Source organism: Vigna unguiculata, chromosome 6, assembly GCF_037176805.1.
Source record: "Vigna unguiculata cultivar grain cowpea cultivar isolate G323 ecotype 2 chromosome 6, ASM3717680v1, whole genome shotgun sequence".
NCBI lineage: Eukaryota > Viridiplantae > Streptophyta > Magnoliopsida > Fabales > Fabaceae > Vigna > Vigna unguiculata.
Genome location: NC_140797.1, coordinates 30,983,404 through 31,055,492, shown reverse-complemented (window position 1 = coordinate 31,055,492; position 72,089 = coordinate 30,983,404). Strand labels below are relative to the sequence as shown.

The 72,089-nt window shown below is 30.6% G+C and overlaps 4 protein-coding genes, 1 long non-coding RNA gene, 1 other non-coding gene and 1 pseudogene across 7 annotated transcripts; 3 read left to right on the top strand and 4 right to left on the bottom strand.

The window, feature by feature from the left end:
• Positions 1-3,020: 3,020 nt before the first annotated feature.
• On the bottom strand, positions 3,021-3,094 carry TRNAP-UGG (transfer RNA proline (anticodon UGG)). The gene has a single exon. It is a non-coding gene; the product is annotated as a tRNA-Pro (tRNA).
• An 8,883-nt stretch (positions 3,095-11,977) lies between these two features.
• LOC114186607 (uncharacterized) lies at positions 11,978-12,665 on the top strand. The gene is made up of 2 exons (XM_028074561.2): positions 11,978-12,203; positions 12,279-12,665. The coding sequence occupies exons 1-2, from the start codon at positions 12,048-12,050 to the stop codon at positions 12,663-12,665; spliced, it is 543 nt and encodes a 180-aa protein (XP_027930362.2). The 5' UTR covers positions 11,978-12,047.
• An 8,350-nt stretch (positions 12,666-21,015) lies between these two features.
• Positions 21,016-22,771, bottom strand: LOC114186812 (uncharacterized). Its single transcript, XR_003605157.2, has 3 exons — positions 22,576-22,771; positions 22,124-22,185; positions 21,016-21,371 (listed from the first exon to the last, which is right to left on the bottom strand). It is a non-coding gene; the product is annotated as an uncharacterized LOC114186812 (long non-coding RNA).
• A 10,131-nt stretch (positions 22,772-32,902) lies between these two features.
• On the bottom strand, positions 32,903-35,737 carry LOC114188271 (trifunctional UDP-glucose 4,6-dehydratase/UDP-4-keto-6-deoxy-D-glucose 3,5-epimerase/UDP-4-keto-L-rhamnose-reductase RHM1-like). The gene is made up of 3 exons (XM_028076864.2): positions 35,614-35,737; positions 33,568-35,116; positions 32,903-33,461 (listed from the first exon to the last, which is right to left on the bottom strand). The coding sequence occupies exons 2-3, from the start codon at positions 35,104-35,106 to the stop codon at positions 33,015-33,017; spliced, it is 1,986 nt and encodes a 661-aa protein (XP_027932665.2). The 5' UTR covers positions 35,107-35,116; positions 35,614-35,737; the 3' UTR covers positions 32,903-33,014.
• Positions 35,738-42,711: 6,974 nt separating this feature from the next.
• LOC114187644 (protodermal factor 1-like) lies at positions 42,712-44,455 on the bottom strand. 2 transcript variants are annotated; one of them, XM_028075942.2, is made up of 3 exons: positions 44,196-44,455; positions 43,675-44,008; positions 42,712-43,247 (listed from the first exon to the last, which is right to left on the bottom strand). In XM_028075942.2, exons 1-3 carry the CDS (start codon positions 44,365-44,367, stop codon positions 42,917-42,919), a joined length of 837 nt encoding a protein of 278 aa, XP_027931743.2. In that variant the 5' UTR covers positions 44,368-44,455; the 3' UTR covers positions 42,712-42,916. The 2 variants fall into 2 exon arrangements, with proteins under 2 accessions (XP_027931743.2, XP_027931744.2); XM_028075943.2 differs by having other exon boundaries at positions 44,214-44,454.
• Positions 44,456-59,358: 14,903 nt separating this feature from the next.
• On the top strand, positions 59,359-60,734 carry LOC114188979 (hydroxycinnamoyl-CoA:piscidic acid hydroxycinnamoyltransferase-like; annotated as a pseudogene).
• Positions 60,735-67,803: 7,069 nt separating this feature from the next.
• LOC114189051 (xyloglucan endotransglucosylase protein 1-like) lies at positions 67,804-69,321 on the top strand. The gene is made up of 3 exons (XM_028077748.2): positions 67,804-68,260; positions 68,365-68,558; positions 68,656-69,321. The coding sequence occupies exons 1-3, from the start codon at positions 67,985-67,987 to the stop codon at positions 69,053-69,055; spliced, it is 870 nt and encodes a 289-aa protein (XP_027933549.1). The 5' UTR covers positions 67,804-67,984; the 3' UTR covers positions 69,056-69,321.
• The last annotated feature ends 2,768 nt before the right edge of the window (positions 69,322-72,089 follow it).

Here is a 72,089-nt window from a genome sequence, read left to right as displayed (position 1 = left end):
AAAATAACTCAATTTTTTTGATAATTTTTGTAATTATATTCTGTATAATATCTGTATAATAGAAAATATATATATATATTCAAATATGGAAAAGTTACTCTAAGGGGGATTCTTTGTTTTTTTCTTTTTTTTTTCTTTGTCCTTTCCTAGAGTCCGATTCCTATTCCTTCTTGTTTGTGTTGAAATAGAAATATTCTAAAAATATCAATAAAATACTATTTTTGAATCCCTTCCTGAAAAATCCTATATCTTAGTTTCTCTTTTTTCCAACTTAGAATCTTTCTGCCAGATAATCTTTTATGGTATATAAATAATATGTAAAATAATATAATATGTAGTGAACAAATAAAAAAAAAAAAGAATGAAATGGAATTTTTTGAAACATCGGAAGAAGTAGTCATTTATATGAAAAAAAATTAGAATTCTTAAGAACTCAAGGGGGATCCACTTGCATTCGTCAAAGAAAGAGTGGATCCCTGTTCAGTTCTTACACTTTCATTTCAAAAACCCAAATAGAATACGATTACTACAGAGATGAGCCCAATCCGGAATATGAACCATAAAAGAAAATACCAATTAAACCGATCACAGTAATACCAGTTACAGTACCTATTATCCAAAGAGGAATTCTTCCAGTAGTATCGGCCATTTATCCCACTTTCCTCCACATTTAATCACGTAGTCAGTCATGCTAAAGACATTAACAAACAGTCATAGATAATTATGAAATGATATCCTTCCGAATGGGATAAAAGAATTCTTAATATATATATTATTGACTATTCCTATTTCTTCTATTAATTCTAATTAATTGAAGAAATAATTTGAAAATAAAACAGCAAGTACAAAAATAAGTAATAACCCCCAGTAGAGACTGGTACGATTCAATTCAACATTTTGTTCATTTGGGTTTGATTGTGTCATAGCTCTATAATTCAAATTAAGTTTATCGTTGGATGAACTGCATTGCTGATATTGATCCCAAAAAAGAAACAGTGGGTACCGCTAGTCCGTGAACAGCTAGCCATCGTACTGTAAAAATTGGATAGGTCCTATCTATAGTCATTGGAGCCTCCTAAAAAGATCTACTAAATTCATCAAGTTGTTCCAAAGGATCAAAACGGCCATTTATTAATGGAATTCCTTGTCGGTTCTCTGTAAAATACTCGTTTGGGCGGGGACTTCCAAATACATCGTAAGCTAGACCTGTACTGACAAATAACCAACCTGCAATGAATAGGGAGGGTATAGTAATGCTATGAATAATCCAGTATCGGATACTGGTAATAATATCAGCAAAAGAACGTTCTCCTGTGCTTCCAGACATCTTGAACTCCACATATTCTTGTACAGTCAAAAGGGGGGGATCGAGTCCATAAAAGACGAGATCAGTAAGGCGAAATTTACTGAAATAGAATCCTTGTTAGATCGTCCATTTTGTACCAACGGTGTCTTTTGAGTATACCGAATCAGTATAGCTATCCTTCTTCTAACAGAGCAATGAAATTTCACAATCAGTGTAAAATTTTAGTACTAGATTTTTTTCTTCTTTTTTCATTGATTGTCTCTATGTAGTCAAAAATCCGATAGAAAATTTTGCAAAGTTTGGGTATATAAAAATTTTTTTTATATTAAATTTTTAGAGTAATAGTATAAAAGGAAGGTTCTTAACATTTCAAATTATTAGTTTTGGATTAGAAACTAAAGATCCATTAAAATCGGAATATGAGAAAAGGGTTTCTAATAATTAATAAAGTAGATAATTCATAAAGTAGATTTTCTATTTTAATAATTCAATTATTGCCAAATCAATAAATATATTTTTTGTGGTTGTTGAAGATCTTTTTTTCTATTTTCTTCTACATTAATTCAAAGTGAAATAAAATGAAATAACAGAGTTATTATTCTTTGTTTGAATATTCATAATTTTTCTTTTCTTTTTCCAATATAAACAGAATTCTATTGGATATCTATAGAATAATACTAAATATTTTCATTAGATCAGTTTACTTAATTCCTGAGTTGATTAAGAAGTATGTTGATTTGAAATCACAGGATGGGTAGATGTAACAGATGAGGAATTTATTTCTAAATTATGTTACTCTATTTCTTTTTTTTTCGTCTCTAATAATTGAATTTATTGAGGAATTGCCAATTTTGAATTGTATCTTTCAAGTAGGATTTTTTATCTTCTTTTTTCTCTCAAAAATGGAAATTTAGGGAAGTGCTTTATAAACATATGTATAAAAAGAACGAACATATTTCATTTAGTTTCTATATGCCCACTATCACTAGTTATTTCGGTTTTTTACTATCGGTTTTAATTATAACCTCGTCTCTATTTATTGGTCTTAGTAAAATACGACTTATTTGATTTGTAATTTTGAGAGGAATAGTAAATTTTGGTATAAGACATTCTAGAATTCCTTACTATGTCAATTTACAATTCTCGATCGTTGAGATTTATGATCAATACAGATTTATGTTTAAGGCTAGATATTATATTACCTTTCTTTTTACTTTTCGAACAAATAAAAATGATTGAAGTTTTTCTATTTGGAATCGTGTTAGGTTTAATTCCTATTACTTTGGCTGGATTATTTGTAACTGCATATTTACAATACCGACGAGGTGATCAGTTGGATCTTTGATTCATTAATGTCTCTTTTTTTGTGATTCCCTATTTATTTAGTTTAATCCTAATCGACAAGGATAAAATTCAGACTTTCTTTTGAATGTTCAATTATTTCAGTGTAATTATCAGGCGAATAATACTAGAATCACGCTCTGTAGGATTTGAACCTACGACATCGGGTTTTGGAGACCCGCGTTCTGCCGAACTGAACTAAGAGCGTTTTGTTTTCATAAAATTATATGATCCAAATCCATTTTGCATATAGATATTCAGTATGTATGTTCAATTGGAATTCGTCTTCACAGGTTCCCGGTTTATTGCTCATCTCATAGAATATGGAATATTATAGAATACGGAATATCATAGAATAAGTAATTGTTAGGGATAGGGATGACAGGATTTGAACCCGTGACATTTTGTACCCAAAACAAACGCGCTACCAAGCTGCGCTACATCCCTTTTCCATTTGTTTATAGTGTTATTGTAAAGAATCTTTGTCTTGTTTTCCACATTTTTCTCTGTTGATATATATCAACAGAGAAAAAATACTTAAATAATAAAAAGAAAGGAGGATTTGAAATGCGAGATCTAAAAACATATCTTTCCGTGGCACCAGTAGTAAGTACTTTATGGTTCGGGGCTTTGGCGGGTCTATTGATAGAGATCAATCGTTTTTTTCCAGATGCATTGATATTCCCCTTTTTTTAATTTTAGTTATTGACACGGGAAGGGGTGAAGAAGATGAAAGGTCCAATTATATATTAAATATGTGTAATTAACCTACTCTTCTTTTTTTTTTTAGGAAAGATAAAGACGAAAGATTAAATTGGCCTCATTGAAATTCGGAGTGACACTCGGGATCGGGATCTGGTCCAGGCTTCAATGGAATTGAATTATTAATTCAATTCCTATGAAAAAGAAAGTGAAAGCAGAAATCCATAGGTTGGGGCAACAATATCATAAAAAATACTTTAAAAAAACGAAAATACTGGCAATTTGAAACGAAATATAGTTACAGATCCTTGTATTCTTTTTGTACTATCTTTTTTGTACTAGATTCAATTAAATTGGAACGAAATCTTTCATAATTTTTCGAATTCTTCTTTTTTATCTTATCTTAGTTGTTTTCATCTTTTTCTTAGATTCTTAGATTCGAATCCGAAAAGAGTTATAAGTGAATTAAAAACCCAAAGGAGGGTCATGTCCAAGGGTAAAGATATCCGAGTAAGTGTTCTTTTGGAAGGTACTGGTTGTGATAAAAAGAGTCTAAATAAGGAATAAAGCGGTATTTCTAGATAGATTACTAACAAGAATCGACACAATACGCCTAGTCGATTGGAATTGAGAAAATGATGTCCCCGTCGTTATATAACAACATATGCTAAAGAAGAAAAAAAATACAAATCCTTTATTATAATTATATTTATTTAAATCAATGTTATTTTTGGAATAGGAATAAATAAACTATGGAAAAACCTAAGCGACTCTTTATTAAATCCAAGCGATCTTTTCGTAGACGTTTGCCCCCGATTCAATCGGGGGACCGAATTGATTATAAAAACATGGGTTTAATTTGTCGATTTATTAGTGAACAAGGAAAAATATTATCTAGACGTGTAAATAGATTGACCTTAAAACAACAACGATTAATTACTGTTGCTATAAAACAAGCTCGTATTTTATCTTCGTTACCTTTTCTTAATAACGAAAAACAATTTGAAAAAAGCGAGTCGACTGCTAAAATTACTCCTTTAAGAAAAAAAAAATAGAAATTAAAAATTCGAAATCCAATTTGAATTTAGATTCGAATTAAACATGGATTGATGTTTTGTTCAAAATTAGGATAATTCCATTTGATTTTTTTGTTGGAATAAAAAAGATAATAGGTAACGAAGAATAATTTTTTAAGCATGGTTGTTTATTTTGATAGCTTTATCGTATGATAAAGCTATCAAAATAAACAAATTTCTAGTCTATACCTTCCTGCAGTAAATAAGGGGTTTTAAGTTTTTATGATATTATCGGCAATCATAAAAAGACAATTCTCTTTTAATTGTACATATTCAAAATGTTTCATCAATTTCACATTATAATTAAGCATATGATAATTTATGAAACCAAATAATATGAAATTTAATATTTAATTTTCTTTTAAAGGTTTAGTCTTTCTCATTTATAATATGACCTTATTTTATTTCAATTTTCAAAGTGATCTTTTACCTTAAAGCATATGTTATCGCCTAAAAAGGAAAGGAACTTGTTTTGATGATTATAGATAAAACTTATTAATGAACTAATTGTTTTATTGCTTATACTTTTTATTATAATTTAAAGCTTTCATACTTATTATTAGACATGTTTAAAATGCGGTATTAATTCATCACAACGTTATAATCTTCTATTAGCATAATATAGTTACTAAATTGTCTAATAATAAATTACTAAAAGATAAATGAGTCACGATCAACCACTTTTAGATATAAAAATAAACACTCAAACTAAAAAATTTCTACTACAATTTCCGTAATCAATTTAAAAATAGCTTCCAAAGCATAGTCTTCTATAATTGGTAGGGCTGGGCATAATTTACTAAACTATACTAAACTATATAATTAATTGTACTATATTAAACTAAAATATACTAAACTATTCATAATAATAATTGAATTGTACTATAAAATAGTTCAGTTTTAAGAAACTAAACTTATGTTAAGTTAACTATTGAACTATAGTAGATTGAAAGAGCAAAATACCTCAAATAAAAATATTGGTATTAGGATAAGAATTGGACTTATGTGTTTTATGTCTTACGTTCTATTCTTTCTCTTTCATATTGAAATATTTATTTTATTTTGTCTTAATTTTTTTCTTTATTTTTTCTTTGAGAAAAATATAAAATATTTATAATTAATTTATTAAAAAAATTATAAATTAATTCAATATCTTATTTTATTTTAAATGAATTTTATTATGTAATGTTCTTTTTATGTTATGATTTTACGGAAGTTATTTTTAAAAATTAAATTTTGTGACAGCTAACATTTTTATAATTTTTTATTTATATTAAAGTTTTTTGTAACTTAAATATTGAAATTAGTATAATAAATATAAATATTGGTACTAACGTAATTGGTGTTAATTGGTGTATTGAAGTATGATGCATATTTCAAATATTATTTTCTACGCACTTTCAAATTATAAACTTTAGATTATTATTGCGTAGTACAATCATATATAATTAGTGCAATTCGATTCAAAACAGTGTAATTGAGTTCAAAAATAGTGCAATTCAATTCAAAATCAATGCAATCCGATTAAAAAATAGTACTATTCAGTTCAAAAAGAGTGAAGTTTATTCAAAATCAGTGCAATTCGGTTCAAAAACGGTTCAAAAACAGTGTAGTTAAGTTAAAAATTAGTGCAATTCAGTCCAAAAATAGTGCAGTTCAGTTCTTACGTAGTGTAGTTCATAAAACAGTTCAGTTTATAATAGTTTAGTTCAGTTTATATTATAGTGCAGTGCAGTTCAGTGCAGTCCAGTTTATTTTTAAGAATAACAGTTCAGTTCAGTTCATCTAAATTGTTTTTCAATTCAGTGCAGTTCATGCGAACAGTTTTTTAGTTCAGTGCAGTTTTTCATAATGTAGTGCAGTTTGGTTTATTTTGCCCAACCCTAATAATTGGACTAATTACATTTGAACAAACATGTGCGACAATGACTCTATTTATCCAAATATATAAAAGGAATATATGTAGAACCACAACTGAGTTTGTTTAAAGGCCCACTGTATTGTTTGTTGTGCTGAACCTTCTCCAACATAATCTCTTAATTTCCACTAATTTAGTCAAAGTCAAATATTTTCCCTCTAAAGCATATTAAGTTTGCATTAAGCTTTAAATTTGGATGCTAGGAATGACCAATGATGTACTTTATGTCATTCACACTCAATTAATTGTTTTATTCTAGTCTAGGTTCTAACATTGTGTCCAATGATTAGATACACACAAATATGCAATCAATCAATTCATACAATTAAGAACGGGAATAAACACAAGAGTATTGAAAAAAATATTGAATAGTAGAAATCACAAAGATTGAAGATATATTATGTCCAACTCCCGTGAATATGGGAGTAAGTTACTCCTATACATTTTGAACTCTAGGAAAAAGTATAATAATGAATGCCTTTATCCTCCGGAATGTGTCTATGCTTCCAAAGATCATGTTTCATCCCTCCCCAAAAAGGGAGGTTTCCCAAAAGGGAGTTAAGTTTTAACTTTGTAAAGCCTTAGCAAAAGTTCTCCTTTAACTGGATGTAACACTTCATCTTACCCTCCACTATTCATCCTTACTAGAATTAGTTTAGTAGAAGAAACATGGTGTAGAATCATGAATACATCATCTTTCTGGAAAGATATTCAAAAATTTATTATTCTCACTTTAAATTGAATTATTAAATAATATATATATATATATATATATATATATATATATATATATATATATATATATATATATTAACAATTTTCTTTGAAATTTCCATCGACCCAACTATCATGTCTTAATTAAACATAAGCTCGGGTTTCCTACCATGATATTTGTACAAAATATTATGAAAAAACTAGTTTAACCATATTTAGTTAGATTTTTTTTCTTAGAATAATATTTTTTTCTTCACACAAAATTAAAACTCCAAATTTTATTCAACGAATTTTAGTTTGATTTCACTTGGAACATGCTAGTTTTTTAGATTTCTCCACAAATGAAAAAAAAAAGTTTTATTAAAAGAGAAATCACTTATATTGAGTTGTATTAAAATATTACTTAAGATGGATATTGTTTTAGGTAATGAGAAAATTAGTTAACAAGTATAGTAATTAAGGAATACACAACATAACATATAAAAAATATGGTTCAATTCAAATTTCTTTAAACTTTAAAGTGTTAAACAATTGAGAAGAGTTAGAGACAAGTACAATGCATAATATATTTATATTAGTTCACTCAAACCTGAGCTATATCCAATTAGTCAAGGCAACCCAAGCTTGATTTTGCACTATTTCAAAAGATCAAACCCAAAAACTTGAGAAAGATCAAACCTCAGTGGTAGCAAAACCTTGCCTACAAAAACCTCTTTCTCCAAGCTTCAAACACAAAGCTAAAAGCTCCAAGAATGATCTAAGATAAATCTTCGACAGTTGCACATCTGTATGATCACGAAAGAGAGAGTATTCCATTGATTCCAAACAGTCTTCGCGCTCAAAATGGTAAGTGCTACCTCTCTTTCGAGAAAAACAAACTTTCTAGGCAAACTGTTACGAAATTCAACAGGTTTATTTTCAAATCAATCGGTTGATTTTACTTAACTTAAGTGAAATTAGTCAATTACAAAATAAATCAACTGATTGAATATGTATCGGTTAAAACTACTGAAACGAACCTTTTAATTTGTTAAAAAGTCATTCAACAAATTAAAAGACACCATTTAATCTGTTGAAAAACATTTCAACATATTAAAAGACACAACTAAGACCCTATACATCTATACAATGCAAAATGGTCTATAACATGAACACCATTCTTCATGAATAAACTAGATAGAGAGCACGCACACAAGCCTTGATCAACACGTGAAACATCAAATCTTCACATCTTCCTCAATTTAAGCATGGTTCCAACATGTTCCAAGGCAATGGCTTCATGTATCTTCATCAAATCTTCAAGCACCAAATCATTAAGGCTATTTGTGCTAACACATGGAAATTCTTCGGATGATTTCATTCGAAGTGGAAATTCTTGGGATAGTTTGATTCCAAGTGAAAATTCTTTGGATGGTTTGATTCCAAGTGAAAATTCTTCATATGGTTTAATTCCAAGGGAAATTCTTGGGATAGTTTGATTCTGAGTGAAAATTTTTGGGATAGTTTGATTCCAAGTAGAAATTCTTAGGATGGTTTGATTTTAAGTGAAAATTCTTGGGATGGTTGAATTCCAAGTGGAAATTCTTTGAATAGTTTGATTCCAAGTGGAAATTCTTGAGACGATTTGATTTCAAGTGATACTCTTTATGGTGGAGTGTGATTGTTGATATAGGCAATGAAGATATGTTTATTTTGATCAGGGTGGAGAATGTTGGGCTGATGAAAGGAACATGTCTTGAAAAGTCCTACATCGCCTCGGATAACATAGGAGGTGGGTGTTAGTGACTATATAATAGACTCTAAGTCTATGATGTTCCTTGTCCCAATTCAAAGATACTTTGAGCTAGTGTTTGACCTTTCTTACACTCTTGTGGTTAGGGTATTGTGAGGTTTAGTCCAAAAATTCTTCTAATTACTCCTCCACACTGTTGAAGCAAGACTTACATAAATTCTAATAACCTTTCTACACGCTCTTATAACTTGTGTTTGTTTTCAGGAATAGATTTGAAAGAGTGAATTTAAACAGATTTGAGAAGAAAGAAAGATGAAAATTAGATTGTTTGGATTAAGGGAAAGATAGAGAAATTTAAAGATAAATAAGAAGAAAGTTTATAAAAATTAGTGAATGACAAATAATTTAATTGATAAAAATAATAAATTACTATTTTATCTTACATATAAAAATAATTTAACTTACTAGAAATTTCTTGATTTAAATAAATCAATATATAAATAATAATAAATGAGTTCAAATGTTGCACTTTATTACTTCCAAAACGCGGGAAAATTTAACACAATAATAATAGCGTTATAAATTTAAAGGAAACTAAATAGTACTTTTATTACAATTTTCAAAATCTGACAAACAATGAAAACCCTAAGAATTTCCTAACTCAAAATCCCTAGGATAGCCCTCTCTCCATCTCAGGTGTTAGTAGCATCACCTGTATCATAAACTGCTCTCGTGTAAAGAATTACACGATCATCACCAAACACAAATAGAAAGGGTGAGCTCAACAGAATATAAGAAACATAATAGGTAAACAATACAATTACACCCAATTATATTCTCATAGTTAAACCCTAATCACATCCTTAATACCCCCAAGGCTTGTAAACTCCAATTTAATCAACAAAGTTAGCCATGGACTCAGGATTCATGATGCTCACACGAACCTTCCCGTTCGTGGTCCAGCCTCTACGAACCTCCCCGCTCGTAGTCCTACTCTACGGACCTGCCCGCCCGTAGTCCAACACATGTGATCCACCAGCTACGTACCTCTCCGCACGCAGCATCTCTCAACTGTGAGCACGGAACATACAAACTTACCTCGCTCGTATCCTCATAGGAGAGTAATTGAGTATGAACCTCCCCGCTCATACCATCACATGCCAATCACCTTCCATGAACCTACCCGCTCATGGCACAGCATCTCCTGATCCACGTTCTCATAAATGCGTACAAACAATACCCACAAACTGCACTAAACTAGCTTGGGCTAGAAACCTTAGCTTAAGCGATCAGGCTTGTCTTGCTTAGGCTAAGTTTCCTCGCCTGAGCGAGTGTGCTACAACAGCTCACTTGCGAAGTCTCGCTTAGGCGAGCCTATTTCGCTTGGGCGAGCCCTTCCTTCGCCTAGAGCATCACTCTCGCCTAGGCGACGAGCTAAACATCACACAAAACAATCACGAGTTCTCGCTTAGGCGAGAACCTCTCGCCTGGGCGAGATGCCCCAAACCCGAGTCTCACAACCCTCAATTTCTCGCTTAAGCGAGATACACTCGCCTGAGAGAGCTAACAAGTCGCCCAAAACCATGGGCCTCTGCCTGAGCGAGTGGCTCGAGCAGAATCATGGTCACCACTCTGCAATTCTCGCCTGAGCGAGCCTGACTCGCCTGAGCGAAATCAGTAGATAAGTTCCCTGTTTACGCACACCCAAACACATAAACAAGACCCAAAATCACATTCAACATTACCCAAACACTTCATCACATAACACCAGCATTAAGAACTTGATTCAGACTCCAACTTGACCATAAAATTCGAATTTTTAACCACAACCACACATACAGCATTTCAAACCTCATTATTGGCATATATTTGCATAAGGATTTCCCATACACATCAAAACCATAAGAAACTCAATTTCACAGTATATTGGCTACGAAAATCTTATGTCTATCATACAATTTATTCATGCCCAACACAGAATGCAAAGATTGTCACCAAATACATATAGATATGAAAAAGAGCTCCCCTAACTTTTGAATCCTTGCTTCAAAAGGTTGTCTAACCTAGGCTTTGGGATACCTAAGAACCCTCCTTTTGCTCTCTCAACCACCACAGTTTTGCTCTCAATCCTAATTCACTTTCCCACTCAAAATTCGTGCTCCCTTCTCACTCTAGGTTTCAGACTTCTAAAACCCTTCAATTTGCCTAATTCTCCCCTTTTATATGGCTCCTAATTGTGGTAAAAAAAATAAAACGAAAAATGGTCCTTTTTAATGTTTATCATTACCTTTTATAGACCATTATAGGTTGTTTCTCCCAACTCCCTTGGGAGCCCATTGTCTCTAGGGCTTTCCCACCCTTTCACATTCAGACCACAAGTATTTTAGCAAAAATAAAGAGATTAATTTGTTCTCAGCAAGGAGGAGAAGATGAAAAGAAGATTGAATGGTATGAATTAAGTTAGGAGGAGAAGTGGTATGGTGTCCAATCACACACCATGCGCCAGCCATATGGTATGTTATGTTTTATGAAATAAGTTTTATAAATTAAGTTATGACAATACATAGCTTATGGCTATTTAATTACACCATGTCACAACCATTTTGGTGTTCATCCATCAACTTAAATGTTTCCTTAGCTCTATTTCTTAATAATATATTCACAGAATGATATTTCTTTTTTGTTTATTTTATTATATAATTGGGACCCTCAATTCATAATACTGCACACAAAAATGGAATGAATTTTATGATGATCAAAATGTGTCCTAAAATAAATTCAAGTACACTAAGACCTTATTAAAATGTACTAATTAATCCGTAAATCTCACTAACTCAGGCTAATACCTTCACGTTGGAGTAAGTTTTTGAACTCATCACGTTATGAATACATATCGAAACTTAAATAAAACATCAATATTGGACAAATTACATATGAATACATTTGTAAACACATACGTTATAAATTTGTTAACAAAATCAACATAAAACTAACCAGAGTGAACATACCACGTTGTGATAGTTTGAAGAAATTCAATTATAAATGTTAGGAGAAGAGACTTCTATTAGAAAGTTAAAATGACAAAAAGAAAAAGAGATTGATGGGTATGAATTAAGCAAAATCAATCAAGTTTTGGCACTATAAATTGAGATGATTAAATTATCATTTCTCATCAATTTCACAATGAATTATCTCAAAGTTACATTAATCATTTCTCTCTTCTTCTATGGTTCAGCAGTGGAATTTCAGTACTGGAAAATGGCCCAAACTTGGCCATCAGGCTTTTGTGCCCATAAGGCCTGTGATGCCACAAAAACAATACCATTCAAGTTTACTATACACGGATTGTGGCCATCCAATTACAGCATACCACAACCATCTTTGTGCTCATCTACTGGTTTAAATATTTCTTTGGTAAGCTTCTATTTTATGATAATATTATTTCGATATTATATTTAGAAGATGACTTTTATTTATTTATTTTATTAGATTAGCGGAATAGTTCATGAACTTGATCAAGATTGGCCGAATTATCTTTGGAACAACAATTACTTTTGGAATTCAGAATGGATGAAACATGGAACGTGTTCAAATATGCTACCATTTGATTATTTCAGACTCACGTTAGATATATATGCAAGGAATGATCTTCAACAAATACTTGAACATGCAAATATATTACCTGGTAGAACTTACCCTGCGAGGCAAATCATCGCAACTATAAAAACATCACCAATTGGTGTTGAACCACAACTGAATTGTAGAAGTAAGGATTTAGTTGAAATAAGGTTATGCTTGAACAAAAGCCCCATTCCCCATTACATCAAGTGTCAAAACCCACAATTAAATTGTCCTAAGAAAGTAAACTTTCTGTAAAATTTAAATTCAACCTTGTAATAATGCATTTTACAAAAATAAAGTTCTTGGTTTTAAAACATGGTGGTCCTTCTCTAAACTTTTTGAATATGATTTAATTTAATGTTCTTAACTGAAGCATGATCTTGTCAAAAGTATAAGGCTATAATAAGGGAATACTATTATAAGCCTCTTGTTTATGATTTATTTTAAAAATAAAATACTTTACAGTCATACCAATGACATTATTTAAGGTATTATTTCAACTTACGTGTTGTCTAATTTAAAAAAAATAATAATGATGTTATGCCTAAACCAAAACAAATTTATTGAAGTAGTGTATTTATTTATTTTTAATAACCGGAACGACATTATTATTTAAACTATCCCAAAATCATAATATTTGTTCACAAAGTAGAATAAATTTTATGACATGTTCATAATATTCTTCAACTTCTTTAAACAAAATCTAAACCATTGGATTGTTTTTTAACATTTGTTGATAATCTTTAGTTTGAATTCTTTAACATTTGTTCTTATTAATTGTAATCTAAATCATTTAGTTCTTTTATTTTCAATGAAAGCTAACTGAGAGTTGAATACTTTGCTATCTAAATTAGAAAGAAATTGTGAAGTTGTAATCTCTGTGTTATAGCAAATTTTTCCCTAGAAGTAGATTATATCATTAACACTTTAATTAAATTACATTGATTTCTAGGTGTGATTCCTTTTTTGTTCCTTTCTTTCTCGTTTATCGTCTAGCACTTGCAATTTTCTTTATTATTCAATCTATTTATGCGCTAGACACTTTGTAGTGAATTCATCTTAACTAATTCATAACATTTAGAATAATAAGAAAAAAAATATATTATCAAACCATTATTCAATTATCATAAATGTTTGGGACCTTAAATTCATAATATTGTACATAAAAATGGATTAAATTTTATGACATGTTTTAGTGCTTGCTAAAAGTGGAATGCATATTATGTCATGTTTTATGTACTTCCTAAAAAATGGAATGCATTAAAAGTGTGTAATTGCAAAGCACTTTGGGAAAGTGAATGTAGTTTATATGATAATTAAATTTAACACACTTTAGAGTAATTCAAAAATCTGAAAGCATTTTTATTTTATTTATCGATACCATTCTTCATATTACTTTGATTATTGCAAAGCACATTTCTTGTTAAATATTTTTTTATTTTTACTAATGAGTTTGACTCAATTTATTACGCCTATTTTGTGCATGATTCATAAAATAATACATGCTTAATTTAACCTTCCCTGTTAATCACTACAAGAAAAATTGTTTTTAACGGGGTTATTTTTGGCATTTTCGGAGCTTTTAACCCTGCTAAAGGAGTTATCGTATACACAATCATCGCTAAACACAAGCAGATAGGGTGAGCTAACATAATAAACACTTATTCGTATATAATTCAAATACATAAATCAAAAACACATCAAAGGAATTATATCCTGCCATCCCACATGACCACAACCATGATTGATATCAAATTCACATCAAAGGAATTCCATCCTTTGACCCCACATGGTCACAACCATGGTTTGATATCCAACTACATCAAAGGAATCTCATCATTTCCTCCCACATAGCCACAACCATGTTAACCGTGTTCTACGTTTTCTAGTGAGTACCTCAAGACGCCTTGCTGCCACACCTATCGGCCACAATCGATAGAGCACGTGTAGGAAACCATGCTACGGATCACACACTATAACGCCAGGTGGAGTTCCCAATACGAACATAGTTCGTAATGTCCCAAGACTACCAAACTCGTCAGCTAATTACGAATCAAACATAAACCATTATAATACAACAATATCGCTTGACTTGAAATACCCATTAGCACCATTCTTTGCTTAGGATAGAAGCCTTCATTCAAGCACCAAAGCATATCTCGCTTAAGCTAGAATCTCTCGCCTGAGCGAGCACCTTGCATAAAATATCCTCGAACTCTCGCTTGGGCGAGCCTTACACGCTTGGGCGAGACCACCCTTCGCCTAGGAATCCAGTCTCTCGTCTAGGCGACGAGTCAAAACAGTCAACACATCATTCCTCGAATTCTCACTTAGGCGAGGAAATCTCGCCTAAGCGAGACGCTCTTTTGCCCAAAGAAAAGGGCTTCACCAAAGTTCGAACCCATACCATGCTCATCATCAATTCAATGCACAACCACTCAAGTAATTTGTGTTTCGTGATAATTCACAAAATTCTATAATTATGTTATCACTCAACATGATCATGCATATTATTAAAAATTAATAATAATTAAAACAACACATAATTGACATACATAAGACTCAAACCCAAGTCCTCTCATACAATAAAATACTCTCAACCATTTGAGCTAGTACTTTTCCACATCACATCAATCAATATTCAATGCCATAAAGGCTCTCACTACCCGTATTTATTAATTAATTAATTAATTTTACGGGTCTTACATAGGTTCTAACATTTTGTCCAATAATTAGATACCCACAAATATGCAATTAATCAATGCATGCATTTAAGATCAGGAATAGAACACAAGAGTATAGAAAAAAGAAATATTGAATAGTAGAAATCACAAAGATTTAAGATACTATGTCCAACCCCCGTGAATACGAGAGTTAGTTACTCCTATAAATTGTGAACTCTAGGAAAAAGAATTATAATGAATTTCTATAGTCTCTAGAATGCATCTCTACCTCCAAAGATCAACTTTTAATTCAACAACGTGAATCATGATATTTTAACCCACTTTTTTCATCTACTTTTAATTCATTGTTTTCATCACTCTTAAATCATCTATTTTGATTTTTTTTAGTGATGGATGTGATAATCTAAGAGTGATTGAAGTGGTGGGTTAAAATTGGATAAAAAAAAGTGGGTTAATATATTATTATCCTTAAAAAAAGTTATCAGATGTCAAAGCACATGCATTTTTATTTTATCAATCGATACCATTCTTCATATTACTTTGATTATTGCAAAGCACATTTTTGTTAAATATTTTTTTATTTTTACAAATGAGTTTGATTCAATTTATTACGCCTATTTTGTGCGTGATTCATAAAATAATACATGCTTAATTTAACCTTCCCTGTTAATCACTACAAGAAAAATTATTTTTAACAGGATTATTTTTGGCATTTCCGGGGTTTTTAACCCCGCTAAAGGCATTACCAGCAGTTTGCTTTTCCCTTAGAAAAACCAGTGTCGTTAACATATCACCGACGATTTTGACTAACCCTTGGTAAAGCAACACTTACTGGCGGTTTTGAAACCCCTGGTATTTACCGGCGGTTTTGAAACCCTTGTATTTACCGGCGGTTCTGGAACCCTTGGTATTTACTTGTTTATTTGTTTATTTATATATGGCAGTTTTTAAACCCATATATGTTTATTTGTTTCAATTTAGTACTCGCTCTATTTGTTTCAATTTTGTCCAAATATTCTTTTACAAAATAGAGAAATATTGTGTCTCCCTTAAGACCAAATTTATTATTTATATTTATTATTAAAAATGACTTATAAAATTAAGTATTAAAATTTATATTAAAGTTAATAGTAAAAGTCATGAATAACAAAAGATAAACATGTTATTCAATACTTAATTTTATAAGTCATTTTTAGTAACAAATATCAATATAACATTTATATAAATAATAAATTTTGTCTTAAAAGAGATACAATATTTCTCTATTTTAAAAAATATATATATTTTAAAAAAAATTCAAACAAATAGAGTAGGGACTAAATTGAAACAAATAAACATATATGGGTACTAAATTGAAACAAATAGACACATGTGGGAACTAAATTGAAATCAAGACAATGACACTTGGCATGAACCTTGCCACGTGGCGATACCTTGTCACGTGTCACTAACAATACCACGTGTCACATCAAGGATTTGACACGTGGCAAAAACAAAATTAAAAATAAAAATTAAAAAATCAAAAAAAATCAAAAAAACCAGAGGCTGACACGTGGCAGGGTACTACATTGATGCACATTACGAATTTGGGTACTAAATTGAGAAAAACTTAAAAGTGGGTACCATTTTGAAATTTTGGAACCAAACTGGGTATGATCCGAGTAATTAAATAAAACTACCACAAACTGGCACATGGCACTAGCATTGACACATGAAATAATTGTGACTTGACACATGAACAATTTTTTTGAAATTAAAAAAATTTAAAAATATAAAAACCAGGAGTTGACACGTGGCATGTATTGTTCAAAAATGTTAACTATTTAAACACCGTTAGTGAAAAGGACCAAATTGAACAAAATTTGACAAAAACGAGAACCTAATTGAACACAAAACGAAAGTGAGGACCAAATTGAATAAAAACAACAAAAATAGAAACCAGATATATATTTAAGCCTTTTATCTTTTATCATCAAAACAAGTTCCTTTCTTTTTTAAGGCGATAACACATGCTTCAAGGTAAAAAAAAGATCACTTTGAAATTGAAATAAAACAATATCATATTATAAATGAGAAAGACTAAACCTTTAAAATAAAATTAAATATCAATTTTCATATTATCAATTGGTTTCATAAATTATCATATACTTAATTATAGTGTGAAATTGATGAAACATTTTGAATATGTACAAGTGAAAATTATGATAACCAGTGGATGAGAATAAGAAACATAATTAACTATTAATTCTTACACGACTTTCCTTATAAGCTGCCCCATAACGTACAACATTCATATCAAGCTTCACATTAAGCTTCTCAATTTTGTGGGTACTTAAATTAAACCAGACTAGTTCATCATCATGGGTATTAAAGAGTATATTGCCCATATTCCACGTTCCAATAAGGTAAACAACATAAGGTATGGGTCCAAAAACATAGAGTTTAGTCCATGCTTCCTTTTTACTAACTTCAGCTAAAATATATAGATCAATTATACCTTCATAATTTGACATTAAAGCAATTGACCCATTTAAGATCAATAAGTGCCTCCATTCATAATCTACTTCAAAATTATAAAATATTTCCTTGGGTATGTCTAAAGGTGCCCAGGTCATAATTAAAACCTCATTGCTTAAGTCAAATGATACCAAACATCTATCATAAAGTTCATAACCCAACCAATGACACATTCCTTCAAAGTACAATTTATCCATATCATCGTAACACACAGGCACATTAATATCATGTTCGAGTTTCTTCCAAAAGTTACTTTTTAAGCTATACATCTCCAATATGGGTGCATATTTGGAATCATTTAAGTCTTCCATATCAGTATCATCACCAAAAGATAGATATATAATTACCTTATAGTCATCTCTAACACAATCATAACCAAATCCTTGATAGTGACGATCAAAATTGATACCATATTGTAAAGGCTTAAATGGACTAGGAGGAATAACCTTGAAATCGTTGTTAGTTGGGTTCCACAAACATGAAGTTCATTTATCATGTGAATATATGCAAACAATTCCATTAATAGTAGAAGAACTTAAAATATAAAATATGACATTGTGATCCTCTTAAAGTGGATTAGGCCAACATATTTTTTCCTTATTTTGAAACCACTCATTCGAAACTGAATATAAGGTGGTACTATCTATAGTGACGCTTAAAAGGAGAGATGTGTCATCATAGGAGGAATGATTATTACAAATGAAGCTATTATGAAAGAGGTTCATGAAATGAGAATTTTCAAACAAAAGGGTCCATGATCTTTGTAAGCATCCAAATCTCTTGAGGGATTTCAAATGCAGTTTAAAAAGAATAAAGAATATAAGATCATCTGGTAAGTGATTCATAAGTCTTTGAGCTACAAATTGTTTGTCCCTCTCTTGGTTGTGCAACCAAATGTTAATGAGTTGCCAATGCCCTTTGGTGTTCCATAAGTAAATAGGATGGGAAATGTGCTGGCAATTTTTGACAACGAGATTCTTGATGGTGGTTTCTTCCAAGTACTCCAACTGTTAAATAAAATTACTGAACAAAAGAAATAAAAGAAAATGTGAATGAGTTAATTTATAAACCTGGTTTTCCTTGAGGAAAAGGGTGATATTGGTCCCCCTTGAGAGTCGTTGGGCATTGGTGTCCTTGGTAACAATGAAAGAGCCACTACATTGAGATTCCGAGATATATTGATCATGATCATTATGCTTAGAGGTGACGATAACCTTATGAGCAACCAAATAAGCAGAGTAAAACCCAACTCCCAAACTATCTGCCAAATCTAAAATAAAAACATAGACACATTGTTAAAATATAATGAGCGTGTAACAGAAATGCAACCAAATGCGAAACATTAGTGTCCGGCCTGCTTTGGACATGCCAATACCAGTGTCGATGATAGAAAGTGTTTTGTTACCCTTATGGGGGCACCAATCTTATAATCATCCTATCATCTAAAATGTTATGGTCCATAAGCCTCTCAACTTGAATTTTATCCAAAGCCTGTGTGTATATACAATGATCGATAACACTTATAAGAAAAAAATGTATAAATATTAAATCAAATTAAAAGATTACTTACATTTAAAAGCATTATTGATAAGTTCACAAAGAAATATTTCTTTATTAGAATAAAAGGTCTTGTTCATCAGGCTCAACATTGCTTATCCCACCCGATCATTCAAACATCTCATCGTTGGTCATTACAATTGTTTTGGAATAATGGTAAACCAATTGGAGCCAAATCAACAAAACAAAATCACTCATACAACCAGTTTTATATTCGTTTATAACAACCACAAAATTTTAATCTCTTAACAGAAAACTATCATACACTCTTACTTTTATTATCTAATATAAACATCTCATCATTCACCATTACAATTGGTTTGAAATAATAACAAACCAAATTCATGCAATTCAACAAAACAGAACCACGTAGTCATATCCATTTTTATATTCATTTATTACAATTACCAAGTTTTAATCTTTTAAAAGAAAACCATCGTGCATTTTTCCTTTTTATTATTTAATTTTAAAATACATTAAGTATTTCTTACCATTAATTAATTAATTTTTAAAGTCATTAATAAAGCATTATCATAATCACTTTTTTTTCTATAATGTTTTTCTAATTTTGAAATTTTAATTTTGAAATATTATTTAACTTTGTTTCAAGTTTTTAATTAAGTCATTATAGAGTCAGAGCTCGTGTAATGAATGGATATTTGATCTTATTATAAACTACCAAAAACATTGTAGCATATTAACACACATGTGTGCAAATTATAATACTTTTAAAATGCTACCACTTTAACTTATAAATAAATGTTATTAAAAATATTAGTAACATTTTTAAAATATTACCATTTTATTAACTAAATGTGATTAAAAAAATTAGTAACATTTTTATAAATATTTCAGTTTATATGTAAAAATATTATTAAAATTCCATAAAATATACCTAACATTTGATAAAATGTTATTGATAACATTTCTTTATACACTACAAAAATTATAATTTTTAACGTCAGTTACGTATGATATTTAATGATGATTAAAACCGTCACTATTTCTTCTTCCGTCGGTTAGTCCACCGACACAGAATTTGGCGCCACAAAGTTACCGTAATGTCGATTTAGTATAACCGTTGAAATAACCGTCACTAAAATTATTAAAATCGATTTTAACCGTTGCAAAATTAATTTGAAAAATTTTGTATTTAATATTTAACGTCAGTTACAACCACCGGTAAAATCTCTAAACTTTAATAGTGACGGTTGTAACCACCGGTAAAATCATAAATTTTCTAAAATAAAAAATCTGAAAAAAAAAACATAAATACTTAAAAAAAACTACGTTTCGAAAAGGAACCCCTTTTTTTTCGCTTCTTTCTACTTAAACTTTGTTTTTTTTTTCAAAATCAAATAAGATAAAATACAATAAGATATTGATGTTGTTGGTATGACTTTAAAATTTTTGAATTTTTACACATTTATTTATTTAACGAGAAAAGATTGTATTTGTTTTTTTTTTATGAGGTAGTTATCATATTATGTGTCCATAAGCAACAATTTAATACTAAATTAATTTATTAGTAAACACTTTGTCAAAATATTCACTATTTATGTGTACACATCTTCACAATAAATAACTAAATAAATAAATATATATATATATATATATATATATATATATATATATATATATATAATTAGATATCTATATTGATCTTCAAATTAAATTTTTCATATTTCCATGAAAAGTTGAAATTCATTTTCACAAAAAAGGTTTAATAAGAAAACGTATCAATAACTATTTACGTTAATATTTACGGAAAGATTAGGCACAATAAATTTTACCACCAACACAATTTGAAATACCGCTAAAATGAATGTTGAACTTGCTCTGTGATGGATGAACAAAACTTGACATCTTCAACGTTTAAGAAAAAAACGGAATATTTGCTACAATAAATCAAAAGGATTGTTCGCTATAAACAATTGAGAAGTTAAAAATTATATTATACAGGATAACATAATTCTAAAAACCTGCAAACAATAACATTCATACTAGTATATCTAATTGCAAAATTCCAAAATTTCATGATTGAGTTAAACCTTTCATTTCAACCAAGGTTTAGCCATTCATTTCAGCTCCTACACAACACAATCAATTTGAACTATCACCAAAATTTACCTCATTCAGGAACATCAACCACTTTGTATCACTCTGCACTGACCTCAGCCAACCATAAACCAGGAAAATGTGTCTGCAATAAATTCAACCAGGGAAAACATCACAACATTATTACAAAATATAAAAACTCAACTAAAATACACCCATCTAATCAAACATTATAGTAAGTTTGTTGACTTTATAACTTGTGACTTCCTTAAAACTCAGGTTTTCTCCATTATCATTTCATCACAAATTGACATGGATGTGCTAAGTGTTTCTGACCAGCCCTGGTCTTAGATTAATGACATCAAACATGTAAGTCTTGGATCCTAGAGTGACATCAAAGCAAGGTCATTTTTCTGACAAGACAAATATGTGTTCTGCCAAGGACCCCATTCTGACTTGGACATATAGTCACACATCGTTTGTGCATGCTAACTATCTTGCTACTTGGGCTTGTGATTTGCAATAAGTGCCATCTATTTTTAACAGTTTTTCCTACACATTCAGCTTGTATATAAGGCGTCCTACACCTTGTTGTTTGCGTCTAACATTCATTCTCACCCTTTTCTTGCAGTTTCGTATCTGTATTCAGCATTGTATATATAAGCATCTCCTACCCAAAGTTCTTGTTTTCCACTTCCTTCACCGACATTCATAATACATAGCTAAATACCTTAAATATTATGTTGAGGCAAGCCTAATATAAGCTGATTTTTCTAGTCATTAGCACACTAATTTCACCACACGCAGAAAGCTTTATATTATTATACCAGAAAGTAGGAATCAAAATCTTATTTTTAGTACAAAACAAACAAAGTATATAAAGGTAAGGCACAATACCTTGATGCCACATTCAATTTGAAAAAAGCCATTCATCAGGATATTGGAGACGTAGAAGATTGCTGTAATTAAGTATTTCAAATAAACATGGTTAATTAATTTTATTTCCAAATGGAAACTGTAAGTATATACAATTATTATAAATATATACAAGAATAATGTGAGGAAATTAAAGAAATAAACACCTTCTATTCTTTATATAATTATGGCATAAGGTTCTCTGCAAGGATTAAGAAAATCACCATTTGTTCTCAATTACAAGCACTTACCGGCTTGCATTCAATGAAAAACATATGAAACCATGAATTAATACTAAACGAACAATGATTTATCACCGAAAAATAGAAATTGAAGTTACAGTTAAAAAAAATTGAAGTTACGATTAGGGTTTGTAACACTCAAAATAGTTTATAGAGAGAAAAAAAACTGATATAGAAAGCAAAAACACTTACGAAGAAGATTTCTACGAAGAAGAAAATGGCTTTGGAGAAATAAGAACACAAATTCCACGAAGATAAAGAAACGAGAGCACTAGTCAGAGAAAATGAGTGCCATTGTAAGTAAAAGGGAAGGAAAAGAAAGTTGCAAGAAGGGGAAGAAGCGTTCGAGCGGAAGTAAGAAGATGAAGGAGCAGGGGATAAAAAGCAAAGAAATAGACAAATTCAAGGGCTAAAATTTTTCGTCGGTTTTAAACCGCCAAAAATATAATATAAATTAAAAAAAATTTAAAATTATAAGGTCGGTTAACTAAAACTGCCGAAAAATAATTGCCGGTATAAAATAATTTTCTGATAATTTGGTAATATATTTTTGTGTAACTAATTATATATATATATATATATATATATATATATATATATATATATTTATTTATTTATTAGTTAAGGGTCATTATAACTAAACGGATCCAAAAAAAGATACTAAAAATATTAAGAAAATGACAACCAATTGAAATTAGATTTTTTTGGATTAACTTGTATTTTTCTTTGGAAACTAAAAGATTCAAATTAGTTTCGAATATGAAATTTTGAATTGGTGTAAACCGAATCAAATCAAACCAAAATCAATTATGTAAAGATTATTATATTATACATATTATTTCACTCATGTATGATATGTGTGTGCTAGAATATAATGCTCCTAACTTTGTTCATGCCTATAAATGTAGAGAAAGAATATGTTGAACATATGAATGAGACCAAAATAGACTTATATTAATAATATGAATTGTACTGTATGGGTCGCTTGACACTAATAATCGATCGGGCGTGTGAGATTACTTCCAAAAAGAGTTCTTATGAGGTTATCCAACATGCAGCCGAGTGAACTATCCCACTGACACCAGTTGGACTCTCTGTAGGATTTCACCCCAGTCCATCATGGGTCACGTCGACTGATCAACATTCGTGTGAGATTACTTTGAAAAACTATAAATATAAGACAAAGGTATGGTTGTTGGAGTTTTTTTTTTATCTCACATTAATAATAGTATTAACTGCCGTCGTGGATCACACAATTTTTTACTTTAGTAACATAACGCCTTTGACACGTGGATCAAGCAATTGTTGACTTTAGCATCAGAGCATTTTGACATGTACTCATGATTGATTAACGTACATGAGCACTGAAGAGACGATAAGAGTAAAGGTTTGGAAACTTGACAAGTTGTTTAAGTGAACGTTCTCGATTCCTATATCTGAAACATAAATGTTGCATCTATTAGGTTTGATGGAGAAAATTATTAAAAGAAAACAAATCAAAGTAGAACAAATTTTGAATTTATAATTTGAATGTTCTACAATATTATACACATTTATTCACCAAATTTGTTAAACTTATGAGAAGTATATCATCTGGGTTATCCTCTAATGCCACAATGTATAAATATAATATATGTAATAAGTAAACAAATTTATTTTTATTTTTCGAAGGTTAAAATTATATGATTAAAGGTACCACCAAGAACAAGTTATATAAAAATATCTATTATCATGTTATTCTAGCTACTTTCTTCATTTCATGGTCTTCATGACCTAAAAGGTGATAATAAATTAGAGAAAATTATCCAAATTTAAAATTTTGGTTGGAGTTTTCAGTAACCACTAGTTCTTTAGTTTCTCACATCTAAATGGTGGAAAGATTTAAGAAAGATTTGTGGTTCTAGTGAGGACAAAACTTGGTTTGATAAGAGTGTGTATTGGAAAGTGGGATCTGGAACTAGGATTTTATTTCGGGAAGACATATGGGTAGGGGATAGATCACTTAAAGAATCTTATCCTAGGTTATATGCCAACTCTAATAAGAAAGAACAAACAATAAGTGAATGTCGGGAATGGGACAACGACAAATGGGAATGGAATTTGGCCTGGAGAAGAGAATGGTTTGAATGGGAGAGACCTCAAATTGAAATGTTCTCAGAAGACATTCATAAGATAACTCTTGCTAGGGAAAGAAAGGATTGTTGGATGTGGAATGATGGTGAAGATAAGGTTTATACAGTTAAATCAGCAAATCAAAAGTTACAAGCAAGTGAAGCAGATCAACAACACTTCTTCGATTACCTTTGGAGAGTAAAGGTTATCCCCTCTGCGAAGTTTTTTATGTGGCAGGTTATTCTAAATGGAATACCAACAAATGTGAATTTAAGACTTAGAGGGGTCAACCTAAACAATGATAATTGTGCTATGTGTGGTGAGCATGAAGAGAGCATAAGTCATTTATTCATTACCTACAGAGTTGCTACCAAAGTTTGGAACATGTGCAATAGATGAACAAGGACTTTGGGGGTATGTCATAATCAGGTATAAGCACATTTTGAACATTTCCACCTGTTGGACCTCAACCATAAAGGTAATATGTTATGGAGGGGGTGTGGATTGCTATAGTGTGGAATCTCTGGAATCAAAGGAATCATGTAGTTTTTAAGAACAAATTACCATATCCAGATGAAATCTTCAGTATGGCCCAAGTGAAAGTATGGGCATGGTTGAAACATAAAAATGCAAATGTAACCTTTTCTTTTTCTGATTGGTGCTTTTGTCCCTTACATTGCTTAAGATCAATAGGTAGGCACCCATCACACACCTAGGTTGTAGGAATCTTCAGAAGTAGGTATGTACTTAGTCTTGAGGGGTTTTTACCATAGGGAGGCTTTACATTAAAAGGTGTAGCATGGGAGAGGAATAGAGCATTCATGAGTTAGGAAGAATAATATAGTATTTGTAAAGGGATATCTATGTTTTATCACCTAGACTTTGTGGTCTAGAGTGTTTTGTTTTTGCTGCAGGTGTATTGTTCAGTTTCTTCAAGGAAGAATTGCATATGGATACCTTTCATGGATGCAATATAGGCATGTGTGCGGAGGCAAATTTTGTGAAGTGAGCTTTTACTGGAGGATTTATGTTATGCTTTTAGTATCTTAGTTGTTTAATGTGGTAGGTTGTCTGATTATATACTATAGTTTTGGGGGTAGTTTTGTAGACTTATTGTTTAAATACAAACTTTAAGGTCTTTCATTTACATTTTATATATTTTGGTAATCTTGTAAGTATCTGTGTATAAGGGTTAGAATACCCCAAATACTCTATTATATAAGTATACATATTTTTGCCGACCAATATATATATATATATATATATATATATATATATATATATATATATATATATAATGTTAATGATACAAGTATACAATGGGATTTAAAACCATGGTGGTTTCTTTATCTTTTGTGATAGTAATTTGAATATATACTTAAGTATAAATTAGTAGTTCATTACTATTTTTATCTTATTGTACCTATTTAACATAGTTCATGGTTTTCATAATAATTAGGTGACAAATATTGGTGTTGAAGTTTTAACAGGAAAGTTGCATACATAGCTCTTTTAGGTATTGTGTTTATAAGATATACAAAAAGAAACAGAATCAAAATTCAGTTGAGTTTAGGTGAAAATTAATTTAAGGATGTAGTTTTGTAATCGAAGAAAATTAAATCAACAATTTTTCCTTTTTTTCTTTCTATGCTTTGGTAGTTAAGCCAATACTGATGTTTTTGTGAAGTTTCCAACACCAAGTCTTAATTACCTCATTTTTGGGTTAATGTCTTATTTACGTATTATTTCTTGTGAAATTTCGTTATTTATATGATAATCAATTCTATCTTATTTATTAATAATTAAGTGTTATAAAATAAAACTATTAATAGATATAATAGATGGAAGGAGAGAATGAAAAAAGTGAGAATTGAGATCAAGTATTACAAAATATAATCCATGAAGGATACAAATCAAATATTTAATATTTAAATTTTATAAAGAGTAATTACTCATATAAATAATTGTAGCAAACCAATCAATCATATAAATCATGTGAGATTATTGTATCAAATTAATAGACAACCATTAATTTATAACATAAAAAATATAGTTTTAAACTTATTTCCATTTGAAAAAAAAACAAAAATAGTTCCACTATTTTTTCTTATTCTTTAAAGTGCATCCGATCAAAGTTAAGATTTGCTGAGAGCAAAGAGACAAATCTCTTTACGCATAAGAAAATAGTTTATCATTAGTGAAAGATTTTTTAATTGAGTACATTTTTAAGAAATTATAATTTGTTGAGATATATTTTTCTCTTTTTATGGAAAGTAAATATAAATACGGTTAGAAGTCTCACATCGACTAGAGATAAAGCCAATTCACAATATATAAGTGAGTGCAATCCTCACCTTACAAGCCGATTTTATGGGGTTGAGTTAGGCTTAAGGCCAACTTCTAATATAGTATCAGAGTCAGGTTAGAGTCTATCCTAACTAGCGAACTTTCTTGGACATTTTGTTTCACCCGATATCGAACAATATATAAATGGGTGCAATCCTCAATAATTAGACAATCTTTTTGTGGTCTTTTGATCCGCAAACAAAAATATATATTCATAGATGTTTCTATACTATGTATAAAATTAGATCTAGCTACAACATTAATGTCCAAAATCAAGATATCAATAGGAATTAATCTCATGATCAGATCATTCCTGTAATCTGAAATATGAAATTAATTTGAGCTGAGGAAGTTTGATAGTTGGAGTAAAACTTAGTTGCCTTTTTGTCTTAGTTGTTTAATAATTGTCAAGTCAATTATTACAAGCCAACTATGAACGGAGCCAGATCTCAGTTGCCTTATGGTTTTTTTATTAAGCAGTAACAAGCTTTCTGTCTCATACTTTTTGCACCAAATAAAAAAGTCCAAAGTGAGATACTTGTTTTTGGTCACATGGAATGTCATAAGATTATTTAGTTCACTATGTTATAAATTTGATGCACATTAACCAATCCTATAATGTTAAAAACCTAACTGACATTACCTTTTGTAGTAATTGCCTTCCTGTTTAACACTTTGTGTACAATATCAATTACAAATTGACAAATTTGTTTGTGACACCACTCATGGTTGCCAACATGGAATGTTAGTGTGTTATTTAGTTTAGTAGGATCTAAATAAAATCCTCATTAACAAATCCAATAATAATAATAATAAAAAACATAATTGGATTTATCTTCAGCGGTAACTGACTTTCTTTTTCGGACTTTTTGTACGAAATATAAAGTCAAGAGTGAAATACTTGTTTGGGAAACATTAATTGTTTTTTACTTCACTTGGTTGTTGGTTGTAATGTGAATCTACATAAACTAATCAATTAATGGTAAAAAAACCTAAGTATAATTATCTTAAGCAGTAATTGCCTTCTTGTTTCAAAGTTTTTGAAAAAAAATAATTAGATACTTATTTTGGGCATCAGTAATGATTTTCTGCGAACATGGAATGTTAGTAGATTATTCAATCCAGTAGGTTTTAACACTAATTAGAATTACCTTTAGCATTGCCTTCCTATTTCGTATTTTTGTCCAATATAAAATTCCAAATGAGATTCTTCTTTACAACACCAATAATGCTTTTCTACCCACATAGAATATCATTTGAGCTTTTTAGTTCACTTCGTTATAATTTGGGTGCACAATAACCAACCACATACCTATGTCAATTCAAGTATGTCACACTAGACTTTATGTTGTACAAAAAGCATGAGACATGAAGACAGTTACTGTTAAAGGTAAATTCAATTAAGTTTTTTACCATGGGTTTGGTTAACGTGCATGAAAATTACAACCTACTAAATTAAATAACTCATTAACATTTCATGTTGCCAAAAAGTCATTACTGGTGCACCAAAAAATGTGGATGAAGACAGTTACTACTTAAGGTAACTATAGTTAGGTTTTTTTACCATTAATTGGTTGTTTTATGTGGATCCAACTTAAAAAAAATGAGGTAAAAAACCCAAAAAAAAAACATTCCATGTGGCCAAAAAATCATTATTGCTCCTGTAAACATGTATCTCAATGAGGATTTTTTTTTCTGTCCAAAAAATCTGAAACACAAACAATTACTGGTTAAGGTAATTATAGTTAGTCTTTTTTACCATTAATTTTTTAGTTTGTGTAGATCCAAACTATTGCTCCCTAAACAAGTATCTTACTCTAGACTTTATATTTTGTTATATTTTGTCTAAAAGGTCTTGAACAAAAAGCCAGGTACTGTTGAAATTAAATTCAGTTATGTTTTTTTATCATCATTTACTACGAAAGGTAATGGCAGTTTGGGTTTTAGTATTATTGGGTTGGTTAACATGAAGTCAAGATGAAGTTTAAAATATAATGAAAAACAAAGGAGATTTCTATGATTGAACAACTCTTTTGTTAAGAAACATGTTAGTTTAAGAAATGTCTTATGTTAAGTTATACGTTTTGTACAAACTTCATAATTGTAACACTCCAATTTGGGATGTTACATCTTGGTATCAGCGTCTCGAAAAAACTTTGAGAGTGTGGGATGTGAGCTCATCTAGCTTATGATTGGTGATGTTGGTATATGTATGCTTTGGTGAAATGCTAGTCTCGGTAAATGTTGAAGCATGTTATACATAATAATGTACAAATGTTATTTATAGTATGAATTCTCTTATATATGTATAATCCCATAAGACTATGATGAGTCGAGTAAAAGGGGTTATGTTCTATTATAAGATTTTGGTCTAAGCTTAGCAGGAGTGCTCTTATCCAAGGCTTTGTTGAGCGGGTAAAATTGTTGCTTATAAGGGAAAGACCCTTTCCAAGAGGCGTTGCTACGCAGGAATGGTTGGTTACCGTTGGATATTACTTAGTGGTAATATGTTAATGATTGCATATTTTTATTTTGGGAACATATTTCAGGTTGTTATGTTTGTGGAGTTATACATATATGTTGGGATCAAACAATGTGAGTTTTATTTGAGTAAAATAATGTTATATAATTATTTTAGTGGTTGTTTTGTTTTAATAAATTTAAAAGAAAATAATATGAATTTTGTATATTTTTTTAGTTAATTTGCGGTTTATAATTTTTATTTAAAATATTATGAAAATACATAAGGTAAAAGAAGCTACGTGTGAAAGAAATCGGAAAGAAAAAAAAAATTGTATGTTAAATTATATTTTTTTCGAATAATATTTTATTTACGTTAATTTATGGATGATTTTTGTTTCTTGGATAAAGACTTTTTTTTTTTTTAAATATGAGGTTTTTATTTTATATTAATAGTGAATATTTTATTTGTGCAAATTTATTTGGTGTGGAACTTTCATTTCATGACTGCAAAATTTTAGGTATGCATAATATTTTACTTTCTTAGGTAAACAATTTTCCAGGACAAACATTTTTGAGTTGGGAAAAATGTAAGACTGAAAAAAGGCTTTAGGATTTTTGAGTAAGAGTATATAATGGATGAGGCTTAACATGGAAGAATTAATTTAATTATTTAATTGAGTTAAGTTGCTGTTTATTTAATTTAATTTTGATTTACGAAAAAATAGTGTGTATAAATTAATAATTTGATGCTCCTTAAATCATGAAAATTAATTGGCTTAGTGGGTAGAGAATGTGTTTGATGGTACATGGGTTCGGCCTAACAGCCTATTTTGTTCGAGTAATCAAAATTTATTTTTAGAAATTAATAAAAGTGAAATATATTAAAAATGAAAAAAAAATATTTTAAAATCATAAAAATAGAAGGAGAACAGGAGAATATATGTTTAGTTTTGTTGTTAAGTTTTATTATTTTTAGTATTTGTTTTCATATTGTTATTTTATTTTATTTTTTTCTATTTTATCTTTTTATTTTAGTATATATATATATATATATATATATATATATATATATATATATATATATATTTCTAATTTACCTTTATTGAGAGAATAAAATGCAGCATAGAGATTCAAAATTTGGTATCTCATTTTCTTCATTCGGTAAGTGTTCAGTGTTCCCGTCTATATTTGTCGTAATGCTGCTAGGTGATACACAAAAAATGGAAATTTTTAGAAGCTGGATTGATGATGGATTAATTATAAATAAAAAATTCACATTAAAAAGATTATTTTTTTCTGATTTCTTCAAACTAAAATTGATTTTTCGACGTCAAATAAATTAATTTTCTCAAAATATTTCCAAACAAATCCGCAACCGCCACTTCCTCTTGAAGTGATTTGATGTTAGAGGCACGAGGGTTCTTCTGCCCTTAGAAGAGGGATCACACAAGATAAAAATGGGAGGATACACATTCAATATTCAAAATAGGTTGAAACTTGCGAGTCAATCTGACTCATTACGAGTTTGGACTGGGTTGGATTAAAAAATTTTTACAAATTTTAATACGGGTTGATTTTTGTTCTGGCTCATTTAGAACCCGGCTCCTCCGGATTGTTGTGCTGAGTCGGGTTGGTTCACTAACCAGCAGATAAAAGAGTCACACAAGTATTTTTATTTATTTTTATTAAGTTGGGCTTTACATTTGGATCATGTTAAGTTGTTTTTTATCCAACACATAAATAATTTGTATTTTTTTTATTTTGGTTTGTATTTGGATTGTATTAAAGTTTATTTAGATTTTAATTAAAATTACAATTTAGTTTTGACTGAAAAAATAATAATATTTTTTTTAATTAAGTGAACCCGTGAGCCAACCCGTTTAACTCGCCAACCCATGGTGGGCCGGGTTGGGTTTTGCTAAAAGTGAGCTGAATTAGGTTGACTCTCTAAATCATCAACCTGTGATGGGTCGAGTTGGGGCAGACCGAATTACCTGTTTTGACAGCTCTAGAAAAAGGACCAAATCTTGCTGCCTTGCGGACAGAGAAGAAGATGAAAACATTGCTGGTTCTAAAAAGTAAAATATAATTTGACAATAGAATTTTGACAAATTTTGACAAACTTTCTAATTAGGTAAAAATTATTATTTTATTATTTTATTTTAATTAAAAAATAAAAAAATAATTTATTTAATTTTATTAATAAAAACTTTTTTAAATTTGTCAAAAAGAAAGTTGGCAGTGTCAAAAACACCACCATCCTTTAAAAAATAAAATAAAAATTAGTTTGGGCTAGTTCTTTTCACCCTTTTACTCCATGCACCTCCATTTCTATTACCTGCACCGCTTCTTATTTTTATTAGGTTATCTTTTTATTTATGTGTACCCTCATATTCTGTTAACCCCCACACCCCTGCGTGTTTAATTGTCTGTTATTTATTTTATTTGTTGCACCTTCACATTCACACAACACACACCTAATATTAAGTGTTGGTTGCACCTACATTGCGCTTTGCGCACACCAACGTTCTCCTTCGCACACCCCCACGCTTTTGCTGTCTTGCATTAAATTCCTCCTTGGTGCACCCCACGATTTACTACGTTGCACTCCCACAACTATTGACACTCTATTTACTGTTTGCACGCCTACATTTTACTACTTACACTCCATTACTTTTCAACACTTATTTTACTAATCACACTTCTATCTTCTATTATTTAGCATCTCATAAGTTCATACTTTCACCAACTTGTCATTAAATATAAAATAAATATGTTTTGAAGTAATATTAAAAATGCTTTTGTGACAAATAATAAAAATATGTAAAACATATTTTCAATGTTTTAAATAATTTTAAATGCACTTCTAATTTGATTATTCAAATATTTCTAATCACTTTGAATGCACTTTTAATTTGGTTGTCTTAATATTTCAGACCACTTTAGAGCACTTCTAATTTGGTTGTTCCAATATTTTCAAACCACTTTAAGCACTTCTAATTTAGTGATTATAAGTTTTTATGCTCGATGGTGTCAAATGTTTGATCTTTTGTCTATGAGAGACTCTTTCCTCTATCAGGGCTCCTCTTTTGAACTTTTCGGATTCTTACCTTTTCTTCTCTCTTCGCTCCTCTTGGAGAGTGTATATATATTGCTTACTCTCTTTTCCTCGGTGACATGTTTTTTCATTTTTGTTTCTTGCTTCCACATACACTCTCTTGTCTATCAAAATTTGGTTAAAATATTAAATCCAGTATTTTTAGAGTTTAAAGACTAAATTGGTTCAAAGTCGAAAATAGACTAATTTCAATTTTTAGTGAAAATTAAGAAAAAAACAACATTTAATTCTATTTATTCAATGTAACACAAGGATTAGAACGTTCACCTGCTCTTCGGAGTCTAATTAAATGATTTAGTCTCTTGAACACTAAATGCGTGGATGCTTTCAGTACTTGACTTAATTCGATATATTTATGCATCACTTTTCAACCCTAATTGAACCACTATTGGGCTGCTGCAACTTCACTTTATTTCGACCAAAATAGTTTTGTTTCCACAAAATCTACAAGAAACACAAATTGGAAAAGAAAGTAGGAAGAAATGTGAAATTCAATAGTATGATTATACCAAACTAATTCATACCACAGTAGCAAAAAGTGGAAAATAAATAGATAGACATGTATACATTTATTTATAGTTAATTATGCCACTCAATAACCCAGAGTTTTCTTTTTTGGCTCAAACACATATTTGAGCAATGAGTCCCTAACAGGCAAAAGCTCTGGAAATTCCTTCTGCAGTTGTGATGCATCCATTGCATTGGTACTTGGAGAAGGGAATTGACCCTGTTCTTCAAGTGTAAAATTAACCCATTTGAAACTAGGATCAATATAATCCTTGTACATCTCAAGAATCTCATTGCAGGTCACAACACCAGGGTTTGTGAGGTTCCAAATGCCCCTGCAGTTCCTTTTGGCCATCTCAATTGAAATGGGCACAAGTTCATCCAAAACAGTGATGCTGTTTGGCATGTTGGCCACTTTATCAGAACTTGTTATCTTACTGATGAAGTTATGTGGGTTGCTGAGATCAGAGGACACTGGCAATTGGATTCTTAGGGTGCACACATTGTCATATTCCTTTAGCAACTCTTCAACCTAAACCCATATGGTGACAAAAACCAAAGTTAGTGATCATGCAAAAATTGCAACAGGAATGGCAAAAGGAATAAACAGTGTGTGCAACTTTTTCTTTTTAACCTACCTTGGCTTGCGTTCTGAAATAGAAAGCATCGTCAGTGGAGTTTTTTGTGTCTTCCAAATTACCACCAAAGGCATAATTCATCATGGGGAGACCTTGGTCTTTGCAAACATGTGCCAATGTTAACGCACCAACAACGTTTGCTCGTATGGCTTCTGGTTTATGAGCTTCAAACCACTTCAAATTCAGTGCTCCTGTCACACCAGAAGCATTGAAAACATGAGTTGGTTTACTGGTGTTTATGTCAGCCAAGATTTGTGATTGTGATCCATCATCTAAACGTGCTTTGCCATATTCAAAGGGTATCCCTTGCTTCTCACAAAGGGTTCCTACAAGCCCCCCAATCCACCCTGCACCACCATAGATCAAGAACTTCACAGATTGCTTTCGTGGTGGCACATTGCTTCTTATAGTTGGAACCACCATTTTGTTCTGGTTGGCATGATTTGCATCGACATTGGAAGCATTTTTGGTCATTTCTGTGCTGTCATAGTACTTCTCAACTCCTGGCATAGTGAGCATTCTTGGATGAGGAAGCAAAGCACCAGAAACATCACCCCACCAATCAGGATTCTTCACATACCAACTCAAGGTTTTCCTTAGCCCCTCTTCCCATGTAGTGCTCTCACACCACCCCAAATTCTTCAGCTTTTCATCATCCAAGAAGTACCTTTGATCATTGAAAGGCCTATTCTCCACAAACTTGACATGGGTGTCAGGATCCAAGTTGAAAAGCCTGCATATGTCTCTTGCCACATCAATCACCCTCCTCTCTTTCTTTGTCCCTATGTTGTAAACATGTCCTACTTCACCCCTATGGAGAATGATCTCAAATGCCTCAGCCACATCTTCACAATAGAGATAACTCCTGACATTAGAGCCATCCCCATGAATTGGAAGAATCCTTCCTTTCATGGCCAGGAGCAAGAACTTTGGAATCAGCTTCTCAGGAAACTGATTTGGCCCATAAACATTGTTCCCTCTTGTGGTTATCACAGGCAAGCCATATGACCTACCATATGCCATGACAAGCATTTCAGCACCAGCTTTTGTGGCAGAATATGGATTGGTAGGTAACAGCTGAGAAGCCTCATGGTTTCCCACCACTGCATCCTCATCTGTCTCCCCATAAACCTCATCAGTGCTCACATGGATGAACCTCTTCACTTGGCCACCAGAGACTTTGCAAGCCTCCAGCAACACATGTGTGCCATAAATGTTGTTCTGGGTGAACTCAAAACTGTTCCCAAAGGAATTGTCCACATGGGTTTGTGCTGCAAAGTGCATGATGGTGTCAATGGACTCGGTGAGGAGAATGTAGTTCACCAAGTCTGCACTACCAATGTCTCCCTTTATGAACTTGAAATTTGGAGATGAACGTGACGGCACCAGGTTCTTCAAATTTGAACAGTAATCGAGCTTGTCCAGAACAACGATTTTGTAGTCAGGGTAGTTTCGGACGATCCTGTTGCAGACATGAGATGCAATAAACCCTGCTGCTCCTGTGATGAGAATGTTCTTTGGCTTGTAGGTGTTGGCCATATCTGCATAACTTTAGTGCATAGCAATGCAACTTCTTGTCAGATATATCTATCACACAAGTTTGGCTCGCAGTGTTGAATCATGTCACAACAATTCCTAAGAATGTTTAGAAAACCTTTTACACCCTACCCTGAGGCTAAATAGTACACAAATGATTATTTTCAGTAAAACAAATGTTAAGTTTTATAATTATCAATGTCAAAACATTTTGAAAGTGTGTTGTTTCAATTAATTTTCATGATACCATAAGCACTAAGGAATATAAGAAATCAAAAACTGCAAATTGATCATAACAGCACAATATTTTCTTGGGTTGTTCTAAAGACTCAACCAGAACCAACCATTGTTCATAACCAAAGACGAGAGACCAGAATGAACACTGAAACAGAGTATAACTACAATCTTACTTTAACATACGAAACAATGGCATAATCGAACACAAAAAGATCAAAATCTTCAACAACTAATTTCAGTAAATTGAAAAGTGGGTAATAATGGTTAACTTACAGAAGCTCCTCAGCCACAACAGCAAAACGATCAAAAAATGAAAGTTTGGTTGAAAATAAAGGAAGAAAAAAGAGTGTTGTGATCAAAAGTTATTACACCATGTGTGTATTTATAGTTTATAATAACAATAATAATTTAATAGTATTTTTCTCGTAGTTTCATCACTCTCATGGATCACGAGTAACGTTTTTTTATTCTTCATATGCTTTTCTTATTTTTTATCAACAATCTTTGTCCATAAGCTTTAATCAACGTATCTATATATTGTGGCACGAGGAACATAATCTTTAATAACTTCACACGTTGCAAACTGTGATGCAATGCTAAATGCATAAATAACATGAAACTAACATGAAAAGACTAAAAATATAGAAATGATAAACATAAATATTAACTTATATTAAAAATTGAAGGAGGTAGTGGCTTGTTTTTTTCACACACTCACTTTACCAGTTTTTAGTTGATTTTTAAAGTTTATTAAAGGCTATAAAATTATTAAGAAAAAAAATTAATAGAAAAGTGTGACTAGTTTTTTTGTATCAAACTACTAGACTGACCATGCATATGCACGAGTTATATCGAAAAATATTATATAATGAAATATCATCAAAAATATTATATAATGAAATATTTTAGTATTTTTTTAATATGTAATAATTTTAACTATGGAAGAAATTATGTTGAAAAGAATGTGTAGTTGATCATCTTGGTATGAACAAATTCTATAGTTATTAGTATTAGTTATTATGAGCAATTTTTATGAGAAAATTCTATAGTTATTTGTATATTCTTGGTTTAATTATTCCTTTAATCCCATATTTTGTTTAAAAATGTATAAGTTGGTCCTCCGATATTTTTTTAAGTCTCAATTTGGTGCTAATTTGTGAATAAATGATACAATTAGATTTTTTCTATTAGTGCTATATAAATGGTGTTAACGACAATGTCACATGTCAATTTGCAGTTTATTTGAATTCTTTTTATTTTTAAAAAAAATATTATTTTTCTTAATCTTTTGATTTTTTTTTTTTGAAATTTTTTTCACGTGTTACTTCATAGTTGTGTCACGTGGCACTATCACTGTGCCATGATAGTTAGCTCGATCGAGATGACCATGGAGTTGTCTTGGTCAGGATCGGAGGTCTTGTAGTCTTTGTCGGTGAAGGTGATTGGAGGCATGCTTATGATTCTCTTTTTTACTAGGTGCACGATTTTAAGTGCTCAAATATATCTCTTTTGAGCGAATGAGGTGGTTCCACCGCCTACAAACCCCGACAGTTTCGACTTCTGCTTCTACTACGGCTCCTTCTGCTAGAGGACCTGCCCTTCTGATCGAATATGCGGTTGGTCAAGTCGGACTAGTAGGATTGTTTGGGGGATCGAATGGGGTTTCTTCTCCAAGGAGGACTGGGTTATGCCTGGTCCTTCTTAACGTATTCCTTTAGCTGACCGGCTTTGATAAACTCTTTGTTTTTATCCTTTAGGGTGTTGCACTCTCCTTAGTGTGGCCAATGTTGTAAGCAGTGTTTGTTTCCATCGGTGTCAACCGATGCCAATTCTTCCTCGGGGGCAATGGCGTGTCGGATCTATAGGCCTCCTACAGTATCTTAGTCCTTGAAATGCTAAGATAGGTGTAATTGCTGAATTTTGGTTCCTTGTGCCCGTCGGTGACTTGTCGGGTGGCTTCCATCTACATGAACTGAGCCACCCTCTCTATGTTGTTCGGTAGAAGCTTGGGAAACCATTCTAAGGCTTCTTTTTTAAGGCAGGACAAGAAGACCCTACACCAAATAAGGTTGCTGATTGTGTGAAACATCATCTAATTTGTGAAGACCCGCAAACTATGCATTGTATGGTTCGGTCGACTGCCTCAACTGACTGGCCGATTGTCGCTCGTATGAGATTATATCGAAAAAGATCTCCATATGTGCGATCAACACCTGCTCGGTCGATACTCATGTGAGATTACTTGGAAGAAGATCTTAAGACATGCGATCAACACCCGCTCGACACCACTCATGTGAGATTACTTTGAAGAAGATCTCCATATATGCAATCAACATCCACTTAGGCGCCACTTGTGTGAGACTATTTCGAAGAAGATCTCCAGATACATGATCAGCATATGCTCGACCGTCGCTCATGTGAGATTACTTTGAAGAAGATCTCTAGATATGCGATCAACATCTGCTCGACCACGTCAAGGGGCATCGTCATAACAAATTATGTATCAAAATGTTTGATCATGTGTACGAAACGACACCCATATGGACCACCTAAACACCTAATTAGTGTAAACAAATATGTAATCAGGATTAAAAACGATTGGGCCTTAATTAGCCCGCTCCTAATCACAGGCCCGTGGAGAAAACTATAAATACAAGTCAAACATATGGTTGTTGGAACTTTTGTCTCGCATTAATTACATTATTTATTACTTTAACTAATCGATCATACGTTGACTTTAACATCAAAACATATTTTACAAGTAACCACTAATCGATTGATGGACAAGAACGCCAAACTAACAACACGATCGGAGATTCACAGGCCGAAACAATGTTCAAGATTTACGGATTGTGTATACTTTCTTAACACAATCCTAATTATAACTTATCCATGAAAGTAGCTATTTACATAAGTAATGACAAAAGTTATTCTATTTTCTATTCTCTAAAAAAGTTGGTGTATTAGAAATTTAAAAATATTAAGTACCATAAAAGTGTTATTTATTAAAACAAATGTTCGGCATTATAAACATATTTTTGTTAGTATAATATTTTCCTAAAACATTAAACCATTACTAGAAGTGTTATTATGTATAAATCTCTACAAGCAACGTATTATACAATATTTAAAAGAAGAAAAAAGAAAAAAAAAGACACCGGAGATTAAAATAGACAAATCATATCTAACTTTACATAACTTATTTAATGAAAATTTATTTCAACACTACTTTTTCATTTCTCATATCAAGCTTAAAAATATTGCATTTAAATTTAAATTAATGCTTAAACATAATATTTTAAACCTGTCATTATATTTGTTATTATGTTTGAATAATGATATTACTGTATTTATTTTAAAATATGAGTACCATAACCACGAGTGTTTTATAAATAAATAAAATAAGCGTGTTACGCGTGGTCTTGGACAGCATGTTATATAGTACATCAAGTCCACGTCGGACACTCTAAACTTTTAAATTATGTTTTAAACTCTAAAATTCAAACTTAATTTTGTTTTATTAAGAAAACTTTATGATCATAGTTGGTATTTTTTTTTTTTTCACACGAAGTTTATAAATGCAAAACGGGATGCTCAGTCGTTGCAGCCTTTTGATAATGTATTTTCATAATAATTTTAATAAATAAAATAAAAATAATTATAAAATGAAATATTAATTATAAGTATTTTATTAATGACAAAATTGAACCAACTACCTTTCTTACTCTTCCTTTTAACTTTCTAGTCACCTTATAATTTCACATCTTTCGCATGATAATACCTATTTTCTTTCTTTAACTATTTCTTTTCTCTTGGTTGATTGTTTTCGATCTCATCGTTTCACACCTAATCATGTTTTTCTTTCATAGTTGAAGCACTCAATGATTTCAACCATCTTCATTGAAGACAACAAAATGAACATGTCATTAAATCTCAAAACTTCAAATATTGGTTATTAACCCATTAATTTCTCCACAATATCTCTTTGATTCAGGAGTATTATTATTCAAATGAAGGTGTATGTTTGGTAATTTCATATTAACCTTTGCTATGTCGTTCTTAACGACGAAATGATACTAGATCTTTTGTTTCAAACCAAATCATTATTGGTGAAGTCACATGTATAGATAATAACCTCGTCCCACATAAATAACATGTTGATAACATCATTGAAGGTCTATCACAAGAATATACACCAATGGTCACTAATATTCAAAGCATGTATAGTACAAGATTCCTCATGTTGCTAAAGTGGACCCTCTCTTTCTTGCACATTATAATCTCAAACCAATCGGTTTCACAAAATATATTTTTTCCTTCAATTAATTACACTTGTGCCCCAAGTCAAACACTACACATAGGGTGACGATCTGGGACGGACTTTAGCATAGTGTGACGGGGCAATGGTGCCCCAATTGTTTTCAAATAAAGAAATTAAAATATAGATAAAAATAAACTTTTATAGTTTTAATATATGTAATACAGTTAAATATACTTTGTTTGAATCCTTAAAATGAAACTGTAATTTGTTTATGTTCCAAACTTTGATACATTTTTATTTTTAACATTTAAAAATGAATGGATTTAATTGTTTTAATCTAATGATATTTAATTTATTTAACATGTTAAACAATATTCTTGATAGAAATTTGAGCCTAAAAATATGTTAAATAGTGTATGTAGTTTAAATACCAATGTAAAACGTTATTTGACACATCAAAAAAATTCAAGAGAGTTGGGTTAAAGTGATTATATCTATTCATTCTTTAAGTTTGAATATCAAATTATTAAATTAAAGTTTGGGACAAAAAATAACTCTAATTTCGTGTAAGTTAAAAGATAAAAAAACATTTTTACCCCATTTAATATGTTTCATACATTACAAAAAAGTATGCTGACCCATTTTGGCACCCCAAAATAATTTTCGAAAATCTGTCACTGGTGGCAATGTGAGTCTGTCCCCGTTTAGGCTTGCTCTGCACTTGGTTCACAAAATGTGGTAGGTTGACCCATCCCATTTTGAAATGCGGACTTAGAAGTCTAGCCCGCACCTCATAGGTTATGGTCCATGGGCGAACCAGATTTTTATCAAAAGAAATTAAAAAAAAAAAAAAAGTGGCTCAACTTGCAGGCCAGAACTTATGCAGGGTGGATAAGACTTTTTAGCCTACATTTTCAACGCAAGATGGTCTAGTCTAACTTGCATTTTACAGGTCAAGTGTAGGATGACCCTAAATAGGACGGTCGGTTTGTATTGCCACCCTGGCTTAATGTGAATTGTTGCTTTGCCTTGGATGCTAACATGCAACAAACACACACGACAAAATATGAGAAAAACGTGTATTTAAAATTCGAAAATTATCTTTTTTTGACAATATTTTTTTTGACAAACTTAACAAAGCTTCTAAAAATTGGAATTAAAATAGATTAATTTTTATTTTTTAATTAAAATAAAGTAATAAAATAATTTTTTTACCTAAATAGGAAAGTTTATAATAGCTCTTCAAAATATAGTTTTGGATTTTCTTTGCAATTTTTGTTATTAGTTTGTTTCTCTCCTTCCTTATGTCTACACTTTAGCATGTGAGTGTTTTCATTCCTTTATTCATGTCTCACAAACCATTAATTAGTTGCTAAATTACTGGAGATTTTCAAGGCCCTAATCTTCTGCACATTGCATATGCAATTAAAGATAAAAGTACGTATTAGAAAAGTTAATTTGTACTATATATTGACAAATAATACCTCCTTTTGAAAATACCAAAATTTGAAAATGCTTGATGATTTTACTTTCTTATAATGAAATATTATTCTTTATAGTATGTCTGTGAATTAATTATATCTATTTCTTAGTTAAAGTTATGCATTTATAAAAAGAATCAAACTATATCAAAAAACTTCTTTTTAAACAATGGTATATTTCTTGCTATTCTAATATGTAATAGATTTAAGTTATAATAATTTTGAAACAGATGGAGTAGTTATTTTAATTGATATAAATATCGGATATCAATAAATGTTTTTCAGCTAATCTAAATTTAAATTGTGAAATTTTGATACCCAACACTTCAAAGTCATTAATTATATGTTTTCCTATTTAAATATTATAAAAAGAAAAAAATATATAAATACATGGAACCAAACCAAACCAAAAACAACTTATTATAATAAAATCTAAATTATTTACATGAAATAAAACGTAAAACCAAGTAAAATCTTACTTAAAGTTAATTAAACGCATGTTAAATATTAAATAATAATAGGGAATAAATTATTTAATGAAAGTTATTGATAATGATCTAACTTACTTTGAAGTCAATTTTATTGACATCTTTAATGTTTCAAACCAAACGACAGCCTTTTAGGCTTTATTTTCAGATTAATTGCACTAACTGCTCCTGCCATGGCTATTACCAACAAGACCATTACTAGAAATCATACACAATACTAAACATTTAAATGGTTGGAATCTTTTAAGGTATAATTAAGATTATCTCTATTTCAACTACGATTGTAATTCTTAATTTTTTTTTCTCATTGTATACTATATATATTTTTAAGACTATATCATAACTTTTATTTTATTGTAAGAGTTTTAAAAGATTTTACTTTTATGATATTATTTTCTAAAACTTATTAGAAGTAGCTTTTAAAATAAAATAATTTTTCTTTATTATTATGATTCATAATCTATTTAAAATTCAATAAAGAAGTTTCATAAGACATAAACCTTAAATCTTAAATTTATGACTTTGGATATCATCTCCAATAAAGATGAGTTTTATATAAAAAAAATTATGACTTAGGATAATTTTATCAAAGAGAATGAAGTTGATCTAATAAAACTCAATATGAGAGAAAAAAGGAAAACAAAAAACAAAATATAATACATTATGTATATATAATATACATTAACAAATATTAAAAGAGTATTTGGTGTATAAAAGAGATCAAATTACTGTTAAATAATTTTAAATAAGTGTTGAATTACACATAAACTAAGAGTAATAAAAACAAAATTATAACATACAAATAGAGGCAAAACTTATCTTGCTCAACTAGATTTGCAAAGTTGAAATAGACATTCTTTTAAGTATTCCTTTTTCTAACCACATTAAATTTTTTTCGAAAGTCTAAAATGGTTAAATCGATTTTATTTTACTTTAGAATCACAAGATTCTTTATTTTTTTTGTTTCACAAAGAAAAAATTACCTTCATTTTTTGAATTCAAACAATTGTTTAAAAATTACTATATATTTTTTGTAAAATGAAAAAAATTGTATTTTCTTATGAATTTGAAATAATATAATAACTTGTAGAAAGCACTGATTCATTTAAAATTTAAACAAAAATGAATGAACCCTTGAATATTGTAGGTGAATAAACTTTATTGAACGAATACCACAAAGTTTGCATTAAATCTGGAAGAAAAAACATGATATCCATCTAAAGACATATTAATAACACATGTGAGAGGCTTGAATGACAGAAACTAACAGAAATATGAAACATAAATGCTTTAAATCCACTCAGTAAATTGACACACCAAATAAAACTAAGACTAAATGATGAATCTCAAGGTCTAGGCTTCATTCTTCCTTCATTGGCCATCTTGAAGAGCTGAGCTTGAGCTTGTGCAGCCTTGTTAGAACTGAGTGAAGCCACAAATCTGTCTCTGACTTGGTTGGTGGTGTAAGGGAACTTGGTGTTCACCATGGAGTTCAGGAATGAAGCTGTGCCTTCTCTGTAAAGTGCTCCTAATCCATCAGTTCTGGTGTTGGAAAGTGCTTGTGGCAAGCTCAGACCAGGACTGAACCCTGGAACACTGGTCACACCAAATGCACTTCCTAGGGTTCCCCACCACCCTAGGATTCCCCATATGATTGCTGGGTGGTTCCTCCAATAGCTGAACATTCAAGGAAAACATCCATCAGCTTATATATATATATATATATATATATATATATATATATATATATATATACATATATATATACATATATAACACCAAAAAATGTATCTATTAGTCTGGTTTGCATTGTTCTTTTGATATATCAGATGAGATAGAAATAAGAAGAGAGACAAGTGAGAAGTGTAAAACTATGAATTTGTGTTCTGTACTGGATTTTTATGTACTGTTACTCTCTTGTGTCTTTAAAATATACCAGTAGAAAACCTGAACTTGCAAAACTACAGAGAGAGAGAGAGAGAGTGTGCAATGGAGAGAAGTAGAAATGAGAAATGTAAGAACTTATTATAAATTCATGTACACTTAAAATGGTGATATCTGCATTAAGATGGTGATCTGCATGAAGGTTGTGAAAGTAACTTACTTGCATGTGCCAGTGAAGGGAGATGGGGAAGGAGTGTAAGGTGGTGAGGGGATAGAGGGGGTGCCAGGGTCTACTGGGGTGGTTGGTGGGCTCACAGTGATAGGTGTTGGGGGGCTACCTCCATAGTATCCACCTGAAGGAGGGTTTGATGGTGTGGATGGGGTTGATGGGGTTGATGGAGTTGATGGAGTTGAGGGTGTTGGATCATGATGATGTGGGGGTGATGATCCACAGTTTCCACCTGAGGGTGTTGATGGAGTTGGACTATAGCTTCCTCCACCATGTGAGGGTGGAGAGCTTCCATGGCCATGAGATGGAGGACTTCTGTGTGAGCCTGAAATGAGTGAAGAACAAGATATCAACACAGTGTATATCACTATCATATATATATACAAAAAAATCTTCTATGAACTTCAAACTTGGTTCATTTCAAATTGTCTTAGCTCATAAAGTTGCTAGAAACATATACTATCTTGCATGAATATTGAACTAGTGTAGGTACACTTTAGTTAGAGGATTACACAGAGAATCAGAGAAACCTGAGGGGGGATTTCCAGCATGTGGATCTGGGGTGTAGTAGTTCTTCTGATCTTCAACAGTTATGGACATCACAGGAATGACAAGGCTCTGAGAGAGTAATCCAAGAAGCATTGCAATCATGGTAAGAGAGGCATGGCTTCTTTTCCTCTCCATTGTTGCTTCTAGCTGCTTAGAACACAAGAGAGAGATATGTAGAATAGAGAGAGAATGGTGAGGATTTTGAAGTGGTTTGAAGAAGAGAGAAAGCATGGAATATAAAATGGTTCAAAGAAGTGAAGTAAATATTAGCAGGTGGGAAGAGTGTGTGGTTAGTTGATGTCTTGCTGGGTGCATTTACTCTTGCTATTAATTCACTTCTTCCAGTAATAAAGCCTTAACTTTTCTGAAGAACCTTCACCACATGACTAAAATTTAGTTGGACATGTCCTCTCTCCACAAACCCTTTTCTTTTTTATCAAAATCTTAAGTAATTAGAATGCAAATGTGGTATAACAATTGAAGGTACACACCATTTTCTTTGCTATGCTTGCTCTAAAAGGGTTTAGGATTCAGAAACCTTATTTTGCATTGCATCTTTGTCTCCTACTCAATACAATTAGAAAAGTTCACTTGATGAATATATAAAATATGCATCATCCCTTGAGAGTGAAATAAATAACACAGTACCACCTCGTTTATTGGATCATGACAGAGACATACATGCCCTAGGTATAAATATAAATAATATCAACATATATAATATGAATGGTATAAACAGTTTCAATTGGTTGATTTTAACCAGCAATTCATGGAATATATGTAATATGGTTATATACATATATGCTTTCTGTATTCATAAATAAACATTCAGAAAGCAATCACATAAAGATGGAAAACTGAGTGCACCTGATAGAAAGCAAATAATCTGATTTACCAGTTTTCAATTTCCAACCCACCTTGGTTCCCACAAGGGAGAAAACTTTAATTGCTATGGCTTGGAAACAGCTAGCAAGTTCTGCATATAGGTTGTCTTTCAGAAGAGAATAGATTACTGTGGCCAATACTTGTACACCAAACTTCTTCTACCATTGTGTGTAAAGTCAACAATGCCATAGATTTTCAGTCTTCCATTAAATGAGACTGACCAACATTATTTATTTATTTATTTTTCTGAAAGTATGGTGAAGAGTTGTAGCATTGAATTTTTGTATTCCACTTATGCAACAAAATTTTTAGAGTACACAAGTATATTTCCTAGGTTTTCTATCTTCTACTACCACACTGTTTCAGCATTTTAAAAATCATAGTGATTTACATTATCAGATTTTTTAGTGAAATGTTAAAACTTTTATTTCAATTTCGTCTCCTATTAATAAATACTAATATTGCGTTGAAATATTTTTTTTTTATAAAAGTTAAGAATGAAAATAAAAACAATGTAGTAAAAAGTGACTGCTAATCAAATATATTCTTGAACTAACATCAATCAATTAAAATGAAAAAGTATAACAAAAATATATTGGTAATAAATAGTCTTGCGTGTTGTATTGTTAATAAAATATATAGTTTTAGTTCCTTGACTATTTTTAATTCATAACAGTGACAAAAAACTAAAGAAACACTCCTAGTACCATTAAAGAGGATACCTATAAATATATTGGAATGGGAAACAGCTATCTACTCTAAATATTATTCACATATCTAAATCTTGAATAATTTTAATTCTTTAACTACTGGTTGTGAATAATAATTAGCATAGTCTTTTTATAACGAACATAATGTTAGTTTAAACAAATAATAAATTTAAAATTTGAGTTTTGCGAATAAAAAGACACTTAATTAAGAGAAGAATATTTACTGAATTATTTAAATTTTTAAAGTAACCATATACTTTAAAAAATATCTATTATTAGTGTTGAATTATTTAATGATAAATGTTATTTCTCCTTAACTCAAATATAAGAGAAAAAATATAGGTAATATTTTGTAGACTTAAATATAAACAAATTGAAATCATTTTTTAGTGCTAGTATAATATAATTAAAGGTACTTTAGTTAAAGGTGTCTCTTTATTTTGTATAAAAATGAGACCAAACTTAGCAATTACTCTTCATAGTGTGAAATAGTTAATATTGTTTATATAAGTTTAAAGTATTTTACTATAATATATTATTTGTTAGTTAGTAACAATGCTAAGAACACATAGTCATAATAATTGGACAATTGAAAAGGATGGATTAGAAAACATTTTACACTGTGATATTGAATATCTTCATTTATCCTTAAATATATTCCTTATATTTGATATTTTTTTATTACTGATAATTTTTTTTAAATAGAGGTATTATAAAAGTACATGCAAACAAAATATATATTCCACTAAAAAATATTAAATTATATAAAAACATAAATTCCTATAAAATACGATTACATTGCTTCCAAAATATCGTTGACAAATAGTCATAGTTATTATAACTTTTATTAAATGAATTTATATCTTATAATTAATTACATAATTATTAGATTCAAGTCAACTTACTTATAATAGTGTTGGATCAAAGATAACAAGTTTTAACAAAGTGTTAAAGTTTGTAATTTGTAATTAATATTGCAAGTAAAACTAAATATAAAGGTATAAATAAATTAAGTATTAAAATTAAATAAATAACAAATTGTCAAACAAACATCTTTCTATGATAACTTTGGATCGTAAGCTTGACATATATCTCTTAACCGAATCCATCTCTCTATAGAATTTGATTGAATTTGATCCAATCACGCGTAAAAACTCAATCTAATTTGTTGAATTTGAATTATGTCACTTAAGTCCTCTAATTATCTGACTAAATATTGTCTAACTATGTCAAGCTTAGTGATAAATATATAAGTATAAATATATACTAAAAACTAATATAGGTATTCTGTATTGTATTTGTGTCTTATGTTATATATCTAAAGTTCAGATTGTATTGTTCTTTATGATGGACATGTCCTTTTAAGAACTAAGGCATTAAATATTATTGTTGTATATATTGTGTAAACAAATAAAATGCTTTAATTATAGATTTATAATATTCGTTTGGTGATAAAAAAAAAAGTTATTTTGTAACATATATACTAGAAATCTAAAATCAAAGAAAAATTCATATTAATTTAACTAATAGAATATTATTTATTGATATTACAAATCAAAACATGTTTCTAAACCTCTATACATGTGGACAAAATTAAAAATAGGTTTCATTAAAGGAAAAGGAAGGTTACTTTAAAGATAATTTATAATTATTTGTGTAATAAATTATAATTGGTTATCTAAATTATAATTTATGAATATTTTATTATCAAAATCCAAAATTTATAAATAGAAAAAGTTAACTATTCAGATTTCATTCAGAAGAATTATCATTTTTTATGGAAACATTTTTTTTATTTATTTTTACTTCTCTCAAGATTACTAAAGAATTTATTTATTCTTTCTTTATGTCAGATCCCACCACAAAGATTTTGGTGAAGAATAGAACAACTTTGTTTGATAAATTTTTATTTTTGAATAAGTTATTTTTTTAAGATAATTTTGGAAAGTTTTGTATGATGGATGGAAGGATTATTTCATGTGGTCTCTCTAAAGCTAAGATGAATATTTGTTGATCTAGGATCGTAAAGGTTTGTTTTTATTATTGAACAAAATAAACCTTCTAAATAAGGTTATATATTAGGCATCGATATGAATTTTGATATCTCGATTATGCTTACGTCCTAAAGTTTTGTCATCATAGAAAAGCAAACCTTAATGAGGGAATCTTTTATGGTTTTGATAATACCATAAATAGAAGATTTGGATTTACAGGATGTAACTTAGTCACAATAGAATATATTATATTTTATGCATGCATGTTCTTTAATGAAAGTTGTTTATATTATATCTTTTGGAAGAGTAAAGATATGAAACTTTTATAATTTGATATTTAAATTTTGATTTTGATGTAAAGACTTTTGAATGATGTTAAATTATGTTATAATTGTTTGAAGTTTATAGAGTTTAGAGACTTTGAAAGATGTTTTTGGGTTTGTTGGGTACGTTAAACAATACAAATTTCTAATATTTTCACCCAAGATTTTTGTTCAAGCGCAAAAGTTTTCCCTCAAGAAAAAATAATTGCAACTAAATGAAGGATTTTCATCAAGTGAGACAATTTTCACTAAAGTTAAAAAATATATATATTTTCTTTTCTTCTTTTATTGTTGTTTATTTATTTGTTTTTATTTCAATTAATTTAATTGTGAATGTTATTAAATATGGTAAGTAATTAATGGATGAAGTGTATATGAATGAAAGTATATGATATTACAATTGTTATAATATATGGTGTGTTCAGAATATAGTTATTTTCACTGAGGGAATGTTGTGTTGAGATATTTAAGTTATGTGTTGAATTTGAGATTTTAAAGGAGATGATCTTGACTCTACAAATATTGGATCCACATAGAGAAAAATATTAGGTGGTGAGACTCAAATAAGGTTCCTATGACCTAGTTTATGATTTGAAAAAGAGTGGTATCCTATCATATTAGTGGTATGAGTTTCTATTACATAGCTTTCTTGTGGTGGCAATTTTGTGAAGATAATATGCAAATGTCTAAGTGTAATTCAAAGCATAAGTCTTCTAAAACTAGAGTCAAATGTTAATGATGTATGATGTTAATAATTTATGACATGAGAGGTAATAGACATTCGATTTTCTAATAGATGTTTTAATGAATGAATTAAAATTTTATACAATATATGTATGAGATGTGAATATGAATGATATATGTGTAAGATCTAAAATATGTTTTCTTGTATGAATATTTGTTAAAACAATAGTTTATCCCATTTTGTGTCTTTTGTGTTGTTTTCGATTGTGATGATAATGTGTTTCATAGAAGCATATGATGTTATAGGTAGGAATGTCAAAAAAGTTCGTATTAATAGGTATCCACAGATAAAATCCACAACGGATAGGAAATGGATATTGTAAATGGATACCTACGGGTAACGGGTACGGGTATTTTTAATACCCGCATGTTAGCGCAGCGGGTACGAGTATCATAGTATCTATACCCATGGATACTCGTACCCGCTATACTCTAATTTAAATTTAAAAAAAAACATGATTAAAATATTAACATATTGATTTTAAATGAGTCATTTTTTTATCAATTAGTTTTTTTTTAAAAAAATCATTTTTTTGTAAACTGTCATTCAACACTATTTAAATGGGTTATTTGAACTTTGTTTAAAATTTATGAATGTTATGTATTGTATTTTATTTGAATTTACGATTAAAATATGTTGTTAAATATTTATTTTTATTTTTTTGTAAATACCCATGCATATTCGTGGATATTAAAAAATTATGTGAATACCCGCATAACAGATACCCAACGGATATGGATACGGGTACGGGACAAATATTTATTTAGTGGATAGGGTACGGGGGAACTACTACCCGTACCCTACCCCCGTACCCTACCCGCCCCGTTGACATCCCTAGTTATAGGAGATAAATGTCAACAAAGATAGGTTGGGGAGATAGAAAAAGGATTATTATTGATGTTTTGATTTTTAGTTTTATTTCTTAGTGGTGTAAACATAATGTACTTATGTATGAAGAAGGAGGTTTATTTTGAATAACTTTACCTTTGTTTAAATAGTGAATAAGATATTCAAATACATTGAGTTTACATTGATCTCATTTCAAATTATTTCATTTTTCAAATGTTTTGTTTGGTTAAGACAATTCCAATTTAGTTAATGTTAATTGTCTTGTTTGGATAAAGTATTTTAATCACCACCAAATTAAAAAAAAAAAGTTATATATCAAATAATTGTTAAAAATTAAATAATATCAATATTGATAATATTTAAAAATTAAATTAAATAATTGGTTCATGTTATTTTTAAATCAAAGTTTTTCAAGATTTTTTTCATTTTATATTTGCAAAAAAAAAAATAAATAACTTATGTTCAATGCGATTATTTTTAAGTTATAAAATACTAGAACGTGTTGAGTCTGTCTAACCCAAGGTTGAGATGAGTTGGTCTGCACTCAAGTCGAGTAGAGTTGGGCAAGCTAACATTCAATCGAGTCAGGGTGAGTCCATGTTGTCTAAGACATGGTCGAACCACATTTGACTAAGTTGGATTAGGGTTAGGTCACTCCTAGTCCAATCAAGACAAGGTTAGGCCTAGTCTGATCAATACCAGGTCGAGCTAAGTTTGCGCCGGCCTAGGTCGAGTTAAGTCGCTCTAGGTCTAACCAAGTCTAGTTGGCTCAAGTTAAGCCGATTCAAGGCTAGTTAGGCCTAGTTGGAATCGAGACAAGTCAGATCAAGTTTAGCCAAGTTGAGTTGGGTCAATATTGGTTTGAGACATTGGGTTAGGGACATGTCACACTAAGTTAGGTTGATCCAACGTCAAGTCGAACGAGACTACCCATACCTAGTTCAACTCAAACCACATTGATCATAATATGAATCAGAGAATATGAGTAGTTTCAAATGCCTACTTTTGAGGGGGAATTCGATATTCTTAACTTTAATTAATTTAATTACTCATGAAATACTAGAATTTTAACTTTTTCCAAAATTCCTCATCCAAATAACATATTTTGTCATAAAGCATTTTAAATTCTTTGATGAAATGAATCACACTCTTAAAATACCTTATCTAAACACAAGGTGAGACATTCAAATACATTGAATTTAAATTGATATTATTTCAAATTGTTTCATTTTTCAAAGACATAGTTTGGATAAGACAATTCAAATATAGTAAATTTTAATTTTATTCTTAGGAGAAAGTATTTCAATTATCACCAAATTCAAAAAACCATCTAAATATCATATAATTGTTAAAAATAAATAAAAAATATCAATATTGAATATATTTTGTAGTCGATCTTGATTAATGTTATTATTTTTTCAAATTTCTTCATTATATTTTTATTTATAATTGCAAAACAGCATCTCATTTTAAGTTAAACGAGGTTTGGGTCAAATCCACTCCACTCTTGTCTTGGGTTAAAAGATTAGACGGAATCGACTCAACCTTTCCACCCCACTAAATCGACTCGACCTTTGACTGTGATCTATTCGTCTCGACCTTCAATTGATATCAACTAGTCTCGGTCTTCATTTGAGATCGAATCGTCTTGATCTTCGACTGAGATTGACTCGTCTCAAGCTTCAACCCACTCCTACTCGTCATGATCTTCAACCCAGGTCGACTCTTTTCAATCCTCGACTAGAGTGGACTCATTTCAATCTTCGACCCGAGTGGACTCGTTCCGACATTTGGCCTTTACAGACCCTTCTCTATCTTCAAATGAGCTTTTAGCATGGACCGACTAAATTGGACCTTCAACTTGAGTCGATTCGGCTCGACCTTGTGAGATAGGAGTCAAGTGAAAAGGAGTAAAATTTAAAATTACTTAAATTTTTTATAGCATATTTGAAATTCTTCTTCTTTATACATTTGGAATACCTATCAAAATTTCTTAATTCAATTTTTTCTAATTATTTTATCTAAACATGTAGTATAAAAAAATTTAAATTCTCCAAGTAAATAATTACTCTTCTTAGTTATCCATCCAGGTTAAGGTAACACTTTTCTTTTTCAGAGACCAATTTTTTATATTACATAAGCTATAAATACTGAAACCAGTATTTTAAAACTTAAAGAATGAAAAAAAAATTTGAAAAGTCATATCGAACCCTTTAATTTCGTATGGAAGTTGGGAGTAAAAAAAAAATAGGAGATGCTTTTTTATATTAAAATATATAAATTACACTAATAGTAGTTGATTTTATTTTTTTTTTGAAGTAATTTAATATTAAAATCCGGATAAATGTAAGATGTGGTCTTTTTAGCAAATGATCTAAAGATAATTTGTTTAGAACTATTTAATATACTTAGTCTTTAAGTATTTATAAAATATTAAATCATTGTCATGTATTTAATTAGATTGAATACATTCAATATCTTTCTAATTTATAGATGGCATTTAACTTGACTTTGTTATATTTTTTTCATTAAAGGAATAACTAGGTCAAATATAATTCTGACAGATAATGAAACTATCTTTTTCTTAATGGATAAAAGCTCTAAATAGAATTGTTAGATAATAAATAAAAAATTCCTTTTAAAGAAACCGAAAATACTAAAAGAACTTTAATAACTATATAAATTAAGTATATTTTAACATATATTACATATTAAAGAAACAAATTAGAAAAAACTGTCATTTTTCAAGATTGGAGAAGAACACTACAGATTTAAGTATAGCACTTAAGTCAAATACAATGTAAGTGGAACACCAACCAAAAAACAATTATTTTTAATACCATTAATTTAAGTATTTTTGACCTCTTAAAATTTTAAAAGTAAGAAATAACACCACTAATTTAAGTATTTTTAACCTCTTAAAATTTTAAATTAATGGTGTTATTGTCTACTTTGAAAATTTTCTTTTTAATTTTAAACCAACTCTAACTTTAAATTAAATAAAAAAAAGATTAGGACCAAATTAAAAAAAATTACGAATATTAAGACTAAATTCAATATAAAAAACTGATCTTGTGACATGATATTGACTTGATATGTAGAATTTTTTTTTAAATAATTTTTTTTAATTTTAAAATAAATAAAAAAAATATTAAAAAATCACAAAATGACACATAATATGATATGAGCTTAATATGTGAATTTTTTTTTAAATAAAAAATTATCTTTTTTAAAATAATTAAAAAAAATTACAAAATAATACGTAAGAGTTAGTTAACTATTTTAATAGTGTTAGTGAAAATAACTACATTAAATAAAATTGACGAATATTATATGATCAAATTGAAAACAAAATAAAACGTTGGATCAAATTGAAAAAAGCAAACGAAAATTATGACCAGATCATTTGTTTAAGCCAAAAAATTATCAATGTTTTCTTTATGTGATTTTAATACATTTTTATTTATTAAATCTTTAACTAATACTCTTACTACCTTTTTAAGGCATTAGGTTAGTATCTAAATGTTTGCAGGTAGTATTGTACGAAAAGGAAATATTTGGCGTATGGTTGGAAAAGAGGGCCCCAAATACAGAAGGTAAGAGTAGTGAGTTATTCCAAAATAAATAACATTGACAGAGAGTAGGTGAAGTTGAACAAAAATGCAGCAAGAGAATTGAATGTACTTAGCCTTTTTTATTAGAGAAGAAGATATTGGTTTAGATTCATTTTTTAGGAAAAAAAAAATACAAACTAGTGTATGTAGGGTAATGTGAGTTAAAATTATTTATTTCATCTTAAAATAATAATATAGTTTTAACAAAAATGAAGTTGACTTATATGCTTATACTTTTCAATAAAATATTAATTGCTTTATTTTTAATTGTTCTCTGAATAAACTATATTAATATTATATTTACAGCAGATAAAAATATTTTTTTATATTAGTTTAATAAAATTGTTTCAGCAAGTGATATTTCTTTAAAATGGCATTAAATTAGAGTATATTGGGCTGCAGAGAACCCAACAATTTTTTTTATTATTGAAATACACAAATGTACATTATTTTTTTAAATTTTTTTTACTACATTTCTGTATAATTTCTAATAAACAAACTCTTTTAATTTCTTAACTATTTGTTCCAAATACTATTTAATGAAGTTTCTTTTTTTCTGTAGGAAACTGTGAGGCAATGGCTGTTACATATGTACAGGCATGGAACTGAGAGTGCAGAATCTATTTATGAGAATGTAAAATGGTACCAGAATTTGTGGGAATGATGTTAGAAGCTACCCCTGTTATTGTTACTGTTCTGTTGAACATGTTTCATGATTGCTTGTGGGATCCTCATTTGGAACTTGGAATATCAAATAAATTGTTGCATAATAGCATTCGTGAATTTTTAGATTAATAAATTTATTATTTTTGTACACAAAATGTCAATTATGTTAGGATGATGAAAATAATACGTCTTGAAAAGTGTGGGTGCACTTGGTATCAAATGGTTGAGAGTGTTTTCTATGTTGTACAAATTTTCATATAGTAATTATTCTCTATGGTTGTGGTGTTTCTACGTATTTGGAATTTCTATGTTATATTTTTGTGTTTTTTATGTTAATCTTATTTCTCGGTTAATAGCGTGATTCTTGAAACTAAAGACGGTAATGTTCTCTGATGATGATTTTTTCAACAAAATTGAATCCAAAAGTAATTAATTATCCAACTAAAAACAAAATTCACAAAGCTAAAAGTAAAAATTTATACATATAATTCATTCTTACAAAAGCGAAAGAAACATTTACAAATTAGTTAAAATTTAATTAGAAATCTAATTAATTAATTGATATAATAATTAAAGTGTTCATATGTTTTGAAATGGAAGATGTGATAAGACTCTAAACACACCTTTTTATATAACATTAAACTATTGTTGAATATATATATATATATATATATATATATATATATATATATATATATCGGAAAGATGGAGCCAAAAAATAGAGCAGTTTGACATCTATTGGGCTCTGACAGACGTTAAATAACATCGGCCATGGATAATGTCATCTGGTAGAGGTGATGGATTCTTGAACCGCTGAAAAAGTAATACAATTTCATTATGTATGAATATCATTCTTTAAAGTTTGATATGATTTATAATATGTGATATATATATATATATATATATATATATATATATATATATATATTATTACCTCTATCCATTCATCTTTAATTGCAGCTCGAATGATTGTTCTTGTCCAAGACATGACATAATATCCACATTCCCATGAATCTTCTTGCTTGTTACACTGAACATTACAAATAAAATAAACACATATCAAAGTCATAAGTTGACATACAAAAATTAATAACTTTAAGCTAAATGAGTTCTAACCTTTGGATATAATACTTTAAGTTGTTGGCATCTTGGTTTACCCACAATTCTAATGAAATTTTGGAAACATAAAACATATGTTAGTTTTTATAATTAAGTAGATACATAAGTTAGGATTGAAAAAAAGAAATATTTACTCTTGTAACATGTTTTTCAAAGTAGGTGGAATTTTTCTATGACATGAACAAAACCATACAACTGTGCATTATCTTGGAATGATGACACATAGTTGCCAATGATACCTACCATCAATCACAAGTACTTAGCCGAAATAATTAATAATACTTCATAAAATATTACTAGCAAAAACATCTATGCATCAATGTATGGCGCAAAGTAGATCTCTCTATTTGACTCAACCATCCATGTTTGCAAATAAAGTTTGATGTGGTCATGTGAGTTTCCCGAAGGTTGAATGGTTTGAGGTTCAATGAATCCATAGACGAAAGATCGACCACATGAATTTGAACTCCTTTCAAAAACTTTTTTGTACAAAAATATCATGTTGAAACTTTTAGTTTGGTGTTATTTATGTTAGTTTAGAATATATGTTGAAACTTAAGTGTTATTAGATATAACTGTAACTCCAGAATTCTGCTGAAATTATTATGAAATTGTTCTGAGAATTTTCTAATTTTCAAGTGTGGGAATATTGTAAAAATAGCCAAATTAAAAAAATAGAGCAGTTTAACGTCTGGTGGTGCTCTGACAGACGTTATTTAACGTCTGAGCTTACCATGGCCGACGTTATTTAACGTCTGTCAGAGCCCAACAGACGTCAAAATGCTCTATTTTTTGGCTCCATTTAGCACGAAAATTGACGTCTACTGCTTTTGGCTCCGACGTTGGATAATGTCGAACCCCTATTGCCCTGACGTTAAGTGACGTCTACTCTATTTTCCGACGTTATTTTGACGTCACCCAGTACGACGTCGGTATTTGGGCAGATGTCAAAAGTTAAAAATATCAGATGTTAAAAGACTTTTTTGTGTTAGTGACTCTTAGATATATGTATATATAAAAAAATTGTCAATCCTCAACTCAATCATGGACTCCATTAGTTATTTCCTATGTAACACCAAAGTTCATTTGATTATCCAACACAAATCATTTTTCAGTTTTTTATAATATATGTTGAACCCTTTCCATGTCAATTGAGATAAACTTTTTACTACATAATGATATATTCATTTTCATGTAAAAGTGATTACAAGTATTTTATTGGTTGGATCAAAAGCCACTTGAGATTTTTTATGTTCAATCCATTTTTTCATGTTTTTGTGGTAGGGTCTAGTATTGCTTTGTATGTATAGACATGCAATGTTTTAACTTTTGTGTTATTTGAAAATGTTAGGTTTATGCACAGTAGGCTTAGTATGGGAGAGGAAACCATAAAATTTTAATTTTTTGTTTTCTTATATTTGTATTGTGTATATGGGTTGAGGTAACTCAATTATCTCATTAATTTAATTTAATTTTGCCGATAAAAAAACAAGTATTTTATTGGTTATTCTATTTCACAATCTACAAGTATATATATTTAGAAAACGAAATAAGTTAGTTGCTATTCTTATATCAATTGTTATTGTTATTATTATTGAAATTATTACCATTTATATTGTTATTTTTATTTTTACTATTATTTTGAATATTAATATATTAATTTTATACCTCAAATCATTATAATTATTTTTTATATTATTATTATAATTAATATTATTATTATTATTATTATTACTTCATTATAATATTATCATAAATATTGTTATTATTATAAGCACCTCTATTTTTATTTTCCAAAACACAAAGAGGGACAAAATTGGACTCATTTTAAAGAATAAGAGTATGAAAATTCAACTTTATCACATTAACTCAAAGCATGAGAGTGCCAATATTGAAGTTATCGAAGAAAGAGAAATTCATGTGCAAAACATTGCACTTGGGTTAGCATTTATTAAGTCACAGGTTGACACGTAGTAAGGGAAAAATCCAATAATATGACTTCAACATTTTTATAATTTTTATAATTAATTCTTACTTAACATCATAAAAGATAAGTACTAATGTATCATACTCTCCAGACATTCAATATATATATATATATATATATATATATATATATATATATGTATGTATGTATGTATGTATGTATGTATATGTATATATTTTCAACATGACTACATTCACAAACATAGGACTGCAAAATTTAATAATTTAAGTTTCTTCTAATTATGGCGTTTTCTCCTCGCATAAGTAAAAAACAAAGTTCGTATGACTTGGCTCTTGAAATGTTTCCTTAGTTAATCCTTCAATCGGTGATACAAATTACTGCTTTGCGATTGGTTGATGTCTTCATGTTCAACAAGGAAGCCACCAAGATGGCCAAACAGGTTGAGAGTTCCCATAACACATTCTTTTTGCCAGTTCAGTACCTGCATAAAAAAATAGTTTTTGTTGGAGCCAAATTAGATTCCACTTTTAGAACATGACTACAATTTCCATGGATTGAGATCATTTCTGCTCAACTATAACTAACATGGGTAACCAATGTGCAAATCATAGACCATGGGTTCGTAGTTATGAACTCTTAAGTAAGCACATGTTTGGATTTACAGTTTACTCAGTAAACCAATGAATGAATATCATCACTGGTCAACTATAACTAACATGGATATTTAATGTGCAAATCATAGAGCAAGTGTTCGTAGTAATTATATCCTAAGTGTGGATTTACAGTTTACTCAATAAGTCAACAAATGCAAAATCACTCTTGTTCCACTATAACTACCAGGGATATCTAATGTGCAAATCATACAACATGAGTTCGCAGATATTGAGTCTTAAGTAAGCACATATGTGGATTTACAATTTACTGACTTAATCCAAAAAAAAATGTAGGCGAAAACATTTCAGAAACAACAACCACCAAAATAAAAACACAAAATCTTAACCCTAACCTCAACAACCCAAATTCAAAAAAAAAAAAACCTATCTTCGTTCTTGCTTTTTAAAAAAAAAATAATCACAAGCAATACACAAAAATAAATACAACTTACCACCACGCACCTTTCGAAGAAGCGACCCCGATTAGATTCCACCACAAAGACGAAACCCACAAACTTACGTTACTATAACGATGACAACACTACAAACAACAAAAATCCCTTATTTCCACCCTAATGGATACGAACGTCGAACCGTCGAAGCTTTCGTTCAATGGGTAAACCCACACTATTGCGACGAAGAAGAAGAAGAAGAGGGTTTTTAGAAAAATATGGGTTGAAGATGAAGAATTGCGGTTGAAGACGAACATCAATGGTTGAAGACGACGAACAAGATGTTTTTTAGTTCAACCATTTGCACTTCTGCTTTATGTGTTTTCTTTTCCAATTTTCACTCCCGCTTTTTACTTTTTTTTTTCTCCCTTTCTTCTAAAAAAACCGTGAAAATTGAAAATAATTGAAAAACATATGTCACGTCACATTGTGAGATAAGTTGTCAAAAAGTAGATTTTATTGTATATTTTCCTAAAAAAAACCATTATTAATAAAGTAAATATGTGTACTAAATTAAATATTTTTTTCATGTTTTTACCACTTTTGAATATTAACGTGAGTTAATCATTAGAATTTATTTATTCTAATTTATACATTTTTATCGTTCAAATACAATTTCGTATTCTACATTTTTATTTTTATTTATTTTTTCTCAAATCTTTTATCTCACACTTTTTTTATTTATTGGAAATTTTTTAACAAATTTTATTTATCCATACGAAATGGGTGTTGACACTTACAAACCAAATTACAACTAAAACAATTCTTACTTTCTTTTATTATTATTTTAATTCAATTTATTTCAGTAAAAAAACTTATTTTTTAAAATATACATTCATCATATAAATTTAATTCATTTTCTTATCATCAAGTAAAGTCATGTACTTTACTTAAATAAAAAGACATTTAGGATATATTACTTTACAAAATTTACTTTCCTTGCATTTATTGTTATTGTTTTAGTAGCTTTCCTTGCATTTATTTTCTTTCAATCCCTAAATTTGGTTATTAAAGAGACTTGAAACGTGTTGTAGTAATGTGAGCCATGCATTTATTTATTTGTTGGCAACTTCTGCAGAAACGTGTCATTCAACTCTCTCTCTCTCTCTCTCACTCATATATAAGTATGTATATTACATGCAATTCCAATAACACGCAACATCATAAAGATGGTAGCCATTGTTGCTTCTTACAGTGTCTTTCCAAGTAAAGAAACTCCCAAAGGTCATTTGTGGTTATCAGACAATGACCATGTCTGGCGTTCAGGTCACACACCCACTATCTATGTATACAAAGCCAAACACAGTGATGACACCATTCAGAGGTTGAGAAACTCTCTTCCTGAGATTTTGGTGCACTACTATCCACTTGCTGGCAGGTTAACCTTACGACAAACTGGTCGAATGGAAGTGGATTGCAATGCCAAGGGAGTGACATTGCTTCAAGCTGAAACCACAAAATCATTGGTTGATTATGGAGATTTTTCACCTTCTGAGTCTGTCAGGGAGCTTGTTCCAAAGATTGATTACACTCAACCCATAGAGGAAATTCCTTTGTTGCTTGTGCAATCCACAAGATTCCATGATGGTGAAGGCTTTGTCATTGGAGTGGCTTTCTGTCACCCTTTGGCTGATGGGCTTGCTAGCACTCGGTTCATCAATTCATGTTGAGCCACATGAATTGCCCTACCTTGATAGAACAATACTCAAACTCCAACACTCATCGACATCACCGTGCTTTGATCACCCCGAGTTGAAACCTCTACCGTTAAAACTAGGAAGCTCTGATATCAATGCTGAGCAAAGCAAGAAGACAAGTGGTATGTTACTGAAACTAACGCCAGAACAGGTGCAGAAGCTGAAGAAGGAGGCGAATGAAGAACCCTTGGAAGAAGGGGTTAGAGCATATAGCAGATTTGAAGCTATTGCAGGTCATGTATGGAGATGTGCATGTAAGGGTCGTGAACTTGATGAGAAGCAACCAACGGTGGTTCGGTTCAAGGGTGATGTCCGCAGCAGACTAGTTCCTCCTCTCCCTAGGAATTACTTTGGAAATGCTTTGGCTGAAACAGTGTCACCCGAATGCTATGTGGGAGAAATAGTGTCAAAGGCATTGAGCTATGGTGCACAAAAGATAAGAGAAGCAACTGAAAAGCTTAGAAATGAGTACATAAGGTCACAAATGGAGATTGTGTTAGGAGAGGAGCAATTGGATGGCATAAGGGGTTTCTTCTCGGGACAAGGAGAGCGTAATAGTTTCCCTTTTGCAGGGAATCCAAACCTTCATATCACAAGCTGGATGAGCATGCCAATGTATGAAGCAGATTTTGGATCGGGAAAGCCTGTGTTTTTTGGGTTGGCATATGTTTGTGCACATGATAGGGCAGTGATTCTGCTAGGTCCACATGGTGATGGATCCATTATTGTGTCCATGCACTTCCAAGAACCACATTTTTCATGCATTTGTCACAAATTAATGCTTTTTAATCCATGCATTTGTCACAAATTAATGCTTTTTAATCCATGATAGCAAAAATCTTTTTCATGAATAGCACTGTCACAAATTTTTAATCCAGTGACCCATGAAAAATATAGGTACAAAAGGAAAATTTTGTTTATTGGCAAAAGAATATATGTGCATATATAAATTATATAAATTATTGAAGTATTTGGGTCCTCCCACCAGTTTATGATTACGTACAGCAAAGGATTTAGATATAAATTCTTTACGCTATAACATCACCTTGTCTCACCTATCAAGTAACATAATAGTCAAACCCTACCAAAATGCTCACAAATCCATATACATAAGGAAAATGATATTTGAACAAAATTTTTGGACTCAATTTTGACATAGATGAGATGGCACAGCAGTTAAGTTTTTTAAATTAATTTTCATTAAAAGGTTTTAACTCTTGCATGTGCTGATATACTTTTTGGAGGCAAAAGAAAAAAACATTGTGTTTTGCAGAAAGAAGACAAAGGCATTATGTTTTGTTGAGAGAAGACACAGGTGACGAAAATACGTCATCGAGAACAAGGATTTCCGCTGCCATCATCCACGCCCACAGTTGTTTGCGAGTTTCCTTTAATTTTATCTCACACCTTCATCATTTCTGGGTTGGTAACCCAATCATGATTTGTTTATTTCTTTGGTACAAAGAACCTGCAACCCAAACATCGAAATGTTTGGTCTGTATGAGATTCACCAGGAAAGTTGAAACATTGGGTTTATTTAAGCAAAAAGGTTAAATTTTTGGGTAGTAGGTATCATTGTAAGCAAAGAATGCGGTAAGAGTGATTGCAAGGTTGGGAGAATCAAGTTTTTTGAGTGTTGTTGTTGGAATCTTTCCTTCGCCGACGTTCATTCATTGTGGGTTCTGTATGTGGGAGTAGTATTGGAATAAGTGAGGAGTTATTGTATATTTTTTTATTATTAGTTACAGTAACTCAAAATATGAAACAAAAACCGATAATGATGACCAAAATATCCAACATAACTTCTCACTTAATTGTTCTCCACTCCTCACTTTCGAACATAATGTGACTCGAAAATTTCAAAAAATCCCCGTGGCCACATTACCCAGTATTTAATGTCATGGTCATGGAAATGAATTTGTACTATGTTAAGGTTAGTGTGAGGATATTATGTTCACAATGAAGTTTGATTTTTATATAAAAATTGGGTAATGAAGACCAAAATAGTCATCACAACTCCTCACTTACTATCTTTGTACTCCTCACTTACGAACAATATCACTATTAACATAATTTCAAAAAGGTCCACCATCCAAATAACCCAGTAATGAATGTTGTCGTACTGACTAAATTTTTTATGTACATAATGTACCATGCATGAATCATTTCATAAGTGGTGACTTAATGTTTTGCAAATTGATTTCCACAACCTAATTACTCAATATTCGGTTATCTTCATTATGTTGGTTTTTTAGAAAAGTAATCATCAATAACTGATACCATAACTGGGGAGCACTGACTAAAAAAGTTGGGAGTGGTGATGAATATTTTGGTCTAATAATTTCCACTATAAAAATGGAATTAAAACTTGATAACCTTAATGTACTGCAAATTGATTTTCACTACCTAAATACTCAATATTCGATTATCTTCTATAATTGGGTTTTTTTATAAAAGTAACCATCAATAACTGAATCCATAAGTGTGGAGTACTGACTAAAAAAGTGGGGAGTGGTGATGAATATTTTGGTCTAATAATTTCCACTTTATAAATGGAGTACAAACTTTATTGTCCACACAACATGATGACCTTAATGTACAAGAAATTGATTTCCACTACCTAAACACTCAATGTTCGATTATCTTCATTACTTGGGTTTTTTAATAAAAGTAACCATCAACAACTGAATCTATAAGTGGGGAGTACTGACTGAAAAGGTGGGGAGTGGTGTTGAAGATTTTGGTCTAATTTCCACTTCAAAAATGGGGTTCAAAGTTTATTGCCCACAAAACACAATGACCTTAATGTACTACAAATTGATTTCCATTACCTAAATACTCACTTTTTGATTATGTTCATTACTTGGATTTATTGTAAAAGTAATCATCTATAACTGATAACATAAGTCAGGACTACTGACTCGAAAAGTGGGGAGTGATGATAAATATTTTGGACTTTTTAGCAGTATTTCATTGAAGTAAAAAATTAGGTGTCAGAAAATGATCCATACAGTGACCGTGATTTTCTAAAAAATGATTTCAATTACCAAAACATAGAATATTGGATTATGTTATTGGTTGTGATTTTTTAAAATGGTTCATCAATGACTCATTAAATAAGTGGGGAATATGAATTAAATAAATGGGTAGTCATGATCAATATTTTGTTCATTTTTTGCAATTTTTAAATGAAAGACATAGTAAATTGTGAACACAAAATCCTCAAACTCACCTAAATGTAGTTAAAAATCATTTCCATGTCAAAAAAGTTGCAAAATTGGGTTTCGTGCTTGGGTGACCTTTTTTAAAAATGTCCCAAAACTGAATTATAATGTTAATGGGTAGTACAAATGGTTAAAGTGGGGAGTTCTGAAGGATATTTTGTTCATTACTGTTGTTAAATTAAAGTGCCAACATTATCTTACGAAGTTTGTGGGTAGTAATGTTGTATTCAGTGGAGAGTTATATTGGATTTTTAGGTCAAGAGTTGAAAATTTGGCTTATTATTCAACCACTATTTCAAGGTTTTTGGGAACAACTATAGGATTATTTGAGAAGTTATGTTAGATATTTTGGTCATCAGTACCAGTTTTTGTTTCATATTTTGAGTTACTGCAACTGATAATAAAAAAATATACAATAATTCCTCACTTATTCCAACACTACTCCCCACATACAGAACCCACAATGAATGAACGTCGGCGAAGGAAGGATTCCAACAATAACACTCAAAAAACTTGATTCTCCCAACCTTGCAATCACTCTTACTGCATTCTTTGCTTACAATGACTCCTACTACCCAAAAATTTAACCTTTTTGCTTAAATAAACCCAATGTTTTAACTTTTTTGGTGAATCTCACACAGACCAAACATTTCGATGTTTGGGTTGCAGGTTCTCTGTACCAAAGAAATAAACAAATCATGATTGGGTTACCAACCCAGAAATGATGTAGGAGTGAGATAAAATTAAAGGAAACTCACAAATGACTGTGGACGTGGATGATAGCAACGGAAACCCTTGTTCTCGACGATGTATTTTCGTCACCTGTGTCTTATCTCAACAAAACAGAATGTCTTTGTCTTCTCTCTACAAAACACAATGTTTTTTTCTTTTGCCTCCAAAAAGTATCAGCACGTGCAAAAGTTAAAATCTTTTAATGAAAAATAATTTTAAAGCCTTAACTGTTGTGTCACCTCATCTATGTCAAAATTGAGTAAAAATTTTGTTCAAATATCATTTTCGTATACATAAATAAATGAGCATTTGGAGTATATAAATGAAACACTAACACTAACCCACGATCTCGGTGGCAGCTAATAACTTGAAATTGTCTCATCTAATAGTCTGTGGGAGCTGCTATTAACCCAAATGTTCACTTTGATTCAACTAGCCGATGCATCTTCTCTACCTACTACCTTCTTTTCTACGGCTTGCTTTCTTTTCTCCAACCACCCACTTTATCATTGTTCACTTTGTGAAATGTCCAACCGGCTAAATTACTTGTTTTAGTTCTCCTAAAAGGAAGGTTTAAAAATATATTACTAAAATATTTTTATTAATTTAGTATAAAATTAACCTTTAAGAATAAAATTTAATTAAAATATTATGAATGACTATTAATTTTTATTGGTACTAAAAATTATATTTAATGAGTTAACAATTTTTTTCAATAAATCATAATTTTTTAAGAAAATAAATTAGTTAGATATCTCTATTCTCTTACTAATCAATTATTATTTCTATCTTTTATTTCTTGGGTGACTACTCATCTAATCATTTTACTTCTTGTCTCATTGTTTTCTTTTACATTGCTTTAGTAGTTCAATTCGACACTTTAGTCAATAACCAGTAGTTTATTTTTGTTTGAGTAGTTCAGATTGACACTTTGGTTGATAACCATTAGTTTATTTTTGTTTTAGTAGTTCAGTTTAACACTTTAGTCAATAATTATTAGTTTATTCTCATCTTATGTATTATGCAGGTGTTTTATTGTTTTTATAGAAGGAATTAGTTGACATTTCTTTCTTTTTTGTGCATTATATCAAGTGAAAGACTAAAAACTAAAAATTCAAATTTATTGTATTGTTATTCATTTAATTTACCTACTTCGGTCTTAAGCTGGTTCTGATTGCATATGTTCTTTTATGAAATTATAATTATATTTTTCTATTAAAGCATTAATTTAGTAATTTTAAATTTAATATTGTGATAGTTTTTCATTGTATAAATAAGTTTTTTTATATATACATCATGATACTTATTTAAGATCACTAGTGCAGAATAAACTTTTTACAGTGCCCAATATGCATCGGTTCAGGCGCAAACGAGGCATATGAAGACACGGTGACACTTTTGTAATTTTTTCGAACTTTTATGCCTCGGTTGTACATAGAACCGAGGCATAAACCTCCCAAAAAATTTTATCTTTCCCGCTACTTTGATATTTTTAAACAAGTGGCAGACTTTTATGCCTCGGGTCACATCTAACCGAGGCAGATAAATGTTTATGCCTCAGATCTCCTATAACCGAGGCGGATAGATGTTTATGCCTCAGGTCTCTTATAACCAAGACGCCTCAGGTCTCTTATAACCAAGACATATTTGATTGCTTTTCGAGTGGAATATGTCTCGGGTTGTATGTAACCGAGGCAGATAGATGTTTATGCCTCAGTTTAAAATCAATCGAGGCAATAAGTCTTCTTAGGGTTAAAAAGAAATCGCACTACTGTTTTTTTTTTATTGGCAAAGTATAAGTATTTATATGTATAGTGGAGTACTTGGGGTACTCCAACCCATATACAAAAAATATATATAAAGTGTTCCCAGTCATTCTACCTTTATATATCAAGGTTAATGACATGTACATTTGGTATCAAAGATCCCTACCAACCAAACAAATGAAGGTGTTTCTATCACATCTATAACTCTTAAAGCGATATAGATTTATGTGTGCATTGCTAGGGAAGCATATTCAATAGAGCATACAAGAATTGTGTTGCTATACTCCCTACATCTTTCCACACCTATAATTTATGTGGTTGGTTTACCATTCATCACTTTCTCTTAGCTATGATTCCAGGACTTTGATCAAATTATTCAACTGTCTTTGTTTCCATATAGAGGTTTCACAGGGTGCTCTTGGAAACACATTGCATATTTCTTCCGTCGCATCAATATCCCTCGTTCATTGTTTGTTGTTTTCCTGATTATGCCTTCGACATGTGTTCATCCCAATTATGAGTGTTTTAGCAATCACCCTTTGACATTGTAATAGTATGCCTTCTCCTTGTTATGGGTAGTTTTCGATTGCCCATTCTTCCAGTCCCTTCTGCCCTTTATATCCACACCTGTATCCAAACAAACCTGGAATATATTTGTTAAAATTCAACCCCTCCCCCTCCCTCCTGCCTTCCATCTAACCACCCACCCCACAAATGTTCTTACCTTTGTAGTCCAATATTTATATGGTTTGCTATGTTATAGATCTGATGCAGTGTATAGGACATATGCACCAATCCAAAAAATGTTCTTCTTCTTCGCGCGAGCAACAACAATTTTTTCTCTCTTCCATTTCCGAATGTCAGTTTCGTTGCAGAACGTTATTATTCCTTCGTTGGAGTTTCGTTGCAGCACGCAAAGTTCCTTCATTGCTCCACCACCGATCTACCGTCACACAGGCCTCCACCATTATCGCCGTCATAGAGCTTGCAAAGTCGCCATTGTCGTCGTTCAATCTCGCTTTTGGTACGTGCTTCTCCTTTTTCTAATTATGAAACCCCTATATGTGTTGAATGTCCGATTTGGCTCACGGTGGTTTAGCTGTTGGCGGTTTAATGTTTTCCGTTTTGATATGGTGGTGAAGGGAGGTTGTTTTGCGTCGCCAGCGAGATGACTGGAGGTGTTGTGAAGTTGTTTCGACGTGATGCAGTGGTCGAAGATGGTGGTAACGGCACACTGACAGCATTTAGGGTTTGAATGGTGGCTAGGGTTTCTGATTTGGGGGAATGATGATGATGATGATGTGGCACACAAGGATCATGGCCACATGTCTTGCTGTTATTGGATCAGTTTTTTTTTTTAAATTCGTGATACCCATTAGGCCTCGGTTTCCTCCAGAACCGAGGCAGTAACCCTCGCATATGCCTCGGTTCATAACCGAAGCATAAACAGATCATTTTTTACCTCGTCAATATATGTCTCGGGTGTGAAACAAAAGGTCATATGAAAACTGATACAACTTGGCACAAATGATTTCCTCCTTATTATCATTTGAGCCCAGTCCCTTTAGTTCAAGAATTTGGTATATTAGAATTATGATGCTTCATTCCTCTAATTTCCTCAATCCCTCCTAACCAAAGTTGATGGATCTATTTTACCGGTAGCACTATAAAATAAAAATCTATTCTAATTCCAGTAACTTTGTCAACTTTGTCAAAAATGTTTTTGTCAAAACATAATTTTCGAATTTTTTGTCCTTCAGAATTTTCAGCAGAGAGACATAGTAGTCACTACTAGTCAAAAAATATTCCACACAGATCCTGGTACTTTACAACTAAATAAAATTAAGGTGTGGTTAACTCCCCTATTTCTTAAGCTTTTCATGGTTGCTACCCCTTTTAGTAAAACCCTAAAAAGGCAGAAAAATAAACCAACCCTACCAAATTAAGTCAATTTTCTTCGAAAAAAAACATCTTTAAAACCATGCATGCAAAGGCCAGAAATTATATGTTATTACATATCATAGATCTATATTTAGCATTTCTATCTAAAGCAATTAACCATTTTGATAGAGCTTTGACCTTTGGTTCGACACAAAGTTCGAAAAGCCAACGATCTAAATCATTGGTGCCATGAAATCCAACTCTTCTCACGTCTCTCTCCCCCCTTTAAAAAACCATATTATCCATTGAACATCTCGAATTGCAGTTCATAACTGCAATTACGACAACCACACTGGGGTTGTTGCTACAGTCATCACAGCCTGTGTTTGACAGATACGTTCACATACACGTGAAAAGCAACTCCATTTTCAAGGCAACCCTTTTTCTCAGGAAAAAAGTGATTTAATAAATACACATTTTTCTCACAATTGCAAATGGCTTCTTGGTGCCGTGCTTCCGTTGCTCTTCTTGTTTCTGTCTTGTTGGCCATAACCACACTCGCATTGGGTGGGAATTTCTACGAAGATTTTGACAATCTCTTTGGAGATGTAAGGGTCGACATAAAAGATGCAGGGCAAAGCATGACCCTCACAATGGACCAATATTCTGGCTCAGGCATTGCGTCCAAGAATGAGTTCTTGTTTGGACGATTCGACATGCAAATCAAGCTCGTACCAGGAAACTCTGCAGGAACTGTCACAGCCTTTTACGTATGTCCATGTTCATATCTAAGTTTCATAATTTGCATGTAATAATACATTGTAGGAAGCATGATTGTTCATAGCAAAGTTATTGATATGTGTTTGATGTGCAGCTAAGTTCTCAAGGAGGAAACCATGATGAAATAGATATAGAGTTCTTAGGAAACCTGACCGGAGAACCTTATCTTCTCTCAACGAATATATATGCTGATGGTGTTGGGGGTCGTGAGATGCAGTACTATCTTTGGTTCGATCCAACAGAGGACTTCCATACTTACACCATTGATTGGAACCCTCATCGCATAGTGTAAGTAACAAAACATAGCCTGTTCAGAATCACTTCATATACACTGAATGATTGTGATTTCAGATTAATTAGGGTTATCTGAAAATTGTGATTTCAGAATCTTGGTGGATGACATTCCCATTAGGGTTATGCTGAACAGAGAGACTATTGGTGTTCCTTTCCCAACAAGCAGACCAATGAGGATGTACACAACTCTTTGGAATGGAGATGCTTGGGCAACGAGATGGGGCGCAGTGAAGCTTGATCTGGCATATGCTCCATTCGTGGCAAGCTTCAGAAATTTCAATGCCAATGCTTGCATTGCAAAGGAAGGTGGTGAAAACTGCAAGGGTTTCAATGGTGGAAAAGCAACTGGTCTTAGTGAAGAGAAGAAGAGTGAAATGCAAAGGGTTCTTTCCAAATGGGTTGTCTATGATTATTGTCGTGATTTTAGACGCTATTCACATGGTCTCCCTTATGAATGCCGCAGGGAAAATTTATTAGATCAAATTGAATAGAGCTTCAATCTATCATGCATGTTCCATGCATTTCCATTCATCTAATTTCATCAATTCAAATGGACATTGGCAAGGAAAAGATGGATTCATTCATTGATTGATTGATTATAAGCACGTTATGGACTCTCAAAAGCAATTCTATCTTTGGATCCAAACAAATTCTGAGGGAAGATGTAGTTCTTACGTTACACGTAACATGTATTTTAATTGTGCGTGAAATGTTGTTATTCTATTAAATGGAATGGATTTGAAGCTATTGGCCGGTATATGATCTCGTTTGATGCCATTGTGTATTCAAAGTTGTTTCACTTTTCAATGTTTTTATTTCACTTTGTTTCTATCTTTTTTTTTCTAAATTTATAGGTTCATAAGTATTATTAATTAAACTTTGTTTAACTAACATTGAGTTTCTCTTTCAAATTTCGATCATCCCAGATAAGAATAGCATATATCTGCAACAAAATTCATACTTACATTTGTTGATTGTTTCGATATATTAGTGTTAGGATTACAAAGGAAATTTCACTAGAGAGACACAACACCAATAAAATTTAAACTCAACTACATAAGACATTGACATATCACTCTCAACTCAAAATTTTAAGGCAATGGATTTATGAATCTTTATCCTTATATAATGTTCTACTCTCTCATTTTTAATCTTCCAATCGATGTGGAGCTTAAACTCACTTACATTCCTCACAATTAATAATTACCTTGAATAAATAATATTTCCTTTGTGAGAGAATGGCATAAAAAATTGTAATAATATAATATTATCTAAGTTGTAATCAGAGTGGTAAAAGGGATCAATCCAATTATTTTTGGTCTACCAAAAACGAGATGAGTTGAACTAAAATGGACTAAAATTCTTCAATGAATTGAATGGCGGTGGATTAACAAATTGACGCTCGCCAATTTTTAAAAAAAATTGAAATATATATATTTTATTCTTCAATTATGACACTATTATTTTAAAATTTGTTCATATCTAAAATTTGAATTTTTTATAGTTGTCATTGCCTCTCCAAAAACACAAAGAGCAAAAGCATCATCATGTTCCCATGCACCCTTCTTCTCCAAAACATTTTCGTCACTCATTCACGCCATCTTGCTCATTCTCTCCGCACTAAATTTCATCTTCCTCGATAATGCACCTAACCCTATAACTATCCCTCAAAACGACGAAGCAATTGTTGATCATTTGAAGCAAAAATCGGCGGTGGAAACAGAAGATCCAAAGGAAGAGGAAGTGGCAATGCCACTCCAAACAACCCTAACTCCCGAAACAAAAGAGGTTTAGGTTTAGGGAGGAATTCTGCAAAAGATTTTTAATTAAGATTCTTTTATTGTTAAAATCTTTAAATTGGGTGCTTTTATTGTAAATGGCTTGCAGGAGAAATTCTCAATTTTTTGTTATCATGATTTCTTTACTATTAAAATCTGATCTTGTGCTTGCTTTGTTTTGTTATCGGGTAGCAAGGAGAAATTCTTAAGTAGTTATTGTATTTTATCAGGAATTTATATTGTTAAATTTTGATAATTAGATTTTTTGTATCGTTATTATTCTTGAATAATGCTTCTTTGGGATTGGGAAGCAAGTATAAGGGTGAGAGAGGGGAGGAGCAGTAAAAAAGATGGGAAGGGAGAGGAACAGTCATGAAGGGTGAGAGAGGGCGAAAAAATGACACACATGCACATATATATATATATATATATATATATATATATATATATATATATATATATATATATATATATATATATATATATTAATAAATGTTTTAGTTTATTATATTTATAATTATTATATATGTGATTCTTATGTCAACAACAACAACAAAAAATTGATAAATTAATAGATCCTGGCATGTAAAATATTATATAAAGTAAGAAAATGGGTTTGGTTTTCAATAAAAAAATACTTCGTCCCTAATTGTATGACAGTATCTTGAAATTTCCTTACAACTTTTCAAAGTTTTTTTTTCTCAAACTGTCCTTTACAATAATTAATTTTTACCAAAATATTCTTAATTATTTTAATTCACAAATAAATAATGTTACCAAAATAAATCTCTTTCTTAATATAAAATTGCAGAGTTGAAGAGAATAATTTTAAAAATTAAAATCCTACTACTATTATATATTATTATGAATGCATTAACTATGTAAGAGTAATTTCATTAAAACAATATAATTTCTAGAAAATTCTAATCTTATCGACTAAATCTGTCAACCTTCTTAGTAAGTAATCAATGTCTTATATTTAAACCAGCATAAACTCATGCGCGATAACTCAGGCGCCATCTGTGTACGCATTTTTTAAATATTTGTAATATTATATTAGTAGATGATATTGTAATGTTATTAAGTTAATATATAAAATAAAATTATATTTATTAAAAATAAAGTGAAATATATTATAAAAGATGAGAGAATAATATTTGATAAATAAAGAAAAAAAAGTAGAGATAAACGATTTTATAAATAACGTGTAAAAGTAACGGTCAATTTTCAAAAATTTAATAAATAATTAGATTTTAAAGGATAAAATTGGTATTTTGAAAAGTGGACACAAAAGAGAGAATCATCTTTATATATTGTTATAGATAATAGATAAATTATACATATATATTAAATTTAATTTTAATGTTACCAATATAAAAGTTTTAAACTATCAATGCCTTGAAATTTTAATGACTTCTCAGCCAACAAAATTCACTCTTAGAATTTGTTGATTGCTTCAATAATAACACATAAAATTAAAAGAAAAAAATGTAATCATGTAATACCCTCCTTTAATTTGAGTAGAGGTCAAACTAAAGATATGTGTACTTTAATAAGACTCGTGAAGTCATGCACTTGTGATGGTAATACATTGCTCTACCAAGCTGCCACACACATGGTTAATCCTTGTCACAGTCATAAGAACCATGAGGTCGTTCTTATAACATAATTTTTTGCCACTCTCATTACCTAACCATTCTCCTCTACATGAGTATGAATGATTAGTAGAGTTCATGATAGTTTCACA

What these genes read in the sequence shown, in the direction of transcription:
- LOC114186607 (XM_028074561.2), top strand. Translation starts at nt 12,048, where the DNA reads ATGGCCCAAACTTGGCCATCAGGCTTTTGTGCCCATAAGGCCTGTGAT. An exon ending in CTGGTTTAAATATTTCTTTG is followed by an intron (nt 12,204 to 12,278) that starts GTAAGCTTCTAT and finishes TTATTTTATTAG; the next exon opens with ATTAGCGGAATAGTTCATGA.
- LOC114188271 (XM_028076864.2), bottom strand. Translation starts at nt 35,106, where the DNA reads ATGGCCAACACCTACAAGCCAAAGAACATTCTCATCACAGGAGCAGCA. An exon ending in ATTTCAGAACGCAAGCCAAG is followed by an intron (nt 33,462 to 33,567) that starts GTAGGTTAAAAA and finishes ATATGGGTTTAG; the next exon opens with GTTGAAGAGTTGCTAAAGGA.
- LOC114187644 (XM_028075942.2), bottom strand. Translation starts at nt 44,367, where the DNA reads ATGGAGAGGAAAAGAAGCCATGCCTCTCTTACCATGATTGCAATGCTT. An exon ending in AGGTTTCTCTGATTCTCTGT is followed by an intron (nt 44,009 to 44,195) that starts GTAATCCTCTAA and finishes CACTCATTTCAG; the next exon opens with GCTCACACAGAAGTCCTCCA. An exon ending in CCCTTCACTGGCACATGCAA is followed by an intron (nt 43,248 to 43,674) that starts GTAAGTTACTTT and finishes TTGAATGTTCAG; the next exon opens with CTATTGGAGGAACCACCCAG.
- LOC114189051 (XM_028077748.2), top strand. Translation starts at nt 67,985, where the DNA reads ATGGCTTCTTGGTGCCGTGCTTCCGTTGCTCTTCTTGTTTCTGTCTTG. An exon ending in GAACTGTCACAGCCTTTTAC is followed by an intron (nt 68,261 to 68,364) that starts GTATGTCCATGT and finishes TTTGATGTGCAG; the next exon opens with CTAAGTTCTCAAGGAGGAAA. An exon ending in TGGAACCCTCATCGCATAGT is followed by an intron (nt 68,559 to 68,655) that starts GTAAGTAACAAA and finishes TTGTGATTTCAG; the next exon opens with AATCTTGGTGGATGACATTC.